Source organism: Apteryx mantelli, chromosome 5, assembly GCF_036417845.1.
Source record: "Apteryx mantelli isolate bAptMan1 chromosome 5, bAptMan1.hap1, whole genome shotgun sequence".
In the NCBI taxonomy this organism is placed as follows: Eukaryota; Metazoa; Chordata; class Aves; order Apterygiformes; family Apterygidae; genus Apteryx; species Apteryx mantelli.
Window position 1 is genome coordinate 86734303 of NC_089982.1, and position 72089 is coordinate 86806391.

A 72089-nucleotide genomic window follows, 5' to 3' on the forward strand; every position below is an offset into this window, starting at 1 on the left:
TCTAAATGGGGGAAATTCCATCTCTCTGTAATATCTTCCTGCCCCATGTAGGACACAGGGCCACATCAAGCCATGAAATGGGACAACCCCAGGTTGCTCATACAACATGGTGGGGAAGTGGTATATGACCCAAGAGAGAGTCCTCAGGGAGAGATTGACCTGATTGAACCTTTTCAGAAGAAATCTCTTCAGCACACTTGCTGATACATCTGCAGCTGCTGAAGAACCTGGACACCAGAAAAGTTACTCTGCAAACCTCAGAGCCAGGCACCCAAATGTGCCCAGTGTGGGTCCATGAAGCATGGGGAGGCCATGACCCCGCTTGGTGTATGAGGAACAGGTTCGGAGGACAGGCATTAGGAGACAGCTGTAAAAATCACACCTTTGTGAAAGGACAGTTTCTGCAGTCTGCAGTGTCTTCCTGGCCTTTCCAACACAAACTGCCCTCACTTTTCACAGGCTTTAGAACTGGACCTGCAGTCTAAACTGAGATCTTAGCAAAAAACAAAATTATTATGCTTTCTTCAGAACAGAAAAGGGTGAGTGCACAGAAAGCCTCCCTTATGCTGGGGTCAAACTTGGAAAATGAAATTACCTGTGTTTTCCCAAGGGGCCTGACCTTTGCAGGTTAAAATGGGGCTGCCGGTCCAAAACTGGAAACCTCTGAGAGTTAGGCAAGGAGTGCATGGTGCTGGGAATAAAATAAGTTGCTAAACTAGCCATGAACGTGGTGACTCTAGTTCTGGATCATTACCCTGCTGGCTGGCAGCAGAGATCTTCGGCTTCTGAAGGAATTTCCACACCGAGACTGGTGAGAATTGAGCAGCAGTAGCCAAGTCTCCAGGCATGCGAGCGTGAATTAGGAACTGCTAACTGCCATGACCATCGTCATGATGGGAAGGAAATTCCAGCAGCCACCGAGCCCGTTTTATGAGGATGCTGAGGAGGTGTTGGGGGATGAAGGGAGTGGAATTAGGAGCAATTGTGATAAGATGCTGAAAGGGAAAGAGATGGGAACCTAATAAGACTGAGGTTCTATCAGACTTTTTTTTTTTTCTCTTCTGCACTAGAGAACAAAAAAAGTGGGGGGAGGGGATTCAGAGGAAAAATAAACAAAACCTGGCCTGAATTCAGCTCTTCTGAAGGGTGCTAACAGCAAGGAGCTGAATTTGCCACAGATGCATTTAAGCCTTTCCAGCCCATGAATTCTTTTTCCAGAAGTTTCCCAGAGTAAGTAGAACTAGTCCAAAACCCAGAGAGCTTTGACATTTGGCTATAAATCTACGTGTCAGCAGCCTGGGAGTGAAAAGGGGGGAAAAAAAAGGAAAAACAAACCATGTAACGAAAGAGGGATGAGCTCAGTGCCTGGAAGGGAGAAGCTCGGAGCTGGAGCACGACGTAGTGAGGGGCGGCCGGGGGAGATGGAGGGAGCTGGGGGAGGAGGCGGCTGTGGAGCACGGCCCATGCACGGACGGAGCTCCCGAGGCAGGAGAGCCGGCGGGATGATCGATAGGCGTCGAGCGCTAATGGTACCGTCTGGAAGGAACAGGATGGTTAGTGTAATCCGAGTCCCATTGGGGGAGCAGCCCGCAGGTCACACTGCGCTGGCCATGTGCCACGGGCGTCTCATAAGCCTGAACGTGTCTTCTGAGTGAACTTTCAGAACCTCGGGTTTTGGTAGGGCTTTTCTTTCTCTTTCTTTTCCCTTTTTTTTTTTTTTTTTTTTTTTTTAATACAACAGGATCTCTGTTTGTGCACAGGGGGAATAATGGATGAGGGCTCCAACAGCTGCTGTGGATGCTGTTTAGATTCAGGGGGTGTTTTCTTGAGAGGATGATTGATGGTTCCTTTCAAGACAACCAGGAGCATAAGCCTTCCCTCCCCTGGTCCAAAGATGGGCTGCACACATCCAGTGGCTGCTGCAACAGGCGGGATCGACGTTAAGTCCACCCAGATGCGGGCTACGAAGGCAGATAACCAGCACCAGAATCCTGCAGCCCACAGTCGCACTGTCCCTCGGAGATTAAGGCCTTTCAAGTTGAAGCAGCCAATATGGTTTCGATCAGCCCCGACAGACTTTTTACAGAAAACTGCTTTTGTCTTGCTTTAAGCCCTCAGATGCTTGTGTTAAGCTTCTTCCAGCTAAGCAAGGTCAGGCTGGGTGAATGTTTCCAGGGAAGGGGTTCAAGGAACAGTTAGGGGAAGCAGGGATCTGCTCTGCTCGCCAACAGCAGCGCTCTTATCTAGGGCAACAGTGCAGCAGGGCTGCAGGAGATGTGGGATCTGAGGTCCACAGACTCGAGGTCCTTGGGCTTGCAAAGTGCTTCCCCCCCAGAGCAGAGTCATTTCTCCCACTTCCGCTCCTGAAAACCCCCAATAAGAATCTGAGGAAGTTGCAGGGATATTCATATTGCTACTGTAGAGTTTTGCAAGTTGCTGTTAAAACAGCTGCTGCTTTCCACCGCAGACACTGCTTCTCCTTGGAGTGGGAAACAGCTCAGATGCCTCCCACTTGTAAAGGGCATTGCAGCCCAAATGGCCATTTTGGCAAATGCTTTCTCATGAATCTACACTGCCTCCTTTGTATATTTATGCTGCAGGACAAGTGCAAGGTCTGGTGTGACAAGGCATGAAAAACATCTCATTTTTGGTAGCCCAAGCGTGTGTCTGAGGAATTAATATTGTTTCATGGAAAAATATCAATGTGAATAAACCACCTCCCCTTTGCTGGCCATGTTCATTCTAAATACTCTCTCGTGCCTTCTCTCACTGCCCCCACCAAGAAAACAAAAAACAAACAAACAAACACCCCCCCCCAAAAAAAAAACCCCTCTTACATGCCAAAAGCAGGAGAATTTAGGGAGTGAGGCAGGTAGATCCCATTTGGTTTCAAACACGTCTGGAAATGTTCTCTGTTCCTCTGGAATCAAAAGCCACTCTAGTGCCATCAGACAGAGCAGCAAATCATCTCATGTGTCCATGAGATTTTGCTGTGGTTTGTTCCTGACACCTGGACCAGCACCAGTTCACATCCAACACACAACTCACATCCCCATTTATTATCCCCAGCCCCAAGACACACGCTGTATTCGGTCCAAATAGCGCAGGTGAACTGAGATCTAGCTGGGTGAATAAATACACCGGTCTTTTAGCCTGGAACAAGGGATTCCTCATGCCATGCAGCCTGCATCTGTGTTTCTCTTGGGTTTATTTTGTATCTTGGACCCTGGTTCAAGGCAAGTTAAAGTTCAGATACTGCAGGGAAGGAAGATAATTGTTACATTTTTAACATACTAGCAATTCTTCTTTTTGCAAACTCAGAGACAGCAACAGCCTCCACATATCAGAGCACATTTACTTAGTAGCAGGAAGCCTGAAATCTGATGCTGTCTCCATGAAAATCCTCAAGTACATTTAACAATGGCCCTTGTTTATAGGCATCAAGCCGTTTGTTTTCCTCCCCTTCCTATAGTGATGCAACAGCGAGTGCTGAAGAATTTGGTTTCTGAGCCAGATGCTGCTTTCTGCTGTGTTTAAGTCTGCAGAGTTTTTGGATTTTTTTTTCCAGATTTACAAGGAGCAGATACTGGCTTCATCAGCTGCGTTTCTTCTGCATTATTGGAAGGAGGCTGGTCTCTCTGGGGCCGGGGGAGTCATCCCTTCCAAAGCTGGTGTTCAACGGGGTACATAAAATGGTACCCTGGAGATGTCCAGGACATCGAGACATCCGCACAGAGCTGGCAGATATGCCGCAGTATTTGTAAGACCTGATCCTTTCCGTGCTGGTAAGGGGGTGCCCGGTGGGACACTCCAGGTCATCCCATATGGTTCTAGATACCTGCGTGTAGGCAACTGAACCAATCTCAGGTGCCTGTAAGTGAGCTGAGACCCTCTAGGCTCCTCTGGCTGCATTAGTTGGCTTTCCAGAGCCTCAGACAGGAGCTTAGGCTCACTCTAAATACCTGTACGAAGGCACTTAAATTTAGGTGTCCACATTTCTGAACTAACATTAGGGGAGGAAAAACTTCTGCTCTTGTGACTAGTTAGAAACCCAATAGGCATATGAGGATTTCTGTGCACATGTGTGTGTGTGTGTCTACATATTTAGAGAGAGCTGGATAGATATATCTGTATAGTGCCTTCACCTTTGTGCTCAGGGGTTTGTTCTGAACACACATTTGCCTGAAGAGGAAAAGGTGGTGCATTATACTGTCAATCTGATTGCTTATCTGCTCACCTTCCCATCTATCTGTCCATCCATTTTTGCTCTCTATAAGATCCTATAAGTATTGTCTAAAAGATCAACACAATGAATGTGCTGGGGTGTAGAAGGGAAGAACTAGTGGTGTTTTCCTCTCATGTCATCTGCTCTCCAGGTGTCTGCACTGAAATCTCTGCCAGCTAATGAGCACACCACAAAGCAGCAGTCAGTGCTGAAGAAATGGTAGATGACTAATTACTCCATGTGGCAGAACGATGTGGTTACAGAAGTAGCCTTATTAGAAGTAACTTGGCGTCTAGCCACCGTGGGAAATATCCAGTCTCTTTGGGCTTCTTTTCTCGTCGTTAACATAAGTAGCATCATGCCATGCCCAAATGAGGGTGGGTATACTTATATGAATGCAAGTTATGCTCAGAAGCTGCAGTGAGAGAAGCAATGTAAATATATCTGAGAGACTGCCGGAGGTACATTTTGATGGCGGAGTCCTCACCGAAGTAGTGTGGTCCGATAGACACAGCTCCACAGGACTAGGACTCCAAAGACCTGGGGCCTTGTCCACAGGTTGATGGATGAGAACATGAGAGATGCTCTGTGGGGTCAGGTCAATGACCCAGCTAGCCCAGTCTCCGTCAGGTGCAGTAGCAGTGGGGAGGCTATTTTGGGCCATTTTCTGTAGGCCACTGCACCCTAATCCCCCATCAACCACAGTCACTGCTCTGGGAATGTTGCTGTGCCCATCCCTGTCTGGTCTCTTTAGAATTCGCTTATGAACTTGTCTGTTAATTTATCTAATCCTTTGTTGATCCTGTCTGCCTCATGCGGCAGCAGCTTCCAGACAGTCACTACATTCCGTGCAAAGCACTTTCTTTTAGCTGTATGAAGTATCTGCTAATTTTGTTGAATGCCTTCTAGTTCTTATATTATGAGATTTGGCAAACAACAGTTCTGCATTCAGTTTACTGACTGATTTACCTTTTGCAAAGTTTGCTTTTACCCACTACAGCCAAACAGAAGCCTCTTCCGGCCTCTTCTCCGAATTGAGGAGTACCAGCCTTTTCAGTCTCTTTTCATAGGCCATACTCTGGACAAATAAGGATACTTTGGGTAAGTAACTTTAACCTTTCTGTGCCTGTTTTCAGCCTTGACATCTAGGACTTCATCCTTGCTAGTGAAGGAAATCCTTTGGCTGCTGCCCTTGCAGCCACTCAGCTCCCCTCGCTGCAAGAAGGTCCAGCATGCTCATGAGCAAATGAAGTAAAAGATAAGTAACAGAAAACTCCTGCTGACAGTGCAGGGCCCAGGACACACAGTCATGCAGTTGTACATCCATCTCTCAAGAGTCAATGGATTCTTATTCTCACCAGAACAAAAATGTTCTCTTCCTTTTTTTCCCCAGAAGATGGGACTCCAGTAGCATTCTGCAAGGCTCTGCCTGGGTTATTCTAGAGAGACTTGCAAGAAGACATTCCTCATGAAGGAAACGGCAGATGAGGAGGAAGTCTTTGATGGTTTTCAGGAGAAAGCTCTTTCACCAGCCTACCCTGCAAGTTCACCTTGCAATGCAATCCACAAGTGGGCTCTGGCAGTTAGCTGAGGGCTGCAGAAACTCTCTTGTCTCCTACATGTCTGCTGTCAGGGAAAAGAGCATTGCCTGTCATCTTAGCGGAAGAGAGATCTCTGCCCCTCTTTTCCTCAGAAGACCAGAAGCAACTTGTCAAGCCTCACCTCTGGAGGATGATTCTCATAAAATCATCTCCCATGGGTCAGAGTAACGGTTGCAATACTCTTCTATGACAGGGGGAAAAAAAAAAAGAGTATCATGAGGCAACCCTGTCAAATTGCCCATGACTCTTTCCTTGGCCTGCAGCCTCCTGAGCCAAAGCCATCCCAGTCATACAACCCTGATATAGCACTGTCTCACACCTCAGAAAAAAGCAAAAAACAAGCAGTCTGCAGAGAGTAGGTGTCTTGTACTGTGCATGGCCCTTTGCTGCAATCAAAGTGATGGGAAGAAGACATGGATGGAACATTTCACCAACTTAGTATGTAAATGTCGTCTCCTGTCACCTCCTGAAAGGACTCCTCTGTACAGTTGCTGCCTCCTTGATTTGCAATAAAGTGGGCAGCGTGGATGAAGCATCACAAAGACTCCAGGTTTTGCAGAGTATCTGGATCTACTCTGTGCGCAACACAGACCCTAATGCTGCTAGGACCTGAGCAGTAGCCCCCCCCCACACACGTTCTGCCTGGAGCCAGGTTCTCTAATCAACAACTTTCTTCTGAAGTGTTTCAGTGTTTCTTTAAACTCAGCTGTTTGCAACTGTTCCTAGAAGCTTGATAACAGCCATGCGCAGAGATGATGGTTTGTTACACCAATCTCTCTGTCCTTCAAGGTTGCAAGTGACATCTTCTGCCTCTCCTCCGTGCCCACAGGACACTTTGAGGAGGAATGTAACTATAAAAAAATTGAAAACTTGCCATCTTTCAGCATCAGACAGGAAAAGAAAACAGAAAATATGTGCTAAGTATACAGCTTTGCTGGATGGAATGCTGGATTAAGATGCAGTGAAGTGGCTTCTTGAATTTGTTACCTTTATAGCATCACTTTTCCTGTCTGTGGATTTATTTCTGATTCTTCCTTTTCTCTGAAGATGGCAATTCTTCCTGTTGGAGGTTGCTTCTTGTGAACTTACTTGGTGCTGTGCATTGTCACAAAACAACTAAATATGTCTCAGCACAACAGAAGTATTCATGATAAACAGGAAGGAGACAGAAAAGCCAAACTCATGCCTTGTCCCCATGGTCCTTGCAGTAATTTGTGGAGGAAGATCTAACTTGCAAAATTTTTCGTGGGCTTTACTGGGACAACGATCTGTGAGGGTTCATCTCACATTTCATTAATGGAAATGTTGCCATATGCACTCTTCTCCCATCATCATATGGTATCTCTTGGTTCCCCATGGCATTTAGGATCTGCTCAAAGCCCAACATGTTGTCGAGGCAGATGCTGCTTGGGTGTGGGATCTGATACCTGTCCTGTTTCATCGGGCTCTCTGAAGGCCAAGGCCAGTGTTTCACATGGAAGGCTGAGGTTTCATATTCAGTTTCAATCCATATCATAGCAAAAGAGATACTGAAAGGGAAAATAGAAAGCCTGCACAAAACCCAAGCCCTACAGAGACTGTCGTCCTCCTGCGGGATGGAAGGTCTTGTTCTTAAGTAGAGGGGTGACTTGAATGGACATCTTTCCCAGAAATGGCTGGTCTCATCCCACTGGGAATCGAAGACCACACTTATGGGCATCAGAGCAGGGTTGGGGAGCTGTAGAAAAGTGAATCAACTGCAGCAGGTGAGACCCACTTTCTCCCAGTACTCATCTCTCACTTGGCCTGTGGATCGACATTAATATGGAATTGTACCCATGCTCATAACTCCATCACAGAGTTGCCAGCTAATATGTCTAAATGAGGTCTGGGTCACACTATGATTGTGGCTAGCAGTAGCACATGACTGCATGAACCTGACCATGCATCTGCCAGGTACTAGTGAGTAGGACCCAAGATGGGATGTATCTTCAGAACAAGGCTTTGGGGATGCATGTGGTGCTGGTGCTCTGAATAAATAAAACTTACTTCTCACTATCCATCCATCCAGCACCTCTCAGCAGCACAAAAATCCCCTTTAAATAGACAGGCAGGAAGGAGTGATCCTTTATCTTGCAACGCAGTGAAAGGCAGCATTGTTGGGCCGGATGGTTTCATTACCCCCTTGTGTGCGATTCTGTACACCAGAGCTTGTAGTCTGAAAAGTGAAAAATGACCTGTTACGTGTGTGCACACACGCATACATGGCTTCTCTCTGTGTCTCTGCAGAGAGGCACCTAAACACGTTTGGTTTGTTACATACCTTGCCTAGGGGACAAATCCCCACTTCGCAGTGCTGCACATTTTGGATTGGCTCCGTATTCCCTCGTCTCCACCAGACAATTAGGAACAGGCCTCCAGGAGCGAGCTGTGCTCCGAGAAACCCTGAAAAGCCTCTGCCAATCCCCCAGTGACCCTGCGACCTGGAGGTAACATCCATACTAGGCTGTTTTTAAGACAAACAGAAGGAAATACTTAGGTGTAAAATTACTTGGCAGAAGCCAACCCGTTTCCTTTTTTGACAGGGGCAAAATAAATAGAATAATCGTCCCTGATCCTGAAAAACGTAGCCACCCACTAAGAGAAAAGGGGGGCTGCACTCTCCCTTCGGATGAAACCCTGTGTCCCCTGGAACTGGAGAGGCAGGACAGCCCTAAACGTTCCTGGGCCATGCAGCTGCAAGAACTAGAGGAGGAAGAGGTGGGAACCAAGCTGGTTCCACTTGTTTCCGTGTCACCTCTTACCAGGGCCCTACTCTCCTGCAGACCTCCCCCAAGGGCTTTTCCACAGGTGAGGGGGACTGGAAATCCAGGGAAAAGCACTGCGGAATTGCCTAATTGCTCTGAGATCTTTTGTGGCTGTTTCTTAAGGAATTCCGGGCAATACCAGGTCGCTTTTTCCCCCTCTTCCAAAACGCAGGTTATGAGGAAGCTGCAGAGACAGCTAGGGAGCGTGCCATGACAGATGTACTAGACCGGCTGCTCCCATCTTGGTTGACCCATGGGGGCCCTCCAGACTGCCCACAACCCTACAGCAGCACAGAGATTTGGACACAACACATGACACAGGGGCTGCTGACCGAAGGACACCACCCTACAGTGCTGGAGATCTCACTCTGAGTGATATAGGGAACCAAGCAGACCATGACCACCCCCTCAACATTTGTTGTCTACTCTAAGCTCTTCTTCTAGACAAGCATCAATACTCAGCAGAGGGGCTGGAGGGGAGAGAGAAGGACATCGCCAGAAGGCAAGGACTGTGTCCAAGACAAGTGAGGTGAACTTCTCCCTTAGCCTTCTAAAGTTGGGTCAAAATCACCCAAGGAGACTGAGGCAATGCAAGAGACTGAGGAGACCTGAGCAGCTCCTGAAATTGCATTTGGGGGGGGGGGGGGGAAGGAGGGGGTATTCCTGTCAATTTGCTCAAGCGTTTTATTTTGTTCTGCACGGAAAACAATAACCAGATCAATTTATAGTATAAGGTAATGTTACACTAGACGGTGTTACGTAATATAACTGGTATCTAGGGGTCACAGTCAGCATCCAGTAGCGAGACACTGCTCAGCAATGCAGGAAGGAAAACCACTGCTGCCGCAGAGGCAGGAGCTCTTGCATCCAGCAAGATACGAAAGCCCAGCGCTCCGGTGTGCTGCTTCTGGAGAGGAGGATGAGGCTGTGATCAGACAGGAGCGTCATGCTTTTGTCCTGATGTTACCGCTTTGGTTAGGGATGTGTTTTTACGGGCAGATTACCAGTAAACCTGGTAAAACCAGTAAAAAGATTTCCCAGTAACACTTCTGTTATGATAGGGGTTGGCTCAAATGGGAGAAAATCACATCCCAGACTGAAATGATTACATTGGCACAAAGCCACGTGTAGAGCAAGGCACAGACTGTCGGTACGAACAGTGTAACTCTTAATTCCCTTGTCTTTCTCTTCTCCTAACCAATTGTCTTCTTTCTGCTTTCCCAATACTTGGAGAAAAATCACTGAAAGGAAAAAAAACCCACAAGTCCAGCTCCCATGCCTAATGAAAAGGGGGAAACAGATAACACTACTGCTTAAGGAAATAATTTCTTTTATTATGCAGCAAACATTCTAATAAAGTCAGAGATTTGACAGCTAAGTTAAATTTCTCTGCGCTGCCATATCCTATCTTCCTTTTTCATGGCTTTCAGTCTGATGTAAACATATAGCTTGATGTTTCATCTTTTCTCCCCTCCCAAAAAGCACAAGAAGAAATATCTGAAAGTCAAATATAATAATGTAAACAGAAAATATGAGGAATTTTTCTTTAAACAAAGGGTATGCCACCATTGGTATAGATACTCCCATAATTTAGTGGATTTTCCAACCAAATTTTAAATAAGAACTATGATTGGAATTAAATTCAGTAGGCTTAGACATTGTGTTGTAGGTGTCCACAACTAAGTCCCTTTAAACTCCTTTTAAGGACAAGAGAGAGAAATACATACCTTCACTGGGTGAGCCAGTTCATCCTAAATAGACATGCAAACAGGTAGTGTGAATCAGTCTAGAAGTTACTACTTCACTGGATGTAAAGGGAGTTTAGATAAATCACTCAAATGAAAATGCTATCATTAAGACCGTCTGACATTCAATGTAATGTATCACATATTATTGTTGCTCTTAATAACAAATCTCATGCAATGAGTTTAGATGAATTTTGATAGGACACATCTGCTTCGTGTCATGGTGGGTAGACTTAAAATTTAAGAAGCCCTTTTTTTTTCTTTTTACTTTTCCAACACATAGTCTAGAGTGGTTTTCAACAAATCACAGCCCCACTGCGGAACTTGGTTGCTGTCCTCTTTCTCGTTTAACAACCTTGCAATACTCCTTACGCTCCCTAAAGCTAGGCCAGCATCAGTCGGGAGTAAGTTCACTAGCACACATTTCAGCTGATCTGGGAAAATAAACAGAGAATAGGAACAGTCAAAGACCACCTTATAATAACAAAGATGATGCTCTGCCTTCAGGTTTTTTGCTTTTGGCCTTTCAATGAAAATACAAGGAATTGCTGAGAGTAGTTGTGGGGGATTTTTTCTTAGGGAAAAAATAACATTTCCTGCCCACTTGTACCTGATAAAAATGAAACTCTTCATCAGGCTAATCAACGCATTTTAGAAGGACAAACATCACCTGCCTTGTGTCGGTTGAGTCAATCCGGAATGAGACCAACGGGGAAAGAATTCTAATACTTTCTATAAACAGTGACAACTTGAAAAGGTTTAAAACACTTAGGAGATTTATAAACCCAAAAAGGAAACATCCTGGCTTCATCAGATCCAAGAAATGTTCCTTGCAAAGTCACACTTGTGTTTGTTAGTCTGGGGAAGCGTCTGGGAATTCCCCGTGGTGTCACTATCCCATCAAAAGCCCAGCTAGTAACCAACACTATCTGACACTGAGGTTTTGAATTCATTTCATTCAAATTATTATGCTTCTCTTTACAGAGGACTGAGGAGGAATCACACTGACATTCAACGTTCTGAGAAGGGCAAGTAAGGCTTCCCATCAGCTCACTTTGCTGACATGCTCTGATACGCATTTAGGTCTGGTCACTAGAATGGAAACCTCTGTTTCAACATCACTTTTTGTCTCCTAAATGTAACATTTTGGAGTTACCCTGGGGGAGCAGGAGAGAGAATGAAATTGCATTGTTGAAGAATACAGAGATAGTTACGATACACTGCCAAAATAGGCAAGGGATCTTTTTAAATCCAAAATAATGCATTATCTCATTGAATCTATAGAAAAAATGTGAGGTCTTTTAAGGACAGATGATCCTCTTTCCAGAAAGGAGATTAGGCCAAGTGACCTCTCAGAGGCCTCCCCACACATAATTTTCTGTGATTCCAGCAGTAAATCTGCTGCTCCAACCCTGATGAGGTGTAGGAAAGCCAATGTGATGTCACAGGATGGAATTTGGTTTTTTTTGTTGTTTTTTTAATTACTTTGTTAAACTGGAAAAAACATCAAGAATGAAATAAAAGTTATGCTAGAAGTAAATTGGCAAAACTGCAAAGTCAACCATCCAAACAATAGGAAATGACAAAATTCAGACCGTCTTTCTCTTCCCTGAGCTAAACTATCCCTTCTTCCTGGTCATCATGGGCCATGTTTTATTGCTCATATTTCTGTTCCTCTCAGTCCTCTTTCCATCTCTTTCTGAAAGGACAAGGCTCCGCTCAAGACGCAATATGTCAGCAATACATCTCCCAGTACCGGAGCGGAAGAATTGCTTACGTGCCTTATAGAGCATTAGTTTGTTTATGCATCCCAGGATAGTACGACAGCAGAACATTGCTGACTCACATGCACGACGTGACGCTGTAAACCCCAGATCTTTTCCCACTGTCCCAGTCTGTTCCAGACTATTTCTCCGGTTCATCGAGTTTGCTTTAGATTCTCTTCCAGTGTGCTGGCAGGCACTTCTCGCCCAGGCCCAGCCAATATCACCTGCAGATTTGATAAGTCTGTATTTCTCTATGCGGGTCAGCAAAGGAGATGTCAAGTTGCCCCAGACCCCTGAAGAACGCAGCTCTGTAGAGATTTCTGCTTTGGCAGCAAACAACCAATAACTTCACCGTTACACAGCTGTCTTTTGCTTCAGCTAACAATTCTGCTAGCACTAGTGGATGTCACCTTCTCTTAGGACCAGCAATAGAAGAGGATGGGATATTTAGCCAGTGAATGTCCAAATAGTTAGTGACAGCCAGGGAACGGTGACTTAAATGGCTTCAGAGAGGGAAAGCTGTTTCAAGCTGAAACTCTTCCCTCTGAGTAAGAGGATAACAAACCTGATCACAGCACCTAACTGTATCTTCAAAAGGCTTCTTATTTAGCCATATATTTGAAATAGAATTCAAGTTTTGGGGGAAAAAAAAAGAAGAAATTCTGGAGCTTCAGAATTCAAAGCAAACATTTCCCTCTCTCTTTTCCTCACAAATGATGAAACTGTTCTACTTGAAAATTTTAAAGCAGAAACAAAAGGAATAAAATCCCACTTTCATATCCTCTCCCAAAAGAAACAAAGGGGGGGGGGGGAATAGGGAGCTAAAACAACACATGTAGGCTAGAATATGGTGAGATTTTATCTCTACCAGATAAAAGCCTGTTGAAATTTTACAAAACAGGGACAAAACTGAGAAACCCAAGTGATACCCAGCACAACTAAGTCTGCCTACCACTTACCTGGAAAGAATAATGTTTGCAAAATAGAGTAGTCTACCCAAGAATAAATGGGCTATAGGAACAAATGCAATTAGCTTCCCAGATAAATTAAATCAGGTTTTCCCTGCAGAGATTCATTAAGTCCCAGGTGATGAGAATCTGATTCTCTCAGTGATAACCACTGGGGCCAAGCTGCCTGATGGTATATATGAGATCCCCTGAAAGAAGTAGAGCTGTCTGGGAGCTGCAACCTGGTAAGGCCAGACTTATTCTTGCCCCCTTAAAACAAAAACAAGGAAGCAAAGAAAAATTTGAGCATCATTTGCTCCAATAGAAAGCTATTTAAATGAATATGGTTTTTTTCAGTGGCTTCAGTATGGCACAGCTGTAACGCAGTAGGCAGAGCTGTTTAGGGTGAGATATTGTGAATTAGGTTGTGACTCCAACCATCTGGGTACTATTTACCTGCTTATTCTTGATTTCTGCCACTCTAAGCTACATCCTGGAAAGCAGTAATTCATATCAGGATTTTTCTTATTGCATTCCCCAATGTATTGTCACATTTGTGATGATTTAAAGGCATAGAGTTATATACATGCTACTTCTGCTAGCTAGGGTCTGCCTTCCCCTGGATGTGTGGGGGGGGATGCAATAGTTTTCCTATTATTCTCCGTTCTGTTTCTTTTGTGACCAAAAATCTGCTTTGCTTTATAAACTGCAGTTGCTTACCGACTGAAGATCTCTGCTGGAGTGTTGTTTCATGGCTGCTAGCTTTCTTGCCTGAGCTGATCATTTTCACCAAAAGATAAATAATCTACAGTAAAGCTCTGAAACATAGAGTAATTTTTTTTTGTTTGTCTAGGGCTGGCTTGACTCTACTACTTTAAAAATTTGAGGAGTTATGGTGGTGGTAGGATCATTAAGTCTTAATGTTTAACTGTTATTTTAACTATTGTAGCATCTATATTCAAGACAGGAATTCAGACCATGTGCTTTTTATGGCCATCAGACTCAGGAACTATGGAAAGAGATGGGAAACATCCAGACTGCTTTTCTATAGGTGTTTCACTGCAGGTGTTTCATACCTTTCATACCTTGGGGCAAAACCCCAAGTAACCTGCTCTAACCGGACCTGCTCTTAAGCACCAGGTTGGACTAGATGATTTCTGGAGGTTTCTCTCACCTATGTGACTGTTTCCTCTCCCCCTGGGCTGTATGCAGAGGTAGCATCATTTGTACCTAGGAAACCAGGTCTGAATACAGCATCTGTTCTCTCAAGCCCTTCTTCTTAACCCTGAAATCCATCCTCCTGATGGTAATTCCTGCAAATTGTTTTCAAGCAAAAATGATAGTGCAGTGGAACATGAGCTCCCAGCCATCAAGTAGCTGATGCCACCAGCTGGGGATGTTAAAAATTCCCAAATGGGGAAAAGCCCTGGCTGGGGCTTAGTAAAAGCAAGCTGCCATCCCCCACTCTTTCCATGATAGGTGCTGGAAAAGAGCCCAAGCCCCAAAGTGCAGATCTGATTCCAGATTTTACTATGGTTCTGCCATTAGAAGCAGAACAGGTAGGAATGTCTAAGCATATGGTTCCCTGAAATTTCTCAATTTAAAGCCCTGTTTTCAGCTCCTTACAGCAATGTCAAAAATCAAGCAAAGAGCTGAAATGCAGGGTGCATGCCATAGGCTGAGTTTTCCTGGATACTTCAGCCAAAATAGTTCAGCCAAAACAGTTTATCAGAACAAGACTGGGGGGGGGGGGAATAAATTATTTTACCCATCTTAAAAGGTTCCGGGAACCTCCTCCCTTTGGAAAGTTGTAATGTGCCTTTGACTTAGAGCAGGCCCTCAAAATTTAGCAGAGAGCACCCTGCTAAATCTTCCTGTTGCAGATGTGTCTTTTGGCACTGACAAAAGAATTTTACCAGATTTGGTTGAATTAAAATTGCAGAGTGTGTCTGCACTCAACAAAGTCTTGTAATAGATTTGCAGTTAAATTCTCTTCCCCACCCAAGTTTCCTCTGTATAAAGCCTGCTCCAGCTTAGGGTCTTGGTTAGCTGTGCAGAGCTACCCCTGCTCTTGCAGCTGCACACTGCTGGAGGCATAGTTTAGATGGGTCTAATGTCTCCTTCAGCTTTGTCCAGTGGAGAGGTGAAGAGCTTTTGGCTACCTCTTGGCTGATGCTGTGTACATACTTCTGCTCCTTCCTGGGTGAACTTGGGGCAGGAGTTTTTCTATGGTTTCTTTCCCCAGGGTGGAGAGGGTAGATCATCTTCCTCACCTCTAGCTGCACTGCTGAGATGGTTGTCTACAGTAGGCAGAGGCTTGACAGTCATCTATAAGATGCCTTACCCTATATATTATTCCCTCTTCTGAAGGTAAAGATCTTTGCAGTAGAGTGAGGTGGTATTTTTAGTTGCTTGCTCTATGTCTATGTCACTCACTCTTCACATTAGAGAAGACTGGCATTTGGAGCAGAGGCTGGAGAGGTTTGCAATGATCCTTAATTTCTGGAGAAGTTTCACGGTCTCAGACCCGCACAGATTTGCTTTATTTTGATGACAGAGAACTGTCTCTGAGAAAGCTCCAGTTTTTGTCCCAGGGCTTTAGTCAGTCTTTGATTCCTGTTGGCTCAACTTCTAGAGCATTTTGTGGATAAAGACTGAAACCTCTAAATCCCTTTGGGATTCTCTGAGCAGGTGGGAAGATGAGCAGAGGACAGGTGCTGTGGTCTCATGGTAGCAGATATTGCCAGGGAGGCACAATGAAGGACTTTGCCTTGGTTGGATTAGGCTGTCCTGGAATTTCATTCTGGCCAAGGCCAGACATTGTCCACCACTAGGACATAAATGAAAAGAAGCCCTGTCTGGTGCATGATTCCAGCACAGAGTTCAGCAACATACCAGATCTGAAGTTGGAATGAACATGTTACAGCAGGTAACAGCTTCAAAGAGACGTTTGAATACCTACAATAACATAATTGGCCTATATTTTCTGATACTCAGCAAAGTGATGAAGGCTTGCACAAATCTTCCCTGACTAAGTAACAACAATTTTTCCTTGAGTACAAAATTTCTCTAAGTGCCTCATTCAGAAATCTTTTGAAATGGAAGATGTGGAGAGCTGTATGAAGATACCAAAGAAGTCTTTCCGTCTAATCTGGTTTGCTGTCTGTAAGAACAGACAGAAAATGATTAGTTAGTCCATTCATTTCTTTTTGTCAACAGGACTCCTGGAAGTGGAGGAGACCGAGGAACATATGGGATCATACCATATTCCTCATTAACAATGCCAGAATGGTATGAAGTTTCAAGACAACTGGTCACTGAGGAAAAAGTAAGTTCACCCATTTCTTGAAAATTGTTCCCAAGCAATTATTTAACTCCTACACACCCATGCATGTATGCATGCACATGCATACAGGTGCATATACCCACCTCTACAGATTTAGCATGAAGTCTGAGAGCAAGGCTCTACCTTCATTCTGTGAAAGAGAAGGAAATCAAGAATTAAAATCTAGAGAATAGAATTCAAGACTTGCAGAGATGAACATGTTCACAATGAAATTGCTTCTCAATCGCACGCAGAGCTCTAGTTCAGTCTCTGCCACTGATCTGGTGGGTTATTGCAGAAAAGGAACTGCCCTTGTTTCCCATCCTGCACCCAATCTGTTTAGGCTAAACTGTCAGATTATCCACTCAACCACCCTCTCTTCTATCTATTTCCATGTGTGTATAGCTAAGTAATTATGATAGCCTAAGAAATCTGTCAAGGCAGATATGTAGGTGCCTATAAGTGTTCCCCTTAGATGCCAGGAAGTTGAGAAATATTCAGATTTAGACTGACTCAGGTGAATTATACTTTTTTAAACTGAGTTGCAGGCTCCACCTTCCGCCTCAGGAAATCCACCTCCCTCCTCTGTCCCCTTTTTTCTCCAGGTAGGAAAGTTTCAGACCATAAAACCAGTGTATCAAAGGAGCGTTATCTCTGTGGTTCAGGTTGACATCCAAGCCTGAAGGAAGGCCAGGATGTCACAGACTTCCCTCTTTCTGCGCATTTTCCTTTTGAACACTATAGGTGACCCTGCATCTTTCTCCCTTGCCCAACCATCCAGTTTGAGTCTCATTCTAGCTTTTCCTGGTGATCATGGTGCAAAGGACACAGGGCTTGGCTTGCAGTCAAGAAGCTCAGTCTCAGAGCCAAGTGCCTTATCTTTAAATAGGGCTCAGTGTCACCACCTGGTTCTCTCTGTTTTAGTCCCATGTCTGCAAAGGGTGTTTGTGGGTGGAAGCACTGTGGTGCCCATTGAAGGTACAGAATAAATGATGAAACACTACTTTTTTGCCATGAAGTATGAAAAAAGAACATTTTATCTCTGAGAGCAAAGGCACGTGGACTGTGATGGAGGAGGAAAGGAGGGTGAGCTCTTTCCCCAGCTCTAATATCTCAGGCTTGGATTTAAAGAGCAGCTAGAGGAAATTTGGCATCGAGTTCCTTTTGAATTTAGGCACTTTACTCATTGAGGTATTTTTGATTTAAAAATAAAGGAGGGAACCCTTGTTTTCTGATGCTTCCAAAAATTTTTGCTGGAGCCTTCTGTTCCACCGGAGAAAAGCACTCTGAGATGTCACCAGGAGCTTCCCTGCTTCAGCCAACAGGCAGTGTACTCTGCTGCTGTGTTTTTCCCTTTACTATGACTCCACCCTGCTGACCTTTAAGCAAAGTAATAGGCTGACGAGAATACTTCCAAATCAGAGTACTTTTCCAACTGCCTTGCTACCCCTCTCTCTCCCTCTGTCTATCAGACCCAATAAGTATAAGCCTCAAACACCAGCCCCACCAGCATCTGCCAGGATAGACTTCCAAGTTTTTTTTATGGGCTTCATAAAGTTGGGATCAGGGGGATTTTTCCACAGGGCTTGAGTAGGAAGAAAGAATGAAAGAAGAAATAAAGAGGTGGAGAAAGTCTTTCATTTGGGAAACGAGCTCATTCTGAGAATAAAAATAACTCCTTGATTTGTGTACTTCTTCCTTAAAACAGAGCACGGCTTGTTGGTGGATCTAATAAAATTTTCTCTCTCTCTCTCTCTCTCTTTCTCTTGTGCACTGTTAGGCTGTAATTTTATCCAGATGCCTTTGCTACTAATAGCCTTCAACTTTGTGTTTTTCTATTTCACACACACTTCTGCCAGGTCATCTTTTCTTGATGTGTCTCAATTCTTTTCACCTCCTCCTGAAGACTTGCCCCAAAGCCCATAAGCCTCTGTCATTCTCTTCCTCCAGTCTGTACCTCCTTACTTTTGTGGTTTATAATTTCATCCCAATTATTGTAATGCCTCTTCTTCTATTTGCTTAACGCATTTGTGAGGCGCCTGGTGACCGGCACCTCAACACTGTGCAAGAGCACCAAAGCAAGCAGTTAAAGGAAGAGCCGGCCAGCCCAAATAGATGGCCAAGCCAAACGAAAGGACCTGGAAATAAGGCTGCATCCATTACCCTCTTACAGCCCCAACCAGGGCAAAAGAGATCTGTTCACAACTAAAGCAAAGGAAAAGGTGGTAACAAATTGAGGGATGAAAAAGAACGGAGGTGTCAAAACATGTTGTTGCCCAAGGGCATGCAATGTGGGGCACTGACTAGCCATGAACAGGAGGGGCTGTCAAAGATGCTGGCCACCAGCTGAGAAAGTCTTGTTCACAACCTGTTCCCAGCTGCCAGGTTTCTGGCACTGATTCATTCCTTTTGCTTTGTGTTTACACAGCATCGCTCGCCTCCACATGGCCCAGAGGCCATGACTGAATTTCTTTGCCATGCTGGTAATGCAAATAATCTGGAAATAGAGAGAAATTCCACTCTGGCCTAGCATCTGTGCCTGCCAAGCAGGATAAAAAGAGGGTCAGCAAGCTTGGAGGATACCAGTGTGGGATTTATGAATGGCATGTTCATTTGCCCTCTCTGCTTCTGGTGTCCTAGTGTAAGTCAACACATCCCTATGCACCCCAGTTCCTCATCTTCAAAGTAAGGATGTTAATATTTCCTTTACATGCCTTATCTAGGCCATAGACACTTTAGAGTACAACCCTTGCTGATGGGTGGCATAGCAAGAAAGAAACAGTGGCATTCTTTAGCGATGATGGGAGCTTTTCTATTAACTAGAACCTAGTTTAAGGGCTGCAAAATGGTAATAAAAGTCACACCATGAACTACATGCCCTGGGAGAGGTGAGGACAGCACTCTGACCTTTACATCCCTGGTTCCCGAGAAATTGCCTCTAAGATTCTCTGACATTGCTCACAAGCACAGGGGAATCAAGGACAAGGCTCAGGTACCTAAACACAGGCATCCAATGTCATTTTACATGTCCTGGGGTACCCTAAACACATATAGGGCTGGTGGGTATGATAGAGAACTTAAGGCAAACCCTTACCTTTCTGGAAGGGTACCAGATACATTTGCTTATGAATTTCACCCTGAAATATTGAAAAAGCAGACAGCACAGTCTGCTTTGCCCATTAGGTGTTGCTTGCTCTGAATTGCTGCAGAGGAGTAGTAAAGACTGGAGGACCAGCCCATCAAGGTCCATCCCACTGCAATGCATCCTTTCTAATAGGAAAGCTTGTCCTCTCTGCAACGCTTCTCGGACAAATCTAACTCAGGAGTGAACATTAGCCTTCCAGAGAGGCAGACTGATATCTATGTGTGGATTTATTATTATTACTGTTCCCTGGTTGACCCTCCCCAACTTTTTTCTTCTTTAAATGCAGGCTTCTCAGCCATTTTCATTTTGAAGTACCTAATCTGTCACCACTTTTCCTTGAAGATATGTTTGGCCTTTTGGGGGAGGGTGTCATGATAAGACGATGACACTACTGAAGCACTAGGAGCAAAGCTTCAGCAAAGGGGAAGCTGTGAAAGTTCAGAAAAGTGTTTTCCCTGAACAAGGCAGACTAGGTGCACTGAGAGGGCCTAGGGTGCTGTACCTTTATGTCAACCATCTTTGTGACCCATCTGTTTTGAGTTATCCCGCAGGGTCAAGTAAAACCTTCCAGTTGTCCTAGCTTGTTGGCTTAAAGCAGTCTTCTCTCTCTCTCTCCTTCCTTTGCTTTTTTTCTTTCTTTCTTTCTTTCTTTCTTTTTTTAAGGGGTTTAAAACCTTAATGAGCTACTTTGTCCCTTAAATTAAACCTCTTTCTTGTTTCAGTTTGCTGCGCTCCTATGAGCTCAGGCTTCCAAATCACACTTCAAGCTCCTGAGTTTTATTTGGCCCAGGACATACCTATTTGAGTGCCAATTAAGGGTTAGCCCTGTAGAGCCCTGGGTGGGCTGAGCGGCAGCAAAAGGCACGGTGCTGTCGGAAAGAGCATGTGTGTTAAAGCGGTCTGGGGACCCAGCTACAGGGTGCTGATGTGAGGCCATGCCCACCAGGAGCTGGACTGCCTGCACCTGCACTGGATGGGGTGAGAGCCCAGAGTAAGGATGGAAGGTCAACCGAGTAAGGTCAGGAGCAGAAAGGTATGACTGCCAACAGCATCTCACCCCAAATCCTGGTATTTCAGTAAGAGGCCATATCCTGAGAAGTGTCGGACATATGCGCCTGAGTGGTTGACTTATTCCTTTCAATCTCACGCTCATGTACCAAAACGATGCACATTAACTCACAGGCTGCTTCTGTACCCAAGCTGTGCTGGATTTCTTTATTCTGCAGCGCAGTGTAGACAAACCTCTGTCTCCACTTATTCAGGAACATGATTTTGTGAGGCAGCAAGTTCTCACAGATAGGTAGGTTTCTGAAAGAAGGTCAATACCTGCTGACACGCAGTGATCCATGAGTAATCTGTGATAATCTGCCGCTAAATGTAAGAGAAAGAAACACCTGGTATTTACCTGGGCTGCTGTGACTATATCTTGTCCCATATCTTGTCCAGTCCTTGCCCTCTGCTGAGACAGGCCACGGGCAGGGGCAGATCAGAGATCACAAATCAGAGCAGTGGCTGCTGTGAAATGCAAGCGCCCTTTGGCTTCTCTTGGTTTCATTAGTTCCTGGTGTCACCAATAAAAGTTCTAATGAAAAAGATGAATCTCACAGAAAGCCAGAACAAGCCTGGTTCTTCTGTTTTATTTCCTTGATCAGGTGGGAGAAGAGCCTTCAGCCAGGATATACTGGTGCTCTGAGAGTGCAGGGTGCTCATGCACAGAAACCTGCATGAAGAGAAAGCCAGGTGGTCACACATCAGCATGGATGAAAGACATTCCTGTGAGCAAGAGGCTAGCCGGGGACAGCTGAGATCTAGAGTCTCCACTCATTCCCATTTGAAGTCATCCCTCTTTCCATCTAGGTCTCTTTCTCTCCTTCTATGTTTATGACTGTTAGTTTTGTTTTGTTTTTTTTCTCCATGGAGGCCTGTCTACCAGCCTATGCATCTATAGCCGGATCTGTCTGTCTCTCCTTTGGATCTTATCCAGACATGAATGTATTGCTCTGTCCCTTGATTCAATCACTGTAAAACGTTGTTCATCCATGCCTCAGCACCACCGCATCTCCCATCTTCGAGAATGGATAATGCTTATTCCCTCCCTTCCTCCGTTCCTGTCTCCCTCTCAGATCTACTTTCTCTGCTGCCATAAAATAAGATGCACATGCAAAGTCGAGCCACCTGAGGGCTGGGACAGGAGAGCTCAGCTAACTGGGCAAATCCACTGCTCTGTCTCAATCCATCCCTCCGTAGCTGCCTAAGAACAACGTGAGGTTGTTTCCAAGCCAAGTGATAGAAGCAGGAGTGCAGTGTGTCCAAAGTCCGGTGGAGTGAAAGAGGTGGATGACAACGAAACAAAAACCCTCGCTCCCCTCTGCCTTGGGGAGATAGCATGAGCATGCTCCCCCGTCGAGGTCGAGAGGAAGCTGCACGCTGGAAGTGGAGGAAACGCCAGCGGCAAGGGTCCCTGCGCAGGGCCGAGGTGTTAACTGCATGGCCTGCCATTTATGAAGGCAGCCCCGCACTTACTCGCTTACACTGCAGCCTTGCAAAGGAACGGTTATTCCCAGTCTGAGAAAGGCTGGAGCTTAAATTTAGCAACACATCCAGTCTCTGCTAAATCGATGCATTCCTTAAAAGAGCCGGGCCATTCATGCAGCATATTTTCGGTTTACCACATGGCTTCTTGAAGTGATAGCCAGTGAGTAATCTGAAAAGGTTCCCACTTCAATCATTTTTAATATTGCACTTTGGTCACTTTGACTTAAACGTGAGCCGTCCCAACCCTATTAAATCTGCCCGTCAACCCTTCTTGCTAAGTAAATGTCAACAACAACATAAGGCGCCTGGGATTCATTTTGCCATTGAATCATGCATGATTGGTGGCAGGTTTTCAATCGGAAAAGCACTGGCTTCCTTTCCCTCTCCCCCTACCCCCTCTCCCTGCCTGACTCACTGTTCCAGTCCCTCGTGACCTTTTCTACGCTTGTCTTGTGAAACTGTCAAAGTGCCACCAAAAAACAAATAAGCTTCCAACCCAAGGGGGATCCGGGATGAACCGGAGGGGTGTTGCTGCTAACAGAGATGTGCAAACCATCCTTGCAGAGAAAGACGAACAACAACCCCCCAAAAGAATATTTATTCAAATTTAATAGTTCTGTTTCCAAGGGAAAAAAAAAGAAAAGAAAAAAATCAGACCTAACTCCACAGGCACAGTGGAAAAGCTGGGAAGGATTTTTTTTTCTGATTTATTCCTTATGTTTCTATTCCCTTGTTCCTTTTTGACCCATACAAAAAAAGTGTGTGGGGGGGTGGGGGGAATGAAAAGGTCATTCTGGGGACGGCAACTGTCAGCGATAGTGAAGTAAATGGCCCCACTGAAATGATCCACACGTGTGTCTCCTATTTCCAGCAAAGGATTCTTGATCTTGTAAATCACTTGCACTATTGCTTCTTCCCTTCAAAATCCATCACAGAAAAAGAGTATCTGTTCCATTATTGGGGACTGCTTGGGATAAAGCTAGCTGGTTCTATTTAATGTCACGTCTCTGATGAAAGCTGCCTTCAAAATGGAGTTCAACAAGCCAACCAGAGAGCAGCGGAGGGGAGCCGTTTGGAGGCGTACCGCAAAGTGATGCCCTTGCTGCAGGGAGATATGGCTGAGATGAACGCCGTTCCAGATGTTGGGAGCACAAGAAGAGAAGGCAACTTGCAGGGAGGCCCTGTTTGCGGAGGAGGGGACGACTGATCCTTCACGAGTGAATGATAGCAGTGAGGAGAGGACTGAAGAAGGACCACCTGAGGAATGAGCAGAAGACTACTGGGAAAAGGGTAGTAGGGCCACGGGCACGTCTGCTAATTCACAGACCATCTCCTGTCTGCTTGAAGACACCTTTGAGCCGTCAGCCCTTACTGACAGCTTTGGAGTGACATTTGCCTGATAGTTTTAGGGCCACACCAAGAATCTGTAATGGTCATCAGGACCGTTTTGAGCAAGTCAAAGATTAAACCGATGTCTTTTAAAGACCACACCAACCCCCTGTTTGAAGAGTCCTCTCCTAAACAGTTTGAGCTTATAAACTTGGTTTTTGCATACCCTCCTTGCAAGGTTTATAGAGAACCTGTCTGCACCCCTTTCTGCTCATCATTCCCTGCACCTTTAGCTATGGCAATGTACTTTTGCTCTAATAGGATGTGACTATACAGCAAGATTAAGGGACCCTCTTTTCCCCAGACCAAGAGAGCATGGGGCACACCATGCTGCCGGCATCTGGGTTTCTCTTGCAGCTGTTCAGTGCTCCCCACAGGGGCTTTCCTGCTCACCAGCAGCAGCTGCTGCAGTTACACACATTCTGCTGCAGGAGTTACTATGAGCAAAAGCACTGAGACAGACTTCAAACAATATCCATTGTAGATTAAGCTGTGAATCCTAAAAATAAGGAGATTGTGCCCTCATATGGTCAAATGAGTGATGTTTTCTTTCTGAAATGGATGGAGGTTTTCAGGTCAAGAGTGTTGTTTACACTCATCAGTTGATTGCCCTTAGCAGTGGCTATTAAACTCTCCCCCAGTTTATTTTCTTTCCTTCATCCTGGGACTTAACCCTCCTTTGGTTGGTTTAAAAAACTTCAAGGAGGCAATTGAAGATAAATAAATAACCAAGCAAGCATGAAGTGAAAAGCATGGGAAGGTTGCACGTAGTTAGCCTCCAAGTAGGACGTTATTTTCTTTTGCCCATCCAACGTGGTCTGGCCAGGTCACTGTTGGGATAGGAGACCACAAAGGCAAACACTAGTAAGGGGCTTTGGTGGCTTGCTAGTCTAAAGGCTGACTTAATACCATAACCGATCTCCTTCTTTCCTCCATCAGCCTTAATATGATTCTAGAAGAGGCAAGGTTGTTTTTCTCAGCAGACATACAGTAAATGTGGGAAGCCTAGTGAGTTGTGGTTAGTGAAGACCTTTCTATAAAATAGATGGGATTAGTTGCCTGTGCCCAGCCAATTCAGTATGCCCTCTTCTATCTGTCCTTAACTAGTGCATGATATTTTCCTGTGACCACAAAACAGCTGTTGGCTTATTCCCCAGAGGTGACTGTTTTTACTTGCTAGACAAAATTATTTGTTTCTATAAATCTGTGAATGGGTCTTGTTGGGAAGAGAAGGCTTTAAAAAAAAGTCAAGAGAAGATGTTATAATTGGGGAATGAAATGAGGGTTCCTACATATACTTGGGAATCAGCAAAACCTCTCTCTTGTTCCTGCCCAGCAGCAGGAACCATTTATTTGCCAAAGGAAAATAGGTCTGGAGTGAGGAATATAAATCTTCTCACTGCTTTTCCAGCCCTCCAACCCTTTTGTCAGCATGACCCAAGAACAGGATTGTATTTTTCACATTTTTCACTTGGCGTATGGCTGAGATGTATTATGAATGGATCTGTTGATCCATCCATCCAATCATCCATCCAACCATCCATCTTTACTGTTTCTTCTTCGACATTTGTACTCCTGTTTTATTGCAATGTGAATGCATTGCCCTGTACATAAATCTTGGTGTACTGAAAAGATGTTTAAGTTTCTTTTCTGGATCCCTCAGAAGTTGTGAATGTTCTGATGGACCCCTGGGAGTACATGGACCACAAGCTGAAAATCATGGAATTAACCTACTTATTCACAGAAGTTTCCAAAACTGCAGCAGTGGTAAAAATGTTTCATTGAACTTTGTGGAAGAAAGCTTATTTACACTAGCTAAAACTGTTTTCCAGGGTCCTTTCAGTCTGTAGAAATCTTGTCGGTTCCTACCATATTTCCTTATCACATGACTGACATTAAGAAGCCTTCCTCGTGAGTCAAGTAGTGTGTGGGGGAGAACAAATTGATTTGGATCAACTAAATTTACAGATGAACTTAAATGAAAACACTCTGATCCAGCTGTGACAAATGTCTTTAATAAATGCAAAGCAAGCTCCCAGTGCTCTAAAGAGCTTTCTTGGCAAGGTGGAGGCTGCCATTAGAGCTGGAAGAGAAGGATTTTGTGAATGGGAATTGTACCGCTGCCCTGATCCCCTTTGGCACAAACCTCCAGGAGGCAGAAGGGAGAGAGCGAGAGAGACCTTCAGGAATGATCTGCAGATGGAATAATATTAACAACTACACCACGAAAGCTGCGTCAATAGAGATTTTGGATTCCTCTCCAGGGTGTTTAATAGCTCAAAGTTCAAATGGATGGCAAACAGTTTCTGGGAAATATGGGGCTTAGAAACATGGGCCTCAACTGTCTGGGGTGGGCACCAGACTGCACTTTAGACCTGTGGAAGTGTATAATCCTGCTACAGAAAAATGATATTTTATCATAGGAATGTGGGGCTGGAAGGGACGTCAGTAGGCTGCCTAATCCATTTCCTCTTTGATGCAAACTATGCAGGTATATCTCATCAGTTCTTGACGGGTGTCTGTCTGTCTAGCATGCACATAAAAATTTCCAGTAAAATCTCTTCAGACAATCCAACTCAGTCATCACTTATAATTGAAAAGTTCTTTTCTTTTTCTTTCTGTCTTTGCTGTCAAACTTAAACCTGCCTTTCTGTGATTTAAGACCATGACTTCTTATTCTATCCCCGGTCGACATGGAGACAAGATTATTCCCCTCTTTGCAGCTGACTTTTATGTATTTGGATACTGATATCATGTCTCTCCTCAGTCTTCCAAGCTCTAGACTAAACAGCTATAGTCTGCAACCTTAGTCCCGTTTGTATCCCGTTTCCTCCTTCATCACCTTATATGTGCTGATGCTATAAATATAAATGCATACATAATTCAGCATAGGTTTTCTTTATTTCTGTGGCACAGCACAGTTCTTGAAATCCTTACCAGTGCAATAGGATTCTGTTCCAGACCTGGGTATCATGGGCACTATGGCACTAGTATCAAACAAATTATTTTTAAAATCATCATTAAAATGACATTATTGCAAACTCAGGACCTAGTCTTCTGATGGTTTCAAACACTCAAACTCATTTATTTATTGGTTGGTTTTTTTAGGCATTTAAGAGTTCATGTCTTATGCCTTTCTCTTCAAACTCATGGCCAGGTTTGGAGATACCAAGATGTCACAATGAAGTCAGTTATAGTAAATACCTTTTAATTTTTTAGGACCCATTTAAAGAAGGTACCTAGAACAGGCTTTGCCTCACCGTCTCTAGCCACCTGAAATTTGACCATCTAGTTTATGCTACTGGTCTCATTTCTTTCTCCAGTGACAACTCCAGAGAATGATTAATCCACATGATCTTATCTCAGGTGATCAGTTTTAGGGCATAACAAATCACCTCATGAAAATGCTGTTCTCTCTGAATAACTAAAAGAGGAATCTAAAGGGAGGGTTTAGACTAGCTGCCTAACTTCTAGAGAGGGAACCAATGCTCCAGATAGTTATGAAATGAGGATTAAGTAGTATGACAAATAGTTTAAGTGGATAGAGGGATGAACAAAGAGAGACAGAAGGAAGAAAAAGGAAGAGGGTGGAGAAGATGAAGGGTGAATGGAGGGGAGAGTGAAAGGAAGAGACTATTAAATGACAAATTTTATAAGAGTTTTTTTTGCTGAAATGTTGCCATCATCAAAGTTATTCAGTAGCTTTAGGTCATTGGCTTCTCCTTGCAGGAAGAGCTGGAACAGAGAGCTGTAGACAAGGGTCAAAGAAATTGCTGTAAACTTTTTTTTTTAACCTAAATTTCACTTTAAGCCTTCTATGACAATGGTATTCCCAAAGAAATGTTTCAAAACCAGACGCTGCGAGTGTGAGAAGTTCCTATCTGGATACAGAAGACCAATTTAGCTAAAAGAGATTGTCTATAAGCAAGGTGAACCAAAACTCCAGATTCAGCACTACCAGCAATCATGGAGTCCATGGGTTTACCAAGTCAATGTCTGGAATACTTTGCCTCCGTCAGTAAGTATCAAATAATTTCCCCACATTTTCTTCTGATAGTGGAAAAGTGGTCAGTGTAGTGCCTTGAATGAGAAAAGGCAAAGTTTCTTCAGGTCCCCAGAAAGGTTAATGGATTGATTTGGTACAGTTTAGAGTCCCAGTGGGGCAAGCAGACTGAAGTGCAGATGTTCTTCCAAAGCTGTCTTGAATTGTAATCAGCATCTGGGGAAAGGGTAAAATGACAGAAGTCAGTGGGATAGTGCAGTATCCAGATCGAAACCACATGAAAGCAGGAGACTATTTTTCAAAGAGGGAAATTCCAGAAGGGTAGTGGCGTATCTGTAGCTGACATCACTCACCATCAGGCTAAATTGATGGGTGGGACAAGATATCAGCACTGACTTTAGCAGCCCTGCTGCCTGATATGCAACCAACCAAATCATCTGCCCATAGCCCTCAAAGGGGAAACGGCTGTCTGATCCCATTGCATGGAGTAGTCAGTTCAATGACATAACGGTTCAAGGACATAACAGTGCATGAAGAAGCACAGTGGCTTTGCCAGCCGCACACCGCCTAAGGGAGCTATCTACCAACCCTTACAGCTCCTCTGGAATCCTCCCACGGACTTCTGCTACCGCAAAATCTGGGAAGACTTGAGTTCATTTTCCTTTTATTTTTTTTTTTCCCCCCAACATACATAATTTTCCAGGGCACAACTTTGTCACACATTTTTCCAGCATCTGTTTCTCAGAGCTCTCTGAGAGCGAGGCAGAGGTACTTTTTGCCCCACACCAAGCTTCCTCAGCCACAGAAGGACAGCTTGCCTCCTGGAGGTCTCCATCTTCAGGGACTTGGGGATCAGACAACGAGCACTGCACCAGGTTTTTTATATTGCAGGCTGAGAAACCTGGAGATTTTGGGAGCAGGCTAAATGACATTTCTCTCTCCTCTTTATGGCTTCTCACAGTGTCACTGGTCTGATAGCACAGATAATATAACCATCTGCAAAGACATGGCAGGTCAAAGCAGTGACATGATGTGTCAGATGCAGCCTTCGACAGAAATATCCAGATTGCCTGTCCCGACATCTGACAGGACCATAGATGCCACACAAGTTAAAGACAGCAATTCAGATTGGTTGATACCTTCTTATGAAAGCATGCATTTTTAATTGTCACTGTAATTTTGGTTGCAAAATTCGGTAGGCACTGGTATATAAGACTTGAACTGGAGAAATAGCTAGGACCACAGTCACAGGTCAGACATAGGCACTGGATGTAGGCCTTTTCATTTTCTGGTTTGAGGAAATATCAGCTCTTCAGGGAGACAGAGGAGCCACGGAAGGCTCTGAATCAGTCCCATTCCTTGTATTTTGATGTCTCAACAGATAGATTAGGAGCCCATAGGAGGCTGTTTGCATTTGGCCTCCTGTCACTTTTTTCCTTCTTATAATTTGAGGACATTAGCATTTGTTTTCTTCACTCTTGGCCTTTCTAGACTGTAAGTACTTTGTGTAGGGACTAGCTCATACGTACAGCACGTGGCACAGCAGAGCACTGGAGGTTGCAGCTTTCAGGCTATTCAGAAATAGCTTAGTGTTGGGTTCCCTTGCAAAACCAGTCTTGGACCAGGATGATCAGCATTAGATTCATGCAAGGCTCGGAGCCAGGTCTCATCCTGTGGTGAAAGGCACTCAGTGTGCCATGATTCGTAACCCAAATCCAAGCATATCTTTGGCAATTGCAGCTCTGAATGCACTGTTCAACCCTGACTCATCTCATGGAACAAGAGGAGCAGCAGGAGGAGAACCCAGAGGCCCCAATGATGGATTAAAGTTTCAAGTTAAAAGGAATAAGGGCCCACAAAAATGCCTAAGAACCAAACCACTCTATCTTCAACCTCCTGCTTTTATGTTTCTATCAAGTCTGGATGGAAGAGAGAGAGACACTGCAGTTGCCACCCAAAGAGATACTGTCTGTCATCTTTTATTTAGACTGATCATGGAGACCACTAACATGGTCCTGATCCAAAGCTTTTGGTGCATTATGCTGCACTAAAAAAAATAACGGAAATCTCCTGTCTGTGTCTTTGTGGTGCTGTGAAACAAATCAGTCATTCTCTCCCCAAATTTTCTTAAGCAGCATACCTGGAATGTCCCAGATTAAGGCTTATGGGAAAAAGCAGAGTGACCACATTGAAAGCATTAACATTCCCACAAAGGACATATGTGCATTTCTGGGGCAAACAAAAAAGCCAACCAGTAGAGATAATTAACTTGGATAAGTGATCAAGGTCCATAACAGAAAGAGGGTTTTGCATTGAATTTGAATTGTTAACCCCTCCATACACACACTTTATTTATTTATTTTAACGCAAAGGTTAGTCAACCTGTGTGAAGAGCACCCTTTTCTAAATCTTCCAGTGTGGCCCAACCACAAGCATGATCTGCAGGGAGTTCTTACTTAAGAGGGTCCAGTGACCAACCAAAGGGGTAGTATAGGTGGTAGAGGATGCACTGGGGAATAGGATGTGATTCTAGAGACACTTTATGTCTGCCGTGAGACTGGGTCTGTTACACCTTACCTCTGATTTACAGCTGACCTCCTGACATGAGAGAGCTATTGAAGAACTGCCTATTCTATCTTTACAATATGCTCTCCGTCACAACAGGTTATTGAACTGGTTCTCATGTCATGTGCCTCTGGGTGTTCACACTGAGAGTAAAGCTGGGATTCATACTGTGTAACTTTAGCAGTTTAAAAGTCAAGCAACATTAAGCTGTACTTCTATGTATCTAGGCTCCTTCGATAGTGGATGTGGAAAAAGAAATCTACAGTGGTTATTCTTTAAAGAAGAGTATATTTAGGAAGAATAATTATTATTTAAAAAGGGGAAAGGTATTTGTTCTGAGTTATCAGATACTTGCATAAAGTAGTACTGGAAGACACATGAATATTTAATTTGCAACATCTCTCTTATGCCAAGATTCTATGTGTTTAAGCCATCTCTGACAAATCTTCAGTGCAATTGACCTTAAAAACTTCCACTTTTGGAGATTCCACAACCTCCTTCAGACTTTGATTTGGGAATTCCCACATTCCCAACATCTTCTTTCTTTGTATCTTATCTAGATGTTCCCTTCTGTAATTAACTCTGACTTCTTGCCCTGGTCATCACAGACAAGGAAAACAGAGAGATGTGATGACCCTGTTGCAATACAAAGGTTAGCTTTTCCATTGAAAATTGGTGTGGATGCATTTTCTGCTGTGGAGTTATGTCGATTTACAACTTAAAGAGAAAGTCTTAGAAAACTGTATTTCACCAAGAAATTCTAGAGTTGAATTTAGCCCATATATAACCCGCCCTTAGCTCTAGCTGAACTTGTGGTAGGATCTTCTGTCCCTGGAGCCCTTTAGCCAGCATTCTTTTGTGTTTGTTTAATTGACTCATCCTCAGGGAACAAAAGTTCAAATTGCAAGAACAAAGGGTTTTGTGAACAGGAACCAGCTCTGAAAAGCCCACAGAATGAAAATGTGAGTTGCTTGCAAAATGTCAGACTCTGTGAGGTTCACCCACGTCTAACAGTCATGTTCTTCTTTCTGTGCTCCTGCATGGGCACTGAGTGAAATTCCTGGAAGCAGAGCCTATCTCCTGGGTAGTACAGCTCTCTCGGTGTCAGATGGATGTCTGGCTGGGCTTTTAGATTTTCCCTGTCAGTGGGTCTGCAGGACAGACACCCCTTTGGCTCATCTGTGGACATAGTCCTGATTCTGTGTGTCTCAGCTTTCCTCAGTTTTCAAAACCCTTCTCCTATTTACAGGTAAAGGAAATAAAATCTGCAGTAGATTCATGCAAAATTGGGTAGCAAAATGAGGCTTCATTTATCATGTAGTTATAACACTATGGGCCTGCAGCTGGTTTGTCTCCAGAGAGGATAGAAAATAGGACACAATTATGGGCCACTTCTGCAGGCAACCAACATCTTTGCTCTAATGTGTTAAAACCAGAAGCTTTTGGCCTATGCACACCCACCAAACAAACCAGCCATCAGTGGCTCTAAGGACTATTGAAGTCTCTCCTGGGTCCTGGTAACGGCTGCAGAGAAGCTGTTCATTTACAGGGCATCAATACATTTTGGAGGAAAATGGAAGTGTTTTTTGTTCGGTCTCGCTAAGGTCTCACAGTTTGCACTCACCACAAGCACCAAAATCTTGTGCCTGCCCAATCACTAATGTGTTTAGCAGCTTCAGCAGAGTCTAGGAAGCAACTGGACTATGTCTGCATTGACTTAGGTACGTGCCCCAGGGAGCAAACAAGCCAAGCAGCATGGAGTGCCCTGGACCATTGCTGCTCAGAACAAACCTCTTCTAGAGCAGACTTGTTGCATCCATGCCGTGTAGCACATAGACCAGGCCCTGCCTCAGAGCATGTCCTTATTGTCGGCGCAGAGTGAGACCCTAGGGTGAGTTAATCCTTGGACAAAGCCTATGTTTCATCTCAGAAGGAACTGAGGAGTTTGCCCCAGAAGTGTGTGAATGGACATGAAGGCACTGCCAACATTGAGGGAGGGACCTACGCGCACCACCTGGGATGGGCTAGACTGACAGCGTAGACATTCCCTTTCTTTCCTAGGACAAATGGGGAATACCCTTGGAGACAGGGGAAGGGAGAAATTTGCATCACTGCATCCATACTGCAGATAGATATCTCCACATCCACAGATACCTTACACCTAAGCCAGTGAGGTCAGTTCTAATAAATAAAATAATAATAATGCAGGAAATGGAGGTATCTCAATTCAGATGCAAAAGACAATATTGCTGTGTGGTATCTCACTGGTTGGTACTATCAGTGAATGATTTAACTTGACAGGTCATCCTCTAATGACCTGCTTTCCCATGGCTCTCCAAAAAACATATGTTAAGGCAGAACAACTTCTGGCCAGTGATCATTTGGCTTAAAAAGTCTCCCCCGCTTGATTCCTTGCCATGAAATGGAGTTAAATTGGGACCCATGCTGGGGAGCTGCCTAATCAGATCTCTAATAAGAAAGAACTGACCTTGAACCCTGTTCCTATTGTGTTGGAACTGCTGTGGCGTTGAAAGAGGTAAAATAACCTCTCGCTACCTCCACACCTGTCTCTGAGACCTCATGGTAGGAGGTCTTTTGGTTTCAGGGGGTTCCCGGCGTGGTCACGAATGCTGGCAGAGATGCACATTGTGTAGCCGCCCTTGAGTAACATGTTAAGGACCCCTGAAGGGACGCTTGCTCCTTGGTGGCTCTCTTTGACATCAGTTAAGAAGGAGGAAATGATAGATTATTAACCGTGGAATTCCATGAACCAGAGGTCAACTGTTGTTCAGGCCTTAGCAGGCTCTGGATATCATAGAACTGGTTCTCACTTCTGATGCTTGTGTTTACTACTGAAGTGAATTTATGATGGTTAAACCTTGACCCTTTATTAGCCAAAGTCTGAATCCAGATCTGAAGGAAAAAACAACAGGACAATGAAGTCTCTCAAGTCTCCTTAGCTGAAATTATCAAAAAGGGAGACATTTAAAGGAGGTTAATTTTGTGATATGGCAATGCACCATATTAAATACAAAAATCTGAGCTCTGTTCAGAGAGTCTCTGAACTACAGAGAATATTCAGGGAAAGTATCGTTCTATGCTTGTCCTGTTTTTATATTCTTTCTTAGGCATCTGCTATGGACCTCCGATAGAGAGAAGACATTAAGTAAGATGGACCATTGGTCTGACTGGTCTAGTGTTGTTCTTATGATCACTGAAGAATGGAATGAGATTTCCAAATAAGCTTTCAAACAACCATTTGGAACCAGACTCCAATTATTTCCAGTAGCTGTTGTTTCGTTGCGCTGGATGTGCTCCATTGGTGTGAACAAATGCTGCCTGTCTGGTACCCTGAGAATCCTTTGCAGGCATCCTGATCCCTGGGCTGATGTGCAAAGTGATATGATTAGCAAACATGTAGATTAAATCATACTCTGGCGTCTTATATATAGAGAAAAAAAACAACCAAAAACTCCAACAATCAGAAAGAGAGGGAGAAAGATCAAGGGAAAACAAGACAAGAAAAGGCATTTCTTGCTAAAGCCCAATGACAGGAATGTTCCTGACAGCACATTTGCAGGGCTTTGGTCACACTGATCCCGTCTTTCTCTCTTCAGGCTTCTCCATAGCCTTAGAGAATTTATTGGAAAGTATTGTTTCCTGAAATTCCTTTCCTGGTATTCACCCTAATTAGCCCTTTTCTTAATTTTCTCCCATTATTTTTTTCCCTTTCTCTTAGTCCTGACCTGCTTCTTCAGCACTGCCAACTCTTGCAATAGTACCGTAAGTCTTGCAATATTTAGTGTTTTACTGTAATCCCCAGCATCTGGAAGCAAGTGGTTGTGCAAGGATTCCAGCTTTCATTAAAGAAGTCTTGAGCCCTTGAAGCTGCTTAGGAAAGCTTGAATATGTGACTTGAGTGTACTGTAAAGCCAAGAAAGAAAAAGAAAGAAAGAAAGAAAGAGAAAGAAAGAAAGAAAGAAGAAAGAAAAAGAGAAAGAAAAAGTAAGGAAGGAAGGAAGGAAGAAAAAGAAAGAAAGAAAGAAAGAAATCACCAAAAAAGCCAAACTAGAAGGGAAATGTATAAATAAAATGTTATGAATTACAGGCTAAAGAATAATTCACAGCTTTGAATGTTTCAGATTGCTCATATTGGTGTTTGAAACCAAGTCTGTAGGACGTGGGTATATTATAGTACACAGAAGTTGAGTGCGAACGAGGAGAAACCAGACTGCTTTCCACATTTACTGAGGGAAGAAAGAAACAACACCAGTCTAAACTGTAACAAGGAAAATTCAGAAGAGACATGAGAAAAAAAAACAACTTTTAACAGTAAGGATGGTTAAAAAATGGGGACTGCTGGCCTGGGGGGAGGGTGGACTCTCCTTCTCAGGAGATCCTTAAAGCAGTTAAACACGCATCTGTCAGGGATGGATTAGGCAGAGCTGAGCATAGCTTGGGTGGAGCAAGCTCAGAGCTGAAGAAGGATAAGAAAGGAATGGATCGCATTTGTCTGAAGGCCACCGCCAGCCTTCTGTGCTATGATTTGCCAGTCTCCTCATGTCCAACTTCTGCATAAATAATTCTAATGACTTTGCCCTCATTGTAAGGAACAGCTAGGGACAGGAAGGTGAGGAGGTGTGTTGGGAGTGAGATACTTAACTTCCGAAGAGTTCTTGTAAGGACAAAGTCTCATAGCTCAAAGCTTTTATTACTCACTATTAACAATGATGATGAACAATGACAATGATCCCAGAGTTTTTGGAAACCTGACAACAGAGAAAACATTCATCAGAGAAGCCATTAGCTTCACGTGGTTTCAGGGCATGGGCTCAAGTCAGCATCTAGATTTCCAGAGACGTGGAAGGCTGGACACAGTCCTTGCTTTGTCTGACAATATCCAGGAGAAGGTCTACAGCGGGAAGGCAGGTTGGCACCTTCAGTCTGTGTAAGAAAAGGAGAGGGGTGACCAGTGGTGTTGACCTGTTTCTACTATAATTAAGAATTAGAAGGTGTGATAAGGATGGTCTGACATGGCCCAGCATCATTAAGCCAGTGAATCCACCCCTTTGCATTGCAGGCTGCCCCTGCAGGAAGGTTTTCCAGGATTTTGCTTCTCTGACGCTTAAACTGCCTAATTTCTATCCATGGACAGTTTCCCATCCCTTTGTTCTTGCGCCAACGCTGGCCTTTAGCTTTAATAGCTGTCTCCCCCTTGGTGTATTACTCCCAGATGTTGTTCTGGTCACCAATTAGATCCCTTCTTATCCTTCATTTGCTGAGCTAACTTGGCCAAGCTATTCTAGCTGCCTCTCATCAAACCAGCTCTCCACTCTCCTGATTATCTTAGCAGCCCTTTTCTGCAACAATTCCAGGAACTATCTTGTCAGCATTAGTTACCTTGCTGCAGATCTCGGCAATGAAAGTCTAGTCTTAGCTTTCTCCTCTGAAATAGGATTTATCTTTCCTCTGACTGCAATGGGAGCAGCTGGAAACTCATCACATCTCAAAAATCAGTCCACTCATGGAGGGGCCTAAATATAGGATAAGATGTCCAACCTCACATTTGAAACTAGTGGCACTGATTATGAAGAGTCCATGAATAAGATGGATCGATGCAGGTTTGTAATCTAAACAAAGGCTAAAGTATTATAGAAGTCTTAAATGTTAACAAAGGCCATAAATCTAGAGAAAGGCTGCAAGATGTATAAACTTGACAGTGACTTTTATCTAAATGGGGCCCTCAAAACCTGCAGTCTTAAGAGATGGCCTATGTGATAATAGCCACTTGCACACAATAATTAATCAAGAGTCACTTAAGGTAGGGTTCAACTCATCTAACTGTAACCATCCAAAACTTAGTCATATTGTCTAAACTAGTCATCTTCCTCCCTGAAAAGTCATCAGAGAGAGGCTGGCATCTCCAGAGACCGATTCAACAAACAACTGATATATTGTGTCGTACCATAAAAAACAATAGCCACAGAGAAAACTCAACAACAGTGATGACAACATCATAAAATCCTGAGAGAAGATGGGATTGTGCTGTTCTACTAGTGGGGATTAGAGGGCAAGGAAATTCTCTAGCATTGACTTCATGCCAAGTAGTTCAGGACCTTTTTAATCCACCTCATTGGATTATCCACAGGAAATCTTCTGACTCATTAACTCCATTGAGAAGGTCAAATAGGATTTTCAGCAACCTTAACCTCCTCTCAGCAAGTGGTTATGGGCTGCAGAGATCGCCTTGATTTCTGTTGCAGTACAATAATCCCTGAAAAGACATCACAGAAAACTCTCTTTCTATTTTTTCTTCATTTTATGACTGGTTAACACAAAACGGCCACTGAATATGAGGATAAAGAGGCCTGTGGATTTTCAACCCATTTGTGGGATATTTTAGAGCTGTTATGGCTTTCTCAGTTTGAACTCTGATATGGCTTATCTAGCATGGGGACTGCCAGGAGTACTGGGAAACATGATTAGGATGCTATCATAATTTTCCAAAGAATGGTGGGAGAGATCAGGTTAAAAGAAGCACCTCCAAGAGTAAGGTGTGTCTCCCCTTAGATCTGTGCAGTTCTAATTCATTTCAATTCATTTAATAGAAATTATCTACCCTGAAGGCGTAGACTTCTGATCCTACACCTAGGGGAACATGACAGTATTCCTGTTGACTGCTGTGAAGTTAAGATCACAGCCTAAGAAGAAATGGGGATGGGCACCTAGGCTAACCATGAGAATTGAGCTACAGTTGAGATCTAGTCTACTGAGCTGGTCACATCCTGAAGGGGCAGTACAAGAGCTCAGACTGCCCTTGAACACAGGCTCAGGAATGCACCTGCTGGCCCTGTGGATGAGCCATCTCTGCAGCTCACATATGGCTTTGCCAGGACATAGCATGGGTGCTGCTGAGCAAAAAAGCTAGTCTGGGGTTCTTTCTTGAAAAAACCTCACATGACAAGTTCACAAGGGATTTGTGGACAGTGGTGCTTTAGGCTGTCTGTATAGGTACAGCACCAACTGATGCCATAGGCAGTTGTAGGGTTGGGTCAGGGAGGGTTCTAGCTTGGCCTGCTCAGGTTCAATATTGCTGCATCCATGGCACTATATAAAATTGGTCAGGGCTTATTCTCTGAAGCCAAGCGGCATGTCCCAGATCTCAGTCGTTTTCTTAAATTATCTTTTCCTCTTGAACAAGCAGACTACAGCCAAATATCCTACTGGGGACAGTCCCTGCCTTGTGCCATCCCCTGAGATATGACCCACATTACTGGGAAACACTGTCCAAAACCCACAACAGGGATCATACAAAAATTGTACAGGATGGCTGATTGCTTCCCATTACGTCAGCCACCACCTGGGCCCTGTTTTGTTTATGGGTATAGATACAAGCCATGTGTGGAGGGGCAGAGAGCCATGCATCCTCTCCCCAGTGCATCGCTAAACAGCTAAATGAACAGAGTGTGAGTGTTTTGACCCTGTAACATCTTAAGCAGCTGCGGTTTGTTACCTATTTCTGCACTGTCTGGTTTGCATTCTCACCCTGGGAATTAGTGCCTATTTGCTGGTTCAGATCAAGCTGGAGAGCTTGAGGTCTGTTATCACTTAATCAGACGTTTTGGTATCAGACTCCTGCTAATCTTAAAAAAAAAACTTGGAAATTGGGTATGCATTTTATGATTAAGTGTCTTCTGTGTTGTGGAAATCACCTTCTAGTGCTATACTGAAAATTAAAGGACACTTCACATCCTGTCCTTTGAACCTAGATGATCCTAAAAGGATCTAAATTCCTAAAAGGAATTTAAGGGAGCTAATGGAGTTGTCTCAGCTCTATATTCAGCTAGATCTTTTATAAACTGTGTTTGGTAGTGGCTTACATCTAGAGAGAAAATAGAAATTCCTGCAGTGAATATCTGCTTACCAAAGAGAAAAAAATATATAACTGAGACCTATGCTATGGAAGCAGCAAAGAAAGAGATGGTGCCTTACCTTAGTAGGGAGCAGTGGTCACCCTGGTATAGAAACCCTGGTCCAGTTCTGGTGATGTTTTAAAAGAGAGCATGCTAAAAACACCACAAAAGCAATTAAGCAGCAGGAACAAATGCCTTCCAAGGCAGAGAGAGAGCGAGCCCATGCTCTGTGTATCAAAAGAAACGTGGGGAGGGAATTAGAATAACACGCACGAGCAACATCTTGTGAGGAAAACACAGGTATAATACAGTAAAAGTGTTCTTTAACCTGGAAGAAAAAGGTAGGAGGAGAAATGACACACGGCAGCTAAGCTGGGAAAACTCAGGATAACTGAGAAATGGGAGCAGTTAGCTGTAGCAGCACGCTGCAGGGCAGGAGCAGAGTCTCTTGCTTAAGACCTGCTCATTGAATCCAGTTACCTTTCTGTACGAGGGCTCAGCTGCACACAAGATATAAAGATTAATGCAAGAATATTGGGGTGGAATTGAGAGCTTGTGCAGATGAAGGTCTGTCTAAGAGAGCAAAGTGATCTTTTCGAACTTACCTTCCAAGACTTTCAGTCTGTTGTCAGGGCTGGGAATGTACAAAATGCTGCATTGCAGAGGTGCTTGAAATTTGCACAAAAATCAGCCAGAGCACAAAGGATTCAGGACACATGCTTGTCCTTGGGGGCAAGAGATACTGGGAGCAGGAAAAGATGTGTAATTGTCCTTATTGACAGTCTATTGATCACCTCCCCTCTTCTCTTGTTGTGGGATTTATTTATCACTACCTAGCGAATTAGGCAGATCGTTCCGATCGTCCTTGTGTGACACCAAAATGTGAAGCTGGGGGATTCAGGCAGTGGCAGAGGCCACATTAAACCAGCGGACGGGAACAAGCCTCTGAGTGTGGTCGCACAAACGGGTTGAAGACGTACAAGGAGCCTTGACGAGTGAGACCAGCCACCCATCCAGCACAGTGTCCTGTCTCTGGCCAATAACCAAGGTCTAGGAGGAGTTCATCCAAGGGTATGAACATGCACCAGTGGCTCCACGGGTAGCTGCAGCAAGCTCAAGGTGGTTTGCCCAGGAAAAAGGCTCAACAGCTCGTGTCTACTGAAAGGCACTGTGTGGTGCAACCCTTTCACACGTGGGCTCTGCGGTAGCTGCCACGCTGTGAATTTGCACCGCAATTCAGCCCCCAGTAGTACCCACAGGCTTGAAAAAGTCCCGATCAAAATGTGCCCAGTTAAGGCCTCTATCTCGCAGCATTTACCGGAACCCAGGTTTTACAGCAAAATAAATAAATAAAACCCAGTAAAAGCCTCAGTTGGGTTTTGTATAAGAAACTGGGAAAATCTATGGCTTGAGCTGGAAGAAAAGGACAAAACCGGCTGCAGATAGAGAGCTGATGTCAGCTGTCATCCTCCTTTAGAAAAGCCCCAGACAATGGCTCTGAATTAGGACAAGCCTGAAAGACATCCCCGGTACTGGGAGCTTGGGTGTCCCCTCCTGAAAGGGCCAGAGGGCCGGTCATTATCTGCAAAGTGAGGCCTCTTTTGTTAACCCTGTCACCACTCCTCCACCCGCAGCGCTTGGCCCTGGATCGCTGGTGGCCGCGAAAACAAAACCCAGTCCCCGCCGCGTTAGAAGGACAGCAAGGCAAGAAAAGAAAGCGGAGGGAGGGCAGGGAGCGAGAGAAACTCGTCTTGAATGCGCTATCAGATAAGGCCTGTTGAAATAAGCGCTTTTTTTTTTGTCGTCTTCTTCTTTTTTTTTTTTCTTTTTTTTTCTTTTCCATAGCTCCCTCTGCAAACGGTAGCAATGGGAGGAAATAGATAATTAGAGGGCCTTTTAAAATGGCCCCACTGTTGTCCCAGGGCTGAGAAGGTGCGCTGGCAGGACAAGCGAAATACTCAGCGAAGCAGACCTTTATCTCTTCCTAATGACTCGCAATGAAAAGGGTTTTTTTCCCGAGGCCCCGGGGCTCGGCCTCCTACCCTGGGAAGATTTCATTCTCAAGGCCCGGAGAATAAGTCCTCTTGTCCACTTGCAGGCTGCGGATAAATGGACAGCACTGTTGTGGCGGGGTTTTGTGCCTCGACGGCCCCAAATGGCTTGGGCTGCTAATGAAAGAGGAGAAGCTGGAAGAATTGATCTCAGGCATGAATGTTTTCCCCTCGCTCTCCTTTCACCTGTTTTTTTCCCCTCCTCACCCTGCCCTCCTGTCTCTTCTGAAGATTTCTCTCTTTGTTCTTGAAGAGTACGAAAAAATTCCCCGTCTTTTACCCTTTCTGCCCTTGCACCCTCCTGAAGGGTGCTGCAGCAGGCTTGCCCTGGCTAGGCAGATGCTCCCGAATCCCCTTGGTCCTTGTACTGATTCGGATCTTGGTGTAGCTGAAGTGAGGAATGCCCTACGTCGGTACAGGTTTGCATCCCATTGCCCATACGCTTTTGGGGTGTCGCGAGTTCCCAGTCACGTCCCTGTCCCCTTCACCGCGGCGCTCATGGCGCTCTTTCTGCCTGACACCGGTACCAACTCGAAATCCCTCTAATGCACAAAGTACTTGGCAAAAATGGGCTCCATTCCCCATGTCCACCTGGCAGGAATGTCATGCGGTGGCTGAAACACAGGGATGGTCATCAGGATCCCTCCCGGACTCTGGGCGAGTCATTCCCCTTCTCACCACTCCGTGCCTCAGTTTCTCCATTTGATGAAGGGCGGATTACCTCCCTCCCTACCTTGAAGGTGTGCTTTGATCCACAGAGGCAGAGGTAATGAGCAGAATCTTCCCTTTTAGCCTGCTGAAAATGGAGGCTTGGGACCAAGTCGAGCTGTTGTCACCAACTGGGGTCCTGCAAAGGAGAAGTCACAGGTGCTGCAATGCAATGTATGGTGACGCAAGCTTGGATTAGGGCTCCACAGTGAAAAACTCCACACCCCTAGATGCAGATGGCTTTTGCTGGAAAAAAGTCTAAATTTTGCAGTCTAAATAAAACTACAAAGAGTCTGAAATCATCCAGTTACGGAGTCTGTGCTATAAAAGCAAGCATTTGTTTGTGTCCCTGTTCACGGAAGCAGGGTTTTCTCAGTCTTACTTTTTAGTATTATTTACTTATTTTATTGAATGCCTGTGTGACTTTTGGAGTAGGTCAAACTGCCGGATCATCTTGTATCACGCTGCTAGCTGATGTTCGGGGGAGGAGAGACATTAGATAAATAGCATTCTTAGCAGGGCAGGCTGGCCAAGACCATTTTATAGCATCGTAAATTTGTTGCTGCTGCTGTTGTAATTACTAATAGTTTACTTCAGCCTAAGCGGTGGTCAGGGAGCTGGTCCCCGAGCTTCACGGATATGGGAAAGTGAACTGTTTGCAGTCTTTCCTGTTGGCTCTTTTCTGGTGTTCTGTGGTGTTGCAGTGGCCTTTCAGCCACAAGTTAAGCAACACCATGCTGAACTTTGCTTGCGAGGTTCAAGCTGGATTTTGTCCTAAAGTCCGTACCGTCTGCCAGTGCTGATACCTCTCCTACCTCATCCCAAGAGACCTGCCAGGTAGAGGACAGCCTCTGACCCCACTCACCCTTTAGCCCCCTTTTCCCTGCTACATTTTGAGACTTCCCCCAGTGACTGTGCCTCGTATATAGACATGCAAATCCACATCATCCTGCTCTTCCAGCTTTTAATGCACTTTCTTTCCACTGTTGACCACTCACAAACACAAGTAAACCCCCAGACTACCTCCTACAAGGTCTCCACAAGCCCTTCTAGGTACCGTTCTCAGGGGATGACCAGTATAACAGGGCAGCGTTGATGTGAGCTATAATTTATGCTATGGACAAAGGAAGGGTTGGCTGAAGTCAGCCTCAGGGTCAATCCCAAATATCAGTATAGCTCTACAGAGTGGAAAGGCAGTCACAGGAAACTGGGTTTGGGGACAGGGACTCTGTCTCTGTTCCTTGTCCCATCTCTGTACTTCTCTGCATGACCCACTTGATCCATTCCCTTTCCATGCGCCTCAACTTTCTGATCCGGCAAGTGGGGAAAATGGCAATCCTATCAGTCCAACCGGGGTTGTCAGTCTCAGAGAAACTCAACCTTGCCTCATGCTGCCTTCAATACTCCCGCAAAGTGCTCAGCACCCCTCTTTGCCCTGAGGTCAATGATGAGAGTGAAACCAGCACCGTGCAGCATTGCACCGTCTCTGCAGCCAACGGGAAGCCTCTGCCCCTGAAGGAGAAGAGGCTGGGAACAGACAGCAGGAGAAAGAGCAACAGGCTCGAGGGAAAGGGCTGGGAAGAAAACTGTTGTGAATTGTGCCAAACATTAGAGGTAGAGGAAGGGAAGTATGAAGGGAATAAAAGGGCAGCGTTGTCTCAGATTCTAATTAATGTAAAAACACAGTTCACTCGGGCTAAGACAGATCTTTTTACTGAGTGGAGACAGTTTTTATCTGCCCTTTACAGCTCCGGCTATTCTTCCCTTTGGCATCCGGTTACCTATTTAGCACACGTGTGCGCACGCACTCACACACCCCTGGCCAGCGCATGCAGCGTCAAGCCTCACGGAGGCAGCTGCGGTTGCACTGCGGTGTGTGTTTATTACCCTGCTCACAATATTAAACAATTTCCTGGGTGTCTTCAGAAACCCCCTACACAGCAGCGTTCGATTTGCTAAAGCAGCTTCTGAAAAGGGGAGGGGAAAGAGAGAAACTGTAGTTTTGATTTTCCATATGCCCTGGCCAGCTGGAGGGCAGATGAAAGCTGGGAACCAGCTTCTGAATGAAGGAAGAGATGAGTCGCAGGTTCTTTTCGTTGTAATGGTGGGATTCAGCTGCCTGAACAGAAATGTCACTCCAGAAAGGTACCGAGCTCCTGTACATGCCATGTATGTTGGTCTCATGCAAATCTGCCAGATACCCCAGAGCATCTAAAATGACACTAGACACCTTTGTTTAGGCTTCTGCATTCAAGGATGCATCTCTGGGAGGAGATGAATCACCCTCTCAGAGTTTATTTTTCTCCCTCAAAACCAAAGGGGTCTCCAAGACGCTCAGAAGACTCCTCTGAGCTTCCCTGCAGTAGGTCAACCTCACCCCAGGGGTTATTTTCATTGCACGTGTTCTGTTCAACGGACAGAATAACAACAAACACCTTACATGTACCCGAAACACGTCCCCCCCAATACATCCTCAGTGCTAGTTCTCAGGGAAGGCTAAATATTCAGGATGGTTTCTCCCCTCTTTCCGGTGAGTCACTTCCACCTCCTGGGTCATGTGTGAAGGCCCTGTGGTGGGCTGGCCCTCCATACTGCAGCTTCATAACTCTTGCCAGGCCCAGGTATAAAGCAAAAACGCCTTCAAAATCTGATCCCCTGTTTATCATGGACTGCAGCTGCAAATCACTGTATTTTATGGCACATTATCATTTTTCTCTTACTTCTGTCTCTCTTCTCCTTACATGAGGATCGCTTTATCATGTCTTCTTTCACAAATGCACCTTCTACCATATAGGTACCAGTCATCATCTCTCTCTCTAACATTTATAGTCAAACTTGAGGCAGTTGTTCTCAACTTGCATTTGCCTTTGAAGTTCACCATTCCTGTTTCACGCTGGGAAGAGATTGTACTTCAGGAGGTACCTGAAAGCTCCTGTTTATGCCCATTTGTCCCAGCTGTTCCAACAGAAGGTGTTATCTCTACCTGCAGACCTTGTCTTGCTTACAAGTGACATATGTGAAAGATGCTTTGCCCTGGAGAAGGCCTGGAGTCTTCCAGATAGTGCGTCCAGCCAAAACATCAATTTCTGGTAATTTCTCTGAGCTTGGACCATTGGATGATGCAGGGAAAGCCACTCCATCCCGTTTCATCTCTGCCAACACCGCCTGCTCTCTTTGCTCGTTTTGGTCTAATCCTGACTTCAGGTCCTGATTGACGCAGAGGTGCTGACCTTGGCTGGAGACTCAAAATGATACGGTTACCATTAAAATAGAAGGTAACTAACTGATATACCTTGTATGCCCTGTGCATAGTGAACATGAGAGGAAAGCAAGACATGGGGAATCTTAGTGTTGTATTAAGGAGTAAACCAGACACCCAAAATCTGCAGGTTCACCACCTGCCACTCTATACTATTCTTGCCTTCGTAGCTCAGTGAAAATAACAGATACAACAGCAAGTAAGTTGTCATCTGCAGGGCTAGACAAGGTCAGGAGCATTGTAGTGAAGTGTTCTTTTCATTGTTATTTTCACTGCAACCAGAATATTTTCTTTTTTTAAAAAAAAAAGAAGAAGAGATGACATCTACATCATTTTGTTTAGACCTAAATAATCAAAGCATACAGATAAAAGTTCTGAGTTTTATTTTCCTTCATTTGGAATTTACCCTTCCTCCCAAGCATTAAAAAAAATAAAAATTGTTTATGTGTGTATATATATATATATATATGCGTTTGTGTGCATGTGTGTGTGTATATGTGTGCATGTGTCTGTATATCCTGCAGTCATATTTATATTCTATGTTTTAGCTATTAAAAACAAAGTTTCAGTCAAAACAAAACATGTGCTGGACCAACGAATAATTGTTATTTATTTAGCCAGATGTCACCTCTTGGCAAATGAGTATACACTTTTGGTTTTAGTCATAAAAAACTAAAACTGTGGAATGTTCCCCAAAGTGGAAACTCTGGATACATGGACACTGCTGAACAAGGGAGGCCAGGGACCGTGCTCGAGCTCTGGGACCTTTCCTGTCCGCAGTGCTTCACTCGCGCCCCGATTCTTGGCTCTGCTTTGGACCACCCCAACTTGTTGCCTCTGAGACTCGGTTATGGAGATGGTTCACACCAGTGACCCCACCCTGCAGCCTGAAAGGGTGAGATTGCACCCAGCTGGGCTCTGCTCACCCCACACACGTCTCCAAACCTAGCCTAGAAGGCTTTGCATCCTCAAACATCTCCGAGCTTGCAAAACATACCCTCTTGCTATGATTGCATCATTTTGAGCCCACGCTATTTCACTACTTCAGACACTTTGAACCGAAAAAACACAGGCAATATAAGGAGAGTGTACTGGGGTGGCTGGGGTGGCTAAGAGGAGAGCCAAGTTTAGCTGCTACACAAGGTGGATGTGGCCAACCTTCTTCAGAGGGAACAAGACCTGAGCAGCCCGGGTGTCAGGCAGCCTGTGCTCCTTGGTCCCTGGCCCTCTCTTGTTTAGCACAGCTGTCATACTTTTAATTCCTGCCCAAGTCTGTTTGTTGCATATACTGTTCTCCTGATATTCTACATTAAAAGATAAAGGATTCATTTTGCTAATGGAGGGAAGGGAAGCGGTCACTGCAGCTGTGCAACACAGCTGACCTGGAAACAGCTACTGTTTCACAGCCATTGGAGACAATGAAACAAAAGGATTTTCCTGGTTCAAGAAATAAAATGGTGACAGAGAGAGAGAGAAATAGAGGTCAGCTCTGCAAAAGCTCCAGCAATAACCCTGGCAATGAGTTTGCTTGTCCCCTTTCATGGTGAAAGCACAGCGTGGCGTCTCCATCCCAGAGTCCACCCAGCCATCTTTGGGGCAAGTGAGAAGGAACCAGCCCCATCACTTTGGGATGCTGGGGCCAAGCTCATCAGTGGTCTTAATCCAAGTTAGTGCCTTGACCGTTCACTGCAAAGAGGGGTTTTGCACATGCCGTGGTGGAGGTGGTGACTGCCTTCCAGTTTCCTGACGTGAGCAGGTGGGGAAGGGGCAACTTATATTGAAATACGGGACTAAACCGTAAGCAGAGCCTCTCTTCCCCCTGCTGCAGGCTGGAAGGGGGAAGGGGGGGGAAGTGAGGTGTAATTGCGGCTGGAGTTCAAGTGAGGTTGACCTTGGGCTTCAGTCAGCACCTGCTTTTCATGCGAATGACGGCCCCTCTGTTCCCAGCACAGAGCGAGCTCAGTGAAAGCCTGTATGACCAGGCAGCCTGGCGCAGACCCAGGCTCCCTCTACATGATAAACACTTTGTCTCTCTACTGTTTGACAGGCGTCCAAGAGAGAAGGAGAGAGAGAGAGAGAGCGCGATGCTAACTGGCTTGGAGAGACATGCTGTGCGGAGAGGAAGCTTCTCTCTGGAGACTGCAGAATCGCTTCTATACCAAATGCCAGGCCAGAGTAGGCACCGCGCCTCGCAGGCTGTATTAGCACTTGCAAGCCTCAGTAAAAGGAAAGATATGTGGGTTTGGTGCTGAAATACATCTTTGAAAAGGAGGAAAAAGATTCCCCCCCCCCAAGACATCTGTGCTGTCATTAAACCTGAGTCTGCCTGCATCTGGGAGAGGATCAAAGACATTTACGGAGCTGAAAGTAGTAGAAGAACGATGGGCAGGGAGGAGGTGAATGCCCGCTGTGGGTGGGGATGCTTGCTGATTTACAAGGACAGAGAGAGTTAAACAGTACGAACTAAATGTGCCATGGAGACACGGCTGGCAGACAAGAAAGGTTTTGCAGACCCCAGTCGATGTGCTGTAAACCATGCTCTATACAAAGTTCCTGCTTTCTTTAGCAAATTGATATCTCAATGAAAAAAGTCGCAATGCTAAAACAACATCAATTTAGCTAGAACTTCTGCAGAACTAAGGAAACCTTGATTTGGGGCAGAAATTTTGATAATTTCTTGAGAGGCTGAGATCATGCACAGCTCTCTTCGATAAAAAGAAAATAAAGAAAGTCTAAAAAATTTTACATGTTGAAATTGCCCTTGGCATGTACTGTATTGCTTATTCTAATGTTCATTCATCAAATTAAAAAAATACATGCCTTTAAAACTCTTGGCACCTAAAAGTCCATCATTGTGCTGAGCAAAGTCTTTTCTTCCCATTCTCACTTGTATTCTCGCACACTACCCTGAAGGATAACTATTCCAGCCCATTACATTCATGGTCTGAAAACCAGGTGCCTAAATCTGAAATTTCAATTTTCAATCCCCTCATCCTTCAGCTGCTGCCTGTTGTTAGATGCACTTAAAATTCCACAAAGGACTTACATTTCTGTTGGTTGATACACACCCAAACCCTTGTAGAGCTCCTCAAAGCTCTAACTCCCAAGGAAGCCTTGGAGGGATTCTCAGATTAGGGTCTCAGGTGAGTTTTCAGGGTGGTTTCACAGTTAGTTGTGGAAGTTAGGATGCTCTAGCAGTTAAAAAAAAAAAATCGCAGTCCTTCCTGGTACCATCTGCTCCCTTATGGCAGCTCTGATGCTCATTTATGATTGGGTAACAAACTCTCAGAAAACTCATGACCTTTCCTCCCTAATTTAGTCCTTTGCCAGTTTAGAGAGTCAAAACAGGGGTTCAGACAGCGCCAGAGTCAATGCAAGGGAGTGAGCAGGACCATGGGGCAATGGGCAGGGCTGAGGGAGTGGGTCTGAGCCTTCCAGCAGCTGTGAGCTACCAGGTCAGCTCAGCCATTTTATAACACCTCCCCCTTGCAACATGTCCCAAGCACGCTTGGACACATATTTCTTGTGTCCAACACATGTCCTAACCACAAAAATCTTCCCACTCTCTTCATACCTACCAGGCCTCTAGTTGGAGCACAAATTAGTTTGACTCGCCACCACCAGAATAACCCAACCGTTGACCTTCAAGATATCCTAGGCTGTGTTTTAACCACCATATCTCCCATTTAAGTTATTCCGCTTTGAATAACGTGCTTCAGCATTCATTGCTGGAAGGACGGGGACCCAGATCTGTGAGGCGTACAAGAGTTACACCATCCCGATGAGTAAGAGATTGAGCCCTGAGCAGGGCATCCGGGCTTCCTATACAGTGCACGGGAAGAGCTGGGCATCTGTTCCACTGCAAATTATGTTTGTCTGCTACTGTGGCATTAAAAAAGTGTCTCCAGAGAGGAGGGGTAGGGGCGATGAAGTCTGTGGGAGCAGAGCTGAGGAGAGGATTTGCTGGAGGTTATACATGGACTTGGACAGGTCCCATGGAATTTCACCAGCCTATTAAGGAAGCATTTGCATCAACCACAAGTTGCTTAATGTTTACTATGTTAAATAATCCGAATTCCATGGAACTCTTTGTTCTTGTGCATTCAGGGGAAAAAATGATACCTATAAGTAGTGCTGTCCAAGCTTTAATAGCTTTGGCCCTGTTTGTCTGCTCACTGTGTTCCGATGGCTTTTGTGCCATTACCGAGCAAAGTATTCCTTGCAAAGCGCGCATTCCCGGGGAGACAGGTCATACTGCAGGGCTTTCAGACTGCCTTTCCAGGACCCTCTCAGACCTGCTGGGGTGAGAGTTAAGCCTCTCTGCCTGAGAAGCGATATTATCAGATCTCTTCTCAGAGAAACCCTATTATGCCTGAATAGAGGCAAAGCAGGGAGGGATATAAGCAAAGAGACGATAATGATTCCTTTTTGAAGCATGACAAAAGGCAGCCGGGACTTCAGTAAGAAACCTGAGGAGTTAAGAGGCAGCACCGAGGTCTCAATGGAGATGGGGTATTCTTCTTCCCCTCCGCAGGCCCTTGAGGTATTTTGGAGTGGTCAGAGCTGAGAGGAGAGTTAGCAATCGCCTGTCTGATAAAAGGATCATTGACGGTGGAAGGTGAACGTGGGGAGGAGGGTTTTCAGATTTGGGCCAGGGCCAATAGACTTAATCATCTTGGCTCCCTGACCGACTCCCCGTAGCTCCAAATCCCTCCCTTGTTCACTCAGCCATGTTGGTGTTGGTAAAACATGAGTGAGGTCAGCAGAAACCCTTGTGAATGGAGGGTTTTAGCTGGCAATATATATATTTTTTCTGCTGCAGGCCGAACAGCATGAAGAGAGGAGAGAGGGGGATTCATACTTGCAGATCCCAGCTGCAGTGGTTGAGTTGGAAGGAAAGAAATGCTTTTCCTTCTGGCCAGCGTAACAACACGATGAGATTCAACCCACAAGGCCCCTCATGCTGTCCTCTTCCAGGCAGAGTGCCCTGGAACAACCATCCTATGAGATAAAAGAACCACGGGCTTGTGGACGTGGCCAGACTAGCTGGCTTCAACAGCTCTGATGGCCTGTGTCTTCTCCACTCCTCCACAATTTATTACATCCAGTCCATCACATGGACCCACTGACTTGGAGCTACACAGTGGTCCTAGTGCCAGATTTGCCCCAATGTTTCTCCAGTTCTTGTGCTATCACATCTGCCAGAGATCTGTTACAGTGCCTAGAAATAAGGCTCTATACATCTACACCGTGTGCAAGCTGTCCAGTGTTTTGTGCTGAGCTCTGGGTGTTGCAGAGCCACGTCATGGCAGCAGCTATGCCTTGCACATTTGCACAGAGATGGCAAACAAGACCCTTCAGGCCCTTGGCTCTTGGAACTGACATGGTTTTTCCTCTGTTTTTGTGGCAGAGCACATGACAGCCCTTGTGTTGTGGGATCCAAGATAAAATTTACAGCCTTGGTATAAGTGGTTTCATATTAGTACCCAGTGACTCCACCAAGAAATCTCCACAAGGCAAACAGACACTGTTTACTGCAGAAACAGCTGCTGAACATGGCGAAGAAAGTAAAGGGAAAGTTCCTGAAAGAAGCTGAAGAAAGTCCAGCATGGAGAGAGGAAAGAAAAGAAAAGCTTACTGGAGATGAGTGAAGAAGGGGCAGCAATCTTGCTTCTGTAAGAATTTCACAGCTGATTTCCACTTCACAAACCCTTCTCTGCTCTCGGCTGTGGATTTGCTGTGACACTGCATCCCAGAACCAGGTGCTGGTGGTCCAGTGACCATCAGCATCTTGATAGCATAGGCAAGGAGGCAAAACTGGGGTCTCCACTGTTGCCTAGTGCCACCTAACTTGCCATGCTGCATCCATCTCCAAACATGTGAAAAGGCATGGTGCTGGCCTTGCAATGGGAAAGAAGGGCAGAGGCAGGTAGGGTGTAGATCACGATCTCTTCTCTGGACAGGCAGGGAGGTGTGTTACAACAAGTGCATGATCTGGCATTTGGGGAGTGGGGAGCTGGAGTTGCAAGATCCAAGGACAGAAGTGAGCATGGTTCAGGGAGATCAGAGTTAATGCCAGAGCAATAAATGTGTAGTAGTGGTGCTGGAGGTCTGGGGAACCCTTCTGGTGTTGCCAACAGTTAAGTATGCATCAGATCCAAAGATGATGGCTGAAATTACAGTGGGTGGAAATTCTGAGGGTCCTTCTTTGTGAAGGAAATGTCTGGACGTAGAAGTAGAAAATACTGGAGGAAGTAGAAAAACTGGAGCTGTCAGGAGCTGAAACCATGGGAGCTGGGTTGCAGGGGCTGGAGTCAAAACATAAGGAGCTGGGTAGTCCTGGAGTGTGTGCTAGAAATGAGAGTAATTCCTGCTCACAAAGACAGTAATGTGGCAAAGAAGAGAGGGGAGGGGAGGATTAAATAATAGGAAAAGCAGAACGATATGAAGGGGAACCTTCTCCATGCTGCAAATCACATTTTGCCCATAGAAGATAGGTCTGGAAAGGTTCTCAGACAGGATCCCAAGCCAGAAGCAATTCTGAATTGTATTTCAAAGGTATTTATCTGCTTAGTGTCTTCCAGAGATGGAGATACTATGGCCTTCCTAGCAGAGCCAGTCCTGTGCTTATCTTTTGCATTGCAAAGTTTTCTTCCTTGTCTACCTTAAAACTCTCTTACTGAAATTTAAGCATGGTACTTTTGTCCTGTGTACCACGATCATGAAGAAGACTCTTATGGATAGAAGCAAACAAGAATAACACACAGTAAGAACAGGAACAGATAAACTGCTAAGCAGAATCTGCCCAATGCTCAATCTGTGAATACAGAACAACCTTATCTGGTTCAGTCATAGCAGAGGAAATCTGAAATTGGTCCCATATATGCTTACCTCTGTTCCAGGACTTTATTTCTAGACATCACCAAATATGAATGAACATCATCATTTGCATTTCAGAGTGAGGAAAAATGAGCCACAGAAAAAGGAAATAATCAGGCCATACACAAAGCCATGAACAGAATGCAGATCCCATAGCTTTCCTTCCTTGAAAAGCTATGGATGAATTTTTCTACTCCCTAATTAGGGCTTTCAAAGATTGCTCAGAACAGCCCAAAGAAGTTCACCCACTAATATCTGCTTTCAGCCCACAGCTTCTGTTCAGCAATATCCAAAGTCTGTAAAAGAAATCATTCTTCACCTGGTACTCTTACAAAATGAGGCCACCAAGTCTGATTAGAAATCACTACAGTTTTAAGTAGCATTCTGTTTTGTTTTGTTTTCCCAGAGGATTAAACACTAATAAAAATTAATAACATTCATAAAGAGTTTTCTGTGCAAGGGTATATTCACGAACAGTCCCCTGCATCGTGCCAGGGCAGATCTGGGCTAACCATTGTCCTGGAGAAGTGTCCTCAGCCTGCCTTGCGAGTAGATCAGCCAAGGAGGAGCAGTCCACCCACCCTGCGCTGCACCAGAAGGGAAATTCTCAGCCCAGCCCAAGCATCTGGAAAGACGCACCAGGGAGAAGACTGCCTGACACAGATGGGAAAGGAATCGGCATCTCAGCCTTCCAGCAGAACAACCTTGGCTGGGCTTCCAGTCCACTGCAGAGCAGACCTCCCAATGCCACATGTCTGCCAGATCATGCCCCTTCCCTTCCTTGGTGGTCAGTTCGAGTGCCAGAGGGAACTTTTCCAGCCAGAGTAGCAAGAAGAAGGATTGCATCAAACCTAACATGTGCTGTGTTGTGACAAAAGCTGCCTTATTGTGATACTGAAGCCAGGGTAGGCACCAGGCCCTGAAATATGGTTCAAATAAGTCCAAATCTACCCTACACTTTAACAAGCAGCCTTTAAACTGGGTTCAAAGCCATATTCATTAACAGCTAATGCTTTTCTATCTGAGGGAGCACACTTAAGGTGGCTTTGAGGTGAGGCCCCAAGTGGACCTCCTATTTGTCTTCTTCCTCAGTGTGCACTTCCCTGAAATGTCCTGAGTTGTGGCAATATTACTTGACTGATGCAGGGCACAGAAGATCACTTCAGGCCCTTCCTAGAGAGGACGTCACATCACAAAGCTCTGCTGTAGTCTAGAGTACCTAGAAGGGTGATAGGGACATGGAGAAACAAGTGTTTTGAATAAGTAAGTGTTATGTGTGTAGGACATGTCTACTCAGTGCATCATGATGTTACTGGGAGAGTGATCAGGGGAGACGTTTGCAAATGTAGAAGAACAATAGCAGCTAAAGGCAGATGCATTAAAGCCCTTATATACAGACACATGTCCTTGGTCAAAGAAATAATAATCAAAAAGAGTAATGCAGGAAACTTATGATGAAGCAGCAGAAAGCCAGAGCAATGATTTGCGCCAAGGGTTTCCAGGAGAGGTCGGCACTTCTCTAAAATTGCAGGCAAAGCACACAAGGCCTGCCTGAGTTTCTCTTCCAGTCCATTTGGAGAAGCTTCTGTTGGACCAGATGCTTCCCAGGCTCCCATGACAGGATCATACATTATGCTTCACTTTCCATCTCATGCCATTGGAATGAAAGGATGGAGCAATGGGCATGTGCTCTGTCACCGAGGTTCATTAACACCGGCCTTCCGGAACACATTTTGCACATGTGGCAAGGAAAATCTGCATTGATTTCTTTCTTATTTTCTTAACAACAGAAACAACAAAAGGTCTGTTTACTATTAATTAAGCAGCTATGAGAACCATTTAATTAGAACAGATTATAATGTTTCCATCAGCTATCAGGTTACAATTGTCAACTGGAATTAATATTAATTGTCTACATGTTCTTGTCTGATGAACTACCAGCTTCATTCCATGCTGCAGTCATCATGGAGTGATTATTGTGAGCCTTGAGTTCGTGTTGTATTTGAGATACCGTCTTCTGTTCTCTTTCTGACAAACTGACATATACAGAAACACTAACTCAAATTTGATAGGGCAGAAACCAAGGTAAATTTCCCTACTCACAAGAACAGTTTTCTGATTGAGGTTTTCTAAAGCTTCTACCCTGTTGCTGTTTTCTTTCTTTCTTTTCCCCAATTATCCAAAGGCAGTAATGCTTTCTTTGCAAAATAGCCAGCAGGATTTTGCCATTTCTATATACAGTATGACCAAGGAAGGGACATAATATGATTAACTGTTCTCTGTGAACATATCGCCTTTAGCACTGCCTGGGTTCCAGCACCAAGGAGGGTGCAAGGGCATCAGCCTTACAAGGGTTCCCAGTCCAGCACCAATGGGACTACATCTGCTCTGAGACAAGGCCAAAAGATGGCAAAGATCTAAGACTAGATCTAAGGATCTAGTCTTTAATAATGCCTGAATCTCTGACCATTACTGTCATTGCAGTCCTACAGCTCAGAAATAAGATTGGCTTGCTTTCCTAACTGGTTTTAAACCTGTGATTTCCTCTTTTTGAGGCAGAACCCTAAAGTGGAGACAGGCAAAGCATATGAGTCCCTTGGCTTGGGAACCTGCAATGACCACTTAAGCAACCCTAGACTTCATCTGCAGCTGAGGGACTGCTTTGCTGTGAGTTGTACAGTGCAAACCTTCAGTGTGTGGTTCATCTGTCTACCTAGCTGAGGTAGTGCATGTTGGTGGCTGGATTCATGTTTATGCTCAGATTTTCAGAGCTGTCTGGCTGAAGCCAGTTATGACCATGCTCTTTGAGCATAAGCCCGTCTCTCCCTGGACCTGAGATTCTTTGCCTGAAGTTCCTGTTCATTTTCTGGAGGCCACAGCAGGGCTGTGATAGAGAGAAGCCTGGTACAATTTTTCCAGATGCCAGTTTACAGACTGCTGACTGCACTGGGAGAGAAGCACCCAGTGTTTTTAGAAATATTTTGGAAATATTTTAGAAATATTTTAGAAATATTTTGGCATGCCTATCTGCACCTGTAGTCATGACATACCTTTGAAAACCTGGCTTACAACTGGCTGCATTTGCACTGTCTTTTCTAGATCTGTATTACTAAATAAAATAAGCCAGAGTCCATTCCCTGGCCTTGAGGGCAAGAGGCATAGCACAGACTGTGCATGCAAAAATAAACTCTCCTCCTGGAGCCTCTCCAAAATCAGGTGGCAGCATCCAGAAAGCATTTGGGGAGCAATAGCTGGTCCTTGCTATCCTACTCAGATACGGGATGACGTTGTCTGGGAGAGTTCCAAAACTGACCAAAACTGGGCCAAAACTTTACCAGGGATTTTTCTGAAAAGTAAACACTAGATGATCATGACTCAGTGCCCTTGCCCATGCTTTGTCCTGGTTTAGTTTATGAGTGTAGACATGGACTCTGTGATCCAGCTGGCCAGGGAGACCTGGCCCATGGTAGATTTGCTTCTTCTGGAGTGGCCTGGCATGGGGAGAACCGCCTGGCCCAGAACACATTGGTGTCAGTGACAGCAAACTGTCACGTTGCCTGTGCCCTGATTTCCTCCAGACGGGAACCAATGGCATCCTCCAGAAGGGAGCCTAGGAGTTCGTGTGCAGTGGGGACAGTCAGTGACCAGGGCCCTGGCGTGAAGCAGGGTCATTTCTTAACTACGGCACTTTCCTGCTCCTGGAGAACCACTGCTCCCTGCCCTTCCTTCAGAGTTCTGTGGAAAGACATTTTAAACTGAAACTTTCCTGGATTAAAAAGAAAATGAAACCAAACTCACTGGAGTTTGCTTCTTTTTTTTTTTTTCTGACAAGCAGTGTGACAGAAATACGATCCTGTCTCTCCCTTTTTATATAACGTTCTGCTTAGATTGCTTCAAGGAGAGTGCATGAGCAGTCCACGGAGTGGAAAGGTGGCATAAATCATGCCCATAAATCAGGAGTCCAAGCTTCCCCTACCAGCAGAGAGTGAGGAGATTGGAGCAGGTGCACAGATTAGATCCCATATTTTACTGCACTCGTCACCACACCTTGTTCTGACTTAGCAAACAGTTCGTGGAGGGAAGAATAATTCTCTCCATGCAGCCGAGTTTTCTGTGGGAGCACAGGCCTGCCCAATGCACCTTCAGGTTTGGGAATCAGATATTAAATGAAAGGAAGAGGGCTGATTCTTTTAAAAAGAAAGCAGTTACAGGCTGAGTGGAAGGCCAAAAGGAACTGCGGGGTCACCTCGTTTGAATTTCTGGGTAGCACAGACAATGTCCTGGATTCAAACCCAATGGTATGCTGTTGATCAAAACAGGTCATCCATTCAAGCTTGCTTCCCTCAAGGAATGAGGAGGTCAGCATTCCCTTTCGGAGTTTAGTCCAAGTGTCTTCACTCTTTCTGGGAAAAAACTTGTCCTTAGCTCTTTAACCCTCTCCAGCAGGCTTCATCTCATGTTAGCTTTAGACATCAGAAGTTAGAAGAGGTGAATCCCAACTTTACTATAAGACATTTTCCCTAGTTTTCCAACTAATATGCTGACAGCTTCCCTGCACTGCCTCTAATGTTTGTTGGTCCTTTAACTGCACTAAATTCTCACGTCTGTCTCCCCAGCACTGTGCTCTCCTTTCTGCTTTGAGTCATTGCTTCACGGATGATGCTTTTAAGGATCCCATTAATCTTTTCTGTGATTCAGTTGCAACAGGAGCTTGTGTTGAACTGCCATTCCTCTCTGACCCTTAAATCCTTTAAAAAGTTGCTGTTTTCCAGGTCTGTCATTCTCCAGTTGTGGCCTTCTTGCCTTCCTCGTCCTTTGATATATATGTGACTTTGCACCAGCCTAGAATGAAAACATATTTGAGTAATGCAGATAAGCTAGTAAACCAGAGCCCTTTGTATGATTGCCCAGACCTCGTCATTATTTGACTCTGTGAAACTTTATCTGTCAGTTTTTCAGGGTTTCACACATATTTCTCAATCAACAGTAAAACATCATGACTAGATCTCTGCAAATGTTCATTCAAAACTCCTTCAGACAGTGATGATTTTCCAGTGATATATGTGCTCTGAGACCTGTCGGTGGTTCTGTTCTTAATAGCATAAGTATGGCTTTATTGATCTAGTTATTTTAATAAGAGCAAAAGTGCAATGCTAAGTCAAACACCTTCAACAATCAAAGTACATTCTGTCTATAAAGCTACCCTTTCAGCCAAACTTATTGGTTCATCAGAAAGTGAAACAAGTTTGGGGTTTTTTTTGCCAAAGTACTCTATCCAGAAAAACACATTGATGGGCAACCTTTACCTCTACAATGACCGAATCACATATCTGCTTTTCTGTTATTTTCTCTTTGAGCCGTATTAGCTTAATTACCTTATGTGTACCTGGCATATTCCAGTTTCTGGGCTGAATGACCCAGAATTCACATCCACACTGTCGAGACTGCTTGGTTCTGTGACAGCATCGGACACATCCTGCATTTTGAGTGTGAGCTACAGCGTTATCCCCTGTCCTCGCCTCTGAGCTCCTTCCCTGACAGAGCCCAGAGACAGGTCCCAGATCAAAACGCAATAGGCACTGCAAAGAAATTGCCTATTTTCAAGGCAAGTCAAGGCAAGACTATGCCTTGGCTTGAGCTCTGAAGTGCTGCTCTCTGAGAGTACACTTGCATCCTAATTTCTTTCATTCAGGGATATGGACACATCCTGTTTGGAGTAGTTTCATCTCCATTTAGGAAGTTAACCTTTAGAGGCACAGCTTTGTCAAGACCTTGGAAGAATCTCTATGTCTTAATGGCTTAAAGGATTCTCTTCGTTTTTAATGTTTGAGCTGCTTAATTGTGGTATGAAATTCACTGATTAATGTTTTTTCTTATCCCTTCTTTTCTGTGTGATGCTGATATGCAAGCGGGTCACAGGGGAGTTAAGGGAAAACTGAGAAAATTTATGCTAGCTGTAAAGCTAAATTGAAGCCAGGATATGCTAAGGGAGACTATGATCTGGATTAAAAATCTGGGTGAGAGGCATCCTGAAAAATATTTTTGTAATGTGTTATACAAGTGCATTCCTAAAAGACAATTTAAAAATATCTCTTCCTTCTTAACTGTCGTCTTCCAAAAAGTTTTATTCTCTCAGAATCAGGTTCTGATGTAAGTCTTAGAGATCAGAATTAGGAATCATAGAACAGGGAAAGAAATACTGTTTGGGTCAAGCATGCATTTCATGTCCCAGAGAAGCGCTATGAGGGGAAAGGACACCAGAAGGACTCTTGCTTGCTGTAGGAGATGTAAAGGGATGCTGCACACTGTACAGCCAGGGTACGTCTCTGGGTAATATTTAGATGTTTCATGGAACCATCGGAGCAGGTCTACGGTCAGAATTAGTTCTCCTGGATTTGTTTTGAGTAGAAAGATAACTTTCTGGGTAACAGCATGCTTTCGAAGGCCCGGACACCCCTGAATTCTGGTTGACACTATGGACTGCCTATATGGTCTTGGCCAAGCAATGTAGACCCCACTACCCAAAAGTATTTAGAATCTGAAATTAGAAGCTTACTATCTTTGAAGATGTAGGTAACAGTGTCTCAGTTTCCTTTGACTTAAACATTTCTGGGGATGTGAAGAGTCTTATCTAATTATTTTTATTAAATGTAACACTTCAAAACACGGAAGAGACCGCTCGGGTCAAAAAGTCCAGGTCCAGTCACTGTCTACTTCATGAAGCCAACCACATATGATCGTCTTCATAAACACAGAGGTCTCCTTTTATTGTCCCTGTGTTTCCTAATGAGAGGGTATTCCAGAGTTTCACCACTGTGATATTTCAGCAGTTTGCTTCTAACTACCAGACTGGATTTGTTCATGGCCAGTCTAGCCCAAGTGTCCTTTTGTCTTTGAACCTAGTTATTCTCTCCCAGAGATTTGCTCTCAGACACATATATTATCTTCCTCCCTAGTCCTTGCTTGAAAATCTAAACAAATAAAGCTACTTTCATCCCTTCTCGCGTGGCCAGTTCTCCACTTTCCAGTTTACCCTTAGCCTTTCCCCTTACTTGTTCAGAATTGTTTTCAAACACCAGTGAACAGGTCATTACACATATTCTACAGATGCTACCAGTGTCTTATTTCAGTGTCACTAAATTCCTCTCTTCTTCCAGTGGAAACACTTCTTATGATGTAAACTTTTCCTCTTGTATCTTAATTATTCTGAAATCTTACTAATGAAGAAACCCTTCAGTACAGTGACAGATATATACAAACTAGATGAACCATTTTCCCACTAATGCAAGTGGTAAAACACCTATTGCCATCACTCAGTTAGAGTTAGGGTGAAGCTAGGATTTATCTGGAAACCCCTCCCAACATACGCTTGAGAAATCAGATCTGCCCCAGAGTTGCAGGCCTGATCCCATCATGGCAATGATCAGGATGAGCCAAAACTAATGTTTGTCTTGCAGATCCCCAAACTCCTGCCTTTCCCCAGGCAGTGTGGGAAGGAAAAAGAAGAATCTCCTTAAACTTAGTGTGGTAGGAGCTGTTGCAAGTTTTTTTCTTCCTTTTTTTTCTAGGTGAATTTCAATAAGGTGACCGCCAGTCTTGCACAGGCTGCAGCTGCCGTAAATCCAAGCTCAAAATGTCAGAGTCGTAAACTATTTTGATGAAATGCCATCAAAGAAATCATATTTATCGGGATGATTTGTTGATACTGAATATCCAAACAGTTTGGAGTGCAGTAAAGTTCAGGGGGACGCTGGGATTTATGGCTCTCTGTTGCTGGGGTTGTTAATAACATTTCAGGATACTAAACAAGAATGTCCTAGGGACTTGGATGGCTCAGGCACAGGAGGGGTAAAGAATTTCTTACTTCTGAAAAGAGCAAAGAGGTCATCAGTGTATTTATGGATGTAGATTATCGTCCCATTACATTAGAAAGTTCCACTGACCTGAGCAGTGGAGTTACTCATCATGGCCTTCATTTCTGGCCTGTTTAAGCTCTTTTAGAAATCGGGAGCCCAGGTTCTGGTTGTGCTTGAGGTAGGCCACAATACTGGGAAATGCGCTCCAGCATGCTCCTCTCGCCTGAGCAGCTGAGGGGCAGTGGCTTGTTACCTGTGCTTCATCATACTGATTATCCCTTGACTTCATTTCTAAAGACGGAGTTTATCTCTCGCTTCCAGGACACTGGATATTATTGTTGCTCATGTGAACATCTTCCCATCTTGCTGCAAACTGCTGTACTGTTCTTGGTCCCAGCGGCAAACGTTCGCTCTCAGTTGCACGGAGCAATGTTATCCTGAACACAGGTCACTCCCTTCCCTTGGCCTTGTTAATGGTCCCTTTTGTTGACTGACCCTTTCTCCCCTCACTACGGGGGGATATGCTTCTCAATGCCTTCCTCCACATCGCTCTTTACTGTATATTCTGAACCCTATTCTTTATCAGCTCTGATTGGTGATGTCATTCTGCTGTATCTAGCTGCGTGTCCGTAACAAAGGCCCATTGTGGACTCGGACAGACAATGCATCACGCCTTAGCAGGACCTGACATGAATTGGAGCATGGAGAAAGGGAGCAGGGCTGTCCCAAGGAAGTTTTACAAGGATTTGCTCTGGAATAAGTGCAGTTTACTGCCCAGCTAGTTGAGCACTTAGTCAAAAATAGGCAACACTGGAGCATGAAAGTGATGGAGAACCTGAGTCTTTCACCAGTATGAATGATGTGCAATTTCATGTCTTGGTTTCATCCCAATGAGGTTCAGGGAAGTCTTGAAAGCTTTTGCAGAAAGCGAAGGCATTTTCCACTCAGATTGAGTATAATTAAAAAGCACCAGCTGCCCTTTTCTCCTCCTCCCTCCAAGGGGTGGTCACTGACAAATGACATTTTGGAGAGTAACTACTTCCACAGCAGGATCCTAGATTATATTTGATCACAGGTTCTCAGCAGGGGGTGAATGGCCCCATTAAACATAATAAATATGTTTTGGGAGGAATGTTTAAGTTGGTCAAATTTCCCATTAGAAATGTAAATTGCTTAAAAGACATGGGTTGTCCAATTAAATATGACAGTTTATGCGCTCTGTTGTCTTTTTTAAGGGAAAAAATAAAATAACTTCTGTCAGAGAAACAAGTTTTTCTCTCAATTTTTGACAGGTTTTTAACAAAAAAAGCTGAGATTATGCAAGGGCAAAGAAAAGACACAAACATTTTCCAACCAGCTGTAGTCTTCTTTAGCTGTAGAAGGGAATAGATTTCATAATGCTCATGGGAAAAGAGTCCCCAAAGTTTTCATTTTCTTTCTTTCCTTCTTCCTTTCTTTTTTCTTTTTTTATTTTGACCTTCTGGGGTGGAAGCAGTTGAAAGTCACTTGGTTAAATCAGTTCTGAGAAACATCTGCCTTGGAATACTGGCTGCTCTTATGAAAAGAAAATATCGAAAAAGCTTTTTTTTTTAATAAATCCAAATAACTGGCTATTAACAGGATACTGTAATTATGTAAGATCAAGCAGATAAACAGATCTTTATTCCAAAAATGTCTAGCCAATGCTGTAATCCAGCACCCAATTATTGAAATAACATAGCAGTATGCTATCACACACAGCTACTGTGAAGCCTGAGGGTACTTACATGAGTAGCCTTAGTATATTTTAAAGCAGGGCTAACAGACATTGGTCACAATCTGGGAGCCATAGTCATGGTGGGGTGACCAGAGCAGAGCCGTGCAAGGGTTGTCCCTGGCTGGAGGAAGCAGCAAGTCCTGGACCAACCAGTCCAGCTGCGTGGGGCTAGTGTGGACCCAGCAGCGTCCCAGACAGCCTCCATCCCCCAGCACCACACTGGGACCTCCAGGATCTGCCCCCTTCATCCACCTGTGAGCTACCCCAGGGTGCTCCCACCATCGGCTTACCAAGGTCCCTGCACATTTTGGCACCACCCAAGGATGCTGGTATCTGTCTCATAACAAGGTCTGGACATTTCATCAAGGGTTTTAGTGGAGGGTAATCAAAAACAGTTAAGATGCATTAGAAAATATGCAGTTTGTATGGACAAATGGAAATGATACACTTATATTTAGTAAGGGAGAAGGCAAGAGTGAAGCATATTAGCAGAGAATGGTTTCTTCATGATGGTACAAAGGTGGAACACAGGAGGAATGCTGTTTACCTGACAAATGCTAAACGTACTGGAAACATCAGGATGGAAAAATTGTGTAAAATGGAAGGAAAGGAAGACTGGAACTACCAGATCCAGGTGAACGTCAGGGGTAAGAGGGCAGATCTAGGCTGAGGTATTTATGAGAGGATTTTATGGGCCTAAACATTTTTAGCTCAGTTTTGCAGGAAGGCTGAGCTTATGTGATCACATTGTCTCTGTGCATATAAGTCTATCTCTCCACCCCCCCTCAATGATTTCTAAGTATCTGATGTTCAAGATCGTCCAGCTTTTCAGGGTAAGTCTGTCCAGAGTGTGCTGTACCTGTAGGTCTTGTGAAAAGCAGCAGTAGATGGGGACAAAGGTAACCTATTACCCCAGCTAATGGAAAAGATGATGACTCACCCTTTATCAGAGAATCTAGAAAAGAGAATTCCTATTATAAACCAGGCATCATTAGTTCTGCTGCTCACAGGACTAACTGTTTTACTCTAGATAGCCCCACAGGACCAGCCCGGCTCTTACAGATGAACACAGATTCACCAGCCCAGGTCTGGGGAAGTGAACTGGCTTCTGCTCCAGCTTGTGTGTTATCCACAATCTTCCTCAGACCCAAATGCAGAAAGCTATATTAGTGCCAATGATGAAGAGAATTGTCTGATTTCAGGCCAAACCAGTGGTGCTGGACAGCAGAAACTGCCTCTCCATTCTTGCATGCTCCCAAGAAAGTCACTGGGGAGGACAGCTATGGATGGCTGCAATGTCATTTTTCCAGGTTCCCTATTCAGGACCTAACAGCACTTTAATGGAAAATGTCCCTTGGTGATCTATAAATCACTGTTTATCACTCCAGAGGCCTCCACGCTCACTGAGATAATGCACCAGCATTATAATATTGATCGATGGATATCTCTTCCCCGCCCTCAGCTCTATCAGATAGACTGCTCTCCCGAGCGTCAGGAATGAAATACTTTGGCACGGAAGATGGAATTTGGAAACTGTCCATTCACAAGCTCTCAGCAAGATGTCCAGTTTTAACCTGATTTTCAGACGGTAATTTCCTGAGGAGTAATGCTTTTTTTCTCTGCCAGGGTCCTAATTGCACACAAACAATAAATAAAGGGCTTTGTCTGGGGCTTTTAACATTTTTATTTTATGAGGTTTTATATGACTTCAGCACTGCTTCAGATGAGGCTGTAATCCTTGCTAACAGAGCTGGGAGTGGAATAACTAACTTCTGCGAGCACAGAGATGGTCCTCAGCTCCAGAGTATCAGAGTCCTTCACATACTTATATGAGGTAAAGAAATACCCCCTTCAAAAGGAAACAGGGGCAAAAGAAGATAAGGGACTTGACCACTGTTCCAGAGGAGACTTGTGATGAAAACCCTCTCTCATCCAACACTGCTTCTTTAACCACCCACTCCCGAGGATTTCAAAGCACTTTGCAAACTTGGCTGAGTTTACCAGATCGCTGGAAGTGGTTTGTTATTATTACCCTCTTTTCCCAGAGGGTGGGTGAATTGAATGAAGATGAATTGTCATGGTCAACAGCTCTACAGCAAAGGACATGCTGTGTTGCAGGGATCAGGACTATCCAGAACCCAAGTAAACTGTGGATTATCCAATGCTCCTGCTTGGGCATGAAAATCAATTTCCTTGACCTTCCACAGCATCACTCAACCAAGACCTCAGCCAAGACTCCACATGTTCTGGTGGCCAAGACCTCTAGGTGTTTTGCAGGGTTTTACAAATATGCCAGGCGTGGGCTTAGCATGTGCTGAGTTCAACAGAGAGAAAAGCCAGGGTTGGTCCTTTGTAATTCTCCAGGGAAAGCCCGCTGATGATTTCCACTGCAGAGTTTTTAACTTCTATATATGCTCTACCAAGTCTTGCTGTGTGACTTTGACATGGCTCTGGTATTGGAGACAACCACTCACTGATGGAGAATCAAATCCTTACCACCTTTCCATTCTATCAGTCTCACAGAGCTCAGGACACCTAGAAGAAACCTCAGACACTGTTCCCCTTCTCTCTGTTATCACCCTATCCTATGTCCAGCCATAGAGGGGATTGGAAGAAGAATGACTCTTCAGCGTCTTGAGCTGAGTTTTATCTAGAATCCAGTCTCTGACATGGGGAAGTGAGCTCTGCTGGACTGGCCACAGTGCCTTCTTACAAAGCAACTTACAGCCAAAGAGAGGAAGCTGCAGATTTGCCAGTGACAGATCTCTGAACAGAGCTGAGAGGCTGCTCGCTGTCGTCTAACCGATGGTACGTGACCCTTGATGGCTTTCTCCTGTACCCCTTTCTTCTGGTGCAATGTTGTTAAGTCTCTGCTAGTTACTGACTGCTTCTGGCTTCGTAAGTCTCCTCCAAAGGACCCAGTGTAGACCACCGAGCCCCATCCCCAAAAGTCATGTGCATGAACCCTCTCAGCTTGATCTGAAAATGAGTTCCCGGTCCCCTCCTGCCTGAGAGGCAGTTCCAGGACCTCCCTGCTCTACTGAACAGGGATCTTCTTATTTCCAGCTTGTTTTTATCCACAGTCAGCTCAGAGTCATTTCTTTTTGCACCAGCATTAACTGTTAACTTGGAGATCTGGATCTTCAGTTCTCAGTGATGGGGCCCCTCTTTGCATTGGTCCAGTAGCTGCTTCACTCATTGGCATTTAGTATTTGGGCTGCCAATCTGCTACTTGGTTCCCCCCATTGCAGAAATTCCCTAGTCTGGGGGGCAGAGTTTTGGGAGAGCCAGATGGAGCCATTCAGGAATAACAGGAATGAAACTCCTTCCTTGGAAGTGGTCTGGCTGGTCTGGCATTGGGGAAGTGTGCTTTTTCAGGATGTACAGCAAATTCAGGCTTGCAGAGCTGTCAGTCAGCTTCATTTTTAAAGTACTGAATTTGCACATAAAAAGCTTGGTGTGTTTTGGAAGAGAAACGTAATCTGTGCAATTTCTTTGAAAAATTATGGACACTGACATTTTACACCTGTAATTATGATAAAAGCTCTCAGCACAAGCCTGCAAGTGTTTCCACCAAATAAATCATCTTAACCCCTTGCTTTTAGGAATTTAGGGATCAGCCCTCAGCTATAAATTAGGAGCAAGTGATAATAGCTCTGCTCACAGCTGCCGTCTCATGCTCTGGAGATGAAACACACCACGAAGGAAGTCTGAGTGGTCACAGAGCCTCCTCCCCCACCCTTTTTCTGCATTTCTGCATCCCAGAACTTGTGCCTGTCCCTTCACATGACACACTGTTAAGTTTTTCACTTGATGGGCTCCCCGTGTGACAAGGGGAGTGCTGGGGTGACAGCTGTAGTGTGGGACAGTGTCCTCTGCCTGCAGCGTGGAGCTCAGGATGGCATCACATCCACTGTTCACACCACAAATAGTGGTGCACAGTTTGCACCAAAAACAGGGTGCACAAAATTGGGAGGTGAGCTTGCGCTGTGTCTGATGGGTTGGGATAGCGAAGGAAAAGGCAGGATCCATTGGTACTGCCTGTGCTGTGTTTCGTATGCAGAGTCCTTGCACAGGATTTCACTGGTCTACCCCTGCTGCTCTCAGGACACCCTTTGCCTTCTAGCCTGCTGTGTATGGCATTGCGAGAGCTTTGCCCTGTTCCTGTTGCTGCAGATCCTCCCCCCCATTTACCATGCTTTTTTTCCCATTGCAAAAGTCAAAGCTGGATTCCCATTGGATGAAAGTAAACCAGAAGATGTGCCCACCTGATGTACCCAGCTGCTCATGGTTGGTCAGCGCATGGCACCAGACTAGAGGGAGTCCAGAGGGATCCCCCAGCACATGTATCGTGCAGATAGGGGGTCCTCAGCACCTTCACTCTACACCTATGCCTCTACTATGCCGCACTGTTTGCTAACATGGACACAGCCTTGGCCTGTGGGCTCTCGCATTTTCAAGGTAACTTGGCAAAGTTAAATACAAGTGTTGTAACAGTCACAGCACACAGCCAATGTCTTACTGAGATAAAGAGAAACCACCTGAAACTAGGCTTATGCTTGCAGGCAGAGGGCATCCCCAGTTGCATCTTCTGAGACTTGGTCCACACAGGCAATATGTACATTTTCAGTTTTCAGGCCAGCAAAACACTAATGCCCAGGTCATATTCAGCAGATTCCCTTGCAGCTGAAATGGGAAAAAAAAAAAAAAAAAAAAAAAAAAAGCAAACTCCCTCCCTTCTTTTTTTTTTTTTAATGCAGGTACTTGGAAGAAATGACACTACAGGTTTTGAAGGCAGATAGGTCCCATGTACATAGCTTCCCTGAGTCGTTCATTTTTTCTTATTATTATCAGCTACATTTTCACTCAGCCCCAAGAGCAGTCATTTTGCAAAGGCTCTTTGCACCCTTGAAATACCTAAGGTGACACATGAGGCCATCTGTAGAGTCCCACTATTGCAATGCGTCACTGGGCTCGTGTCTAGTCAGCTGTCCAAAGGGAAGGTTTGAATGGGAAGGGCAGGCCAAACAAAGTGAAATGAAAGCGCATTTCACATCGACAGGACTGCAGGGAAACAGAGGAACAAGAACCACCAAGCATGGAGACTGTTCCTAGACTTTCTCATGGAGTATGACCAGGCGGGAGCATGGGAGTAAGAGGACGTGGACAATGCAAGGAGATGGGCTCTCGGAGTTGTGAGGTTGAGAAGCTTTTCACTGGTTTTCATGGAGCCATTTCCTGTCAGAGCAGATCAGGAGCAGGATGCAGTCCTCCTAACTTCACTTATCCGGAGCACAGACATCTCCAGGAGATATGTATGCCTTGATTCCCTTTGTTCTCTATAGTGGCATGAACGGTGGGCTGTCCCTTAGACAGTGCAGAAAACAAATGCTACATGGGCTTAGCTCAGAGGGAGAGGTCTGTGTTGTAGACGTCCACAGGCAGCCAAACTCTTCATCTGATTAGGCTTCTAGCTCAAGCTGGGGTCCTATGAAGGAGCCTAGAAAACCAGTTTGGATGGGCAACCTAGTTTTCAAGGACTAAAATTAGACATTGAATCCCACCTGAAGGATGGAGGCCAGGACTTGATGTGATCATCGCTGGGGCTGGAAATGCAGAGGTGCTGTCTCCATTAAACTGGCAGCAACCAGGCCCACCATGCAGTGCCCATAGGAGACCCTCTGCTCAGGTAGGGTGTCAGGCTGAAGGAAGGTGTGGTTGTCCTTGCTGTTTTTTGGAAGGAGGTTGATTTCCTCATTGTCCTCCCCAAAACTGGTGGCTGGGGTCCAGTTCTGCTTCTCCGGATCCGCTCTCCAATTCAGTTTGAAGAATTTGCTTCCCCTTTTCTCTCCTGAGTGTGGGGATCTTTTCCATGTTGGGGTTCACAGGTTGCCACGTTTCCTACCAGAGACGGCTGTCCACAACTGGCAAGCAAAAAGCCCCTTTGGAAATGTGTGTATTTTGCTTTGAGGGTGTGTGTGTTTGTGTGTGAGAATTTGGCTGAAGTTCCCTATCCCAGCTGAAATGCTGATGTTCAAGAGTGCTTGCATAGCAGTGGGGAGAGGAATTCCCTCCTCTGCGAGTATCCTGAAACGAGATTCAGGAAAATGAGAACAGATGGCCTTAAAACGTATGCAATAACAGTCATGCTAATGATCCAATAACTTTCTGCCCCATGCCGATCCCATGTCTTTGCACGACATAAACCTGGTCAAATTGTAAGAAAATCCGGTGTTCACTAGACTGATAACAAAAGCGAGAGGGGTGAATGAGCTCAGAAGACAAGCAGAGCATGGGGTGAAGTGGCAAGAGCACAACAGGGAGGGATGAGAGCTGTACACTTTCCCTGAACCAGGAGAAAGCCCCGGCGTCCCAGACTGGCTGGGCTTTCATGGAATGTGCTCCTGCCAGGATAATGTGCTGGGTTATATTTGTGCACAATATTTCGAGATATTTGACACCACCAAGCGCTTAATAGTGGGTTAGCGTAATCCTAGGCTCTTTGCGGTCACAGGAGGTGGTGGGGGGAGATGGGGATATAGTGTCACGAGTTACTTTAATCACAGGGAAATAGTCTTTTCCCTGCAAAATAAATGGCCCAGGGGGAATATATACTTGGTTCGCCCCAGAGAGATTTTTTTAATTTAATTGTTTTCAAATTTTATGGAGTAAATGATGCAACTTTAACTGAAACTTAGGCAAGGCATTACAGGTAAAATGAAGATCATCCTTTACAAATGAAAGAAGGGCAAGAAATTTAGTGATCAGAGTAAGAGATTCCTTGGCTGGAAGAGGGCAATGAGTCTGGTGGTTAAAGCAGAATTCTCGGGTTCTAACTTTTTGGTTCTGTCATTGATTCACTGAGTCACTTGGACAAACAACTCATCCTCTCTTAGCCTCACCTGCAATGGCAATGGTTATATTTCATTCATAACCTCCATGGAAACAGAGCTCATGGAAAAGTAACATTTCACCAACATCCCCAAAATAGAATTTTTCAGAGGACAAAAGTTATTTTAGAATTGTTGATTTCCCCTGAAAAATCAGGGGTAAAATACACAGCTTTTTTTTCTTCCTCAAAAATGTGGAGCACATCTGAAAGAATGACTTTTCCTTCTCCTGCTATCCACAGCTTTGGAATAGTTTTCTGCTGGTGGCAGCTGAAAAAAGACAGAAAATAGTGGGGAAAAAAGCTTGATTTTAAAATGAAAGATGACTTCCTCTCACTTGAAAAATAATTTCACCAAATTTAAACCATTCCTCTAAAACCTCTAAAAAAAGGCTTTGTTTTTCTTTAATTTTTTTCGGGGAAAAAGGGGTTTTAATTAGAACCTATTTCCACCAGCTCTGGTTTTGACACCAGTAAGGTTGAGATCATCTGGTGGAAGTTGGTATGGAAGTTTTTCCTTCCCTTTTCTCTATGCAGTCTCAGTACTGAATTCCTCAGCTGTGTCAATATCAGACTAGTTCACTCCTTCTTTCTTGTCCCCCAAAACAGCACCCCAGATTGGGGTCCAGGCACTGGAATCCGGTAACCCACCTGTATGGTAGTCCCTGGAGGGATTTTGGCCTGTATCAGTCAGCACAGCTCTGGAGTTAACATGGACCAGGGACTGTTAACAATAAAAAATCAGTATGAAGCCTCCCTGTTTTGGAGGCTTAGAGAGTTTAATGATATGGACACAGAATAGCTGGTCCCACTGCCAGGAAAACTTTTTTATTGTGAGCGTGGCTGAGCACTGGAACGGGTTGTCCAGAGAGGTTGTGGAGTCTCCATCCTTGGAGATATTCAAAAGCCATCTGAACACGGTCCTGGGCAGCCTGCTCTAGGTGACCCTGCTTGAGCAGGGGGTTGGTCTAGATGATCTCCAGAGGTCCCTTCCAACCTCGACTGTTCTGTGATTCTGTAATGGCCCAGGGCATGTTTAATCTTCTACTGTAGATGAAACCTGACCTTAATCACTTTTAATTTGCATCCAAACACTGATGGGCAGAGGGAACCACCAAGCACCTGCCGTCCCCGCAGAGCACGAAGCAGACCTTCATCAGGCTGCAACTTCCTCACAGAGCAGGACAGGGGTGCAAAAACACCAGGTCAGCTTGGCCTTCACAGAAATGAGGGTATGAGTGGAGAAGCTGCAGGATCACGGGTAGACAGACAGCCAGACAGGCGGAGAGATCCCCCTTCTCCTTTTCTAGCTCTGGCTGAAAGTTTGCAGCAGAGGAGGTGTGTTGTTATGTTAACTTAGCCTGTTTGCCACACTCTAATTACAATCTGCTCTATTGACTCAAGCTAACAAGTTAATTGACTGCTCTTTGTGGCTTTGGTGTACCACAAGACTAACTATCTTCTTAGGTAATGCAAGCGTGGGTGTGATAAAGCAATACAGCCAAGGCTGTGAAAATCATTCCAGGGAATATTTGGCCAGATAAATTTTCACCATCTTTTCTGCCCCTGGATTGTCTGCCAGTTAAGTGTCAATTGCTGCCAAGTCCAGTTTGGAAAGAGTAAACTCTCTCAAAATTTAAATAATAGAAATAAGAGGAAAAGCCATATTGCTCTGCAAGGACAAGCTAGGCTGAACTCAATTCTGTTTGCTGTAGTATTTTAGAATATTACTGTTGCCCTGGATTACGAGTTGGCTGCAGATTTACTTGCTCAAATCTCACCATTCTGCCAGTAGTGCTATTATCACAACGGCACGCTGAAGCCCCAGCTGAGGTCAGACCCCCATTGCCCGGACTGCAAACCAGTTTTTAAAAGGCAGTTTTAGCCTTTTGTGAGTTTATGATCTAATCTGGAAAAAAAAGAGAGAGGGCTTGATAACATCCCTGGCGTGTGAGCTACTCTTCTTATACCTGTAGCTTTGAAGGAGGTCACTGTCATCAGTTGGGAAGTGGTGCAGAAGTGGTTTCCCCAGGTGTTCCCAGGAGGCTGAGGAAACAGGAGACTGGCCTCACTGGCACAGATTAAGGTCTGTGTAGCTGGATGCATCTCCCCAAGTTCTGGCATAGTCTAGTCCCTTGGTGAAACCTTGTTTACAGCAACATTAGTGAATTAAATGACCCTGGTCCTGTTCCCTCTGAGGAGAAGGGGCAGAGCCTCACTCATGTCCATACACATAACCTCTTGCCCCACCAATGGGGTGGCTGCAATAATTTGTGGTGGGAACAAACCATGGTTTTGACTGTCTCCTGACCTCTGCCTGGTTTTCCTTGGGCAGTGCCTGTTGGCAGAAGCCAAAACCATGCCAGGGAGTGTGTTGACAGTTGACCAGCGTGGACAGTTGTGGGACAGTGCTCAGAACAGGGCCTCTTGGGTGTCATGGTATAAACATGGTCACTTATACTTCTGGCCTCCCCCAAAATCCAGCAGAAGGCATTTCTGCAGTTCGGTTATGGGTAGGACGAAAGGGCTGGGAGTCACTCACAAGTACCATAAGCTAATCCAGTGTTTTATTCCTTCAGCCCCACTGGCTGCCCCTCCAGCTGGAGCCCAAATCATCAATATTGGGCTGCCTGATTCCTCCTGAAACCAGGCAATGTAATTTATGCCACTGCACACCCCTGCTCCAGCAAGAGGAATAGTTCCCCTTTGCCGCAGAGATTGCCAAGGGCTGGAGTCACCCTGTGGGATTCCCGCTCCCGGTCTGAAGGTCAAGGAGCTGCAGCGCAGCGGGAGCATCGCTTCACGCCCAGAAATGTTCACCTACAGCAGCGCGGGAGCAGAGCATCCCCACGCAGTCACCGAGGAGAGCTCCCAAGCCCGCCCCGGCCGAACGGCACGTTCCCGAGCCTTCCAGGAACACCCACGCGCATGCACGCACTGAGCACATTAACCCACCCGTCCCTCTGCCCTTTGGTGCGAGGCACCGGGCCTGGAATCCGCAGGGTCAGCAGAGACACAGAACAGGCTGTTTACGGGGAAACAATTCAGCCTTGTCTTCAGCCACGTCCAGCTTCGATGCACGGGTCTCCGTGCAACCCCTGGAGATGGTCAGGGGAGAGGGCAGGAGACAGAAATATTTCGTGTTCTTCCAACAGAGCTGGAGCAATTCGACGGTGGTCACACATGCCCTCCCCCTCTCCCCTCTCCCCCCCCCCCAAAAAAAAATCTCATTTTCAGCTCTGAGAGAGATGAGGCTGAGTTACCAGGAGCAACTGGATAGCCCTGAGGAAAGAGGCAGAAGAGAGAGTTTCTCTCCGTGGCTTTCCCACAAACACGCCATCAGTCCCAACCAAGTCACCCCATCACTGACTGCCTCAGTTTCCCCTTTGCCAACTATGGAAAACCGTCCTCAAAGTACAGGGCAGGAAGAGATGGGAAGTTTCCTGAGCCTAATGTATTCACTCACAGCACATGAAATGTGCTCCAGGGAGCCAGAACCCAAGGACAGGTATTAGCTCTTCTAGCTGGTATTGGCTCTGATTTTCCTCTTGATGTCACAGGCAGCTAAAACATGCTTTGCCCTTTTCTACAGCCAGGTCCCAGGCAGCAGCCCCAGAAATAACTGTTCCTAAGGCAGCTGTGAGTCCCTGGGCCTGATCAGGGGCTGGAGGTGTTTGCACCTCCAGGCTGCCTATTAGAAGGACAGCAGACAGCGGGGGACAAGCTTGAAGAGCTCCTGTCTGTGCTCTGCCAGATGCAGCCTAAATTCCTGCAGAAAGAATATTGTGTTTGTGGTAGTCATAAAATTTACACACACGCACACACACACACTCACTCCCAGAGTGCTTGGCATACTACAGGTATGTTATTTGTCTCATTGACTGGGTGCACTGAAATGAAGCCATGTGGGCAGGTGAACACAGCATCCCTTTTCTTAGCACACATTAGTCAGTTCAACCTATACAGAGGAATCTGAGTGAGGCAAAAGATTCAAATGTTGAAACTTGCAGTTCATATTTGGCTAGGAATCAGGATAAAGCCACTCCTGTGGCTGTAGCATGTCCTGGGGATCTCTGATAGTGCTGGTGTGTACTGCGATGATGGGTAATGAGAGATAGTAGTCCTTACCTAGCGGCTGCCCCATACATGTTGCACATGGGGGAAGTCAAGGCATAGAGCTGGCAAAGCATCATACCTCATTCAACAACAGGGATTGGTATGGAAAACAGTCCTATTTTTCATCCCGGTCCCATGACTCTTAACCCTGCCTTCCTGTGCAGCAGTGACAAAGCACCTCCCATCTACCATTGCCTAGGGAGACAGCACAGGCCAGAAGTCTGCAGCTGCTTCAGCCAGAAACCTGTCTTCCAGTCTTATCCCATCACCATCAAGCTGCAGAAAAGTCCTGGACAGTCCACACAGAAGCCCTGTGGGCACACGGTCTGTGTCCTGAGTCCAGCCATGATGTTTGGACCAAGGAGTCTCCACTGATCCTGCTGCTCTGTAGCTGGGGTCCCGCTGCACCTGCTTACACCCTTGGGGCAGCATGCGCATGGGGTGGGCCACCAATCCCATACAGAACAAGGCGATTAGTTGGAAACTACCACTTGCACTAGTTATTGTCTGATGTGACGAAACTTCATCCTCCCCTTCCTGCTCACCCCTTTCCCTCGGGGTCTCTCCAAGTCCTGATCCAACTCCTCTCCCTGTGGGCTCATTGTGCATTTGCCTGTTCCCCCCTTTAAA